Genomic DNA, 72089 nt, shown 5'->3' on the forward strand with positions numbered 1-72089 from the left:
TCGGATTCCGAATTTATCTTATTCATCTCTGAACATTTTGCTTTGATACTGTGATGTCTATGCAGCTTCAGGGAGAAGCTCATACGTATTTATTAGGCGTTTCCAAATCAGGTACAAGTATTATTGTACATGTACTCATTTTCATGAAATGGATGAGACCCAGCTGGTTGGTAAGGAGCTGACTGGCCGAACAAGGGAAGCCAATGTCATCCAACAAGGAACACAAACACACTAATATAGTCCATCCATACTGCTTATCATTGGAATCACCGGTGAGGTGATGCCGAGAGTTGGGTTACAGCCGGAACTGGTAGCCAACCAATTGCAGGGAACATAGAGACAGACAACCATTCTAACTCTAATTAACATCCACACCAATTTAGAGTCTTCAATGAACCAAGCGCGCATGTTTTAGGAAGGTGGGAGATAACCGGAGGAAATCCAACCTCAAAATTTAGAGAACAAAAAATAAAATATTGTTATATATTCCTAAATGAAATGCTTCTCATTTTGCTTGGAGCCAATTAAAACGTTTCCTCAAGTGTATGAAGCTAATATTGCATGCTAGCATGCATAATAATTCTGTTCATATACATATGTTGCTATCACCAAATGTCAGATTAAAAAAAAATCTATATGTTTGTAAAACAAAGCATTTGACATGATATGGGGTGAGTCAATGTCAGTGTTGTGTAAGTTATTGATGAGTGGTATTGATAAGTTCACCAACAGTTGAACACTTTCTATGGGACTGCGGGCAGAGGCATGCAGTGTGTCACAAGTGACATGTTTTAATATTTGAATGATTTTGTGTTGAAGAGTGTTGACTTTGTTGACGTGTCACGGCAGTGAAGTGCGGGCCTCTGGGGTAAAGGCTCAGTGCCTCAGAGCTCTGCTCCTTCGTTCTGCACACTGCATGATGAACTTTGTGATGGAAATAGATCACATGGGTCTGCATGTTCTCCCAAAAATATGTCTGTTTGTCGTGAGTTTTGGTCCCTCCGAGGCAACCAACTGCTGTCAAATGTCAAAGTCTCAGCCATTTTAAGAAAATACACATATTAATTGCATATTAATTGGCTTTATTTTTAGGATTCCACTACAGTCTCATCAAATTAAAAAAAAACAACAACATGAGAATTTGTTTTACAAAGTCCCAGTGTCAAACATAATTGAATCTAAACAGTTTGAACACAGTACAAAGCCAAGTTTTTACACAAATAATGTAGCACGTTATGTTTTCGTTTTTAATCACTTGTTTATGTTGCTTTTGTCCACCAGTATGGTCCATCATGTTGGAGGAATCCAGAGGGATGTTATGCAACAATGCTTCGCTCTGCGCTGAAGTTGTAGTGAAACTGTGAGGAGCAAAGACACACTTGTGGTGAACACGTATTGCTGAAGAGATCAAGTGCTTGAATGCACGTTTCCACTCAAATCTGAAGTGCCAAAATACTGTCCACAACTATAATAGCAGACAAGGCATATTTTTATTTACATTTGAGTCATTTCAACAGTACAGCATTTCGAATAGAAAATGGGAGGAAAAACGTTTTACTGCCCCCTTCTGGTGACTACACTACACTCAGTGTTTCCCAAACTTGCCTGAGTCAAGATACATACTGGACTCTATTTCCATTAGAAAAATCTCACGGGAACACCACCAAGCAAAACTGTCACCAAAAAAAAAAAAAAAAATGTAGGCCTAACATCATCTTGTTTTGATTCACTTGCAAATGGAACTATTCAATATGAAATATGGGCCTGTGTCGTTGGATACAAAGCTGATATGTACTTGCTGGAGGCCATGCCATAATAAAAGCAACATAAATGGAAGGAGGATTTAATTGTTTTTCCCGTCACAAAACGTCTGTCATAGATCGTTGAACACCGATACAATATTTGGCACTGATAAATACATTTTAGGCCATTCAATTAAAGATGTAATGAGTGAATTTCTGCACACCAGAATTGATTTCATGTCACAGCTCAGTAGTTGGGAATCATTGCTCTTTAAAGCAGGGGTGTCAAACTCATTTCACATTGTGGGCCACATACGGCCTTGGTAGATGTCAAGTGAGTCGGGCCATTAAAACTTTACCAGACTCTGCTATAAATAACCAACAGAATATGTCTTTCCTTTGTTTTGGTGAAGCGCAAGAACATTCGGAATATGTTGAAATTTAATGAACATATCTTTTACAAAACGTTTACGATAATAATAATACGTTTTATTTGTGGGTGCCTTTCTAAGCACTCAAGGACACCTTACAACAATTTCATGAAGCACCTTAGATTTCTTTAGACAAATGTGCAATTTACTTTTATCATTCATATATATGCATTGCAACTGATCCCACTGATTGTACAACGACAAAACTTAAACAAGTAATTGGTATTGAAAAATATAGTAATACATTTTTAGATTAAACAAGATTTATAAAGAAAGGAATTTTTAAACCATTTACACGTGCATATAAAATCTAAATGTAATCCCTTCCTACACCTTACAAACTAAGGAGAGTGCTATTAAATGTGTAAAGAATAAGGTATTCGCATGTCTTTGATAGCATCTGCTGTGTTGGGTCTGTCTCAGTGACAGACTGAGACTGCTGTTGTCTTCTACTCTGATCAAAACCCTAGCAGATACGCAATAAATTGCATTTTATTAAAAATATTAATTCCGTGCCTTTTATGCATTTTCTCACTTTTAAATGATCCCACGGGCCGTATGTTTGACACCCCTGCAAGTATAAAGGAACAAGTTGTAGTTAACCCTCGAGAAGCCACAGGGTCAAATTTGGCCCCGATAACTGCTGCTACTCAAATGCTACCCTTAAATCCCAAAGGGTGAAATTTGGCCCCAATCCTAAATTAAGATTAAAGCATTGAATATTTGAAAATACATATATTTTGGTGTTCAGTGAAAATAGCAGTCATTTAATGTATAATTCATTATTTATCAAAAAAGAAAAGGGTTCTTGGGTTCTCCAGGGTTGAGTTAAAATGACACCAATTAAACATTAAAGGCCACAATTCTATTGCGCAAATATAAATGACTGAGAAGGAATATACACATAACACAAACCACACGAAATTCTCATATATATGTAAAACATTCAAGCTAAACTAGCATTCTTAAACATGCTACAGAGCGTTTGAACTCTGCGGTGAACGTTGAGCGGTTTCCTCAAACAGTTGTACTACTGCATTTAAACACCAGAGAGCGCTGTAAGATCACTGGAATAAACGACCCAGCACTCTAAGAAAAACAAGCGTGCACATTGGCTCATTGAATTGCAGGTTCTCTCAAAACAGGTCATATTCCGATTTTCATCAACTTGACGGACCTGTCACATATCACAACCCTGTTAGTGGGGCCATGCAGGCCCCCACCACACGAGAATTCAGTTTCAACAGCTGGCACACCGAATAAATAATTCCAGTAAGTATATGTATGTATGAATGTATGTAGCCCATGTATTCAGATGTGGGTGAGTGTGTGGATGATGGATGGGGGAATGGGGTGTTATCGGGGCGAGCATGTATCAATGTCTGCCAGTTTTACACATGGGCTGCTGACAGGACAGTGACACACTAGAACATGGGCGGCAGTCGCCCAGACGAGCCCAGCTTCATTTCCTGTTCCTGCTCCATTGCCAAAAATATGTGACATGTTGTCTTCATTAATTCCACCTCGATTTGGAGTTCTCCCTCTCACACCACACGCACACTGTGTACCTCAGTGCTTCTTCTCGGCAATCACACATTGGAAGAAACGTGCACAAACACACAAACGCTAACTCCCAAAGCAATACTGAAAGGCCATCATGTATAGGTGCTAATGAAAATCCTGTCATGTGTGCGCGCAAACACACACACACACACACACACACACGCACACACACACACACACACACACACACACACACGCACACACACACACTCTTCTCTATCTTCACACATTTCATATATTAAAATCATTAAGCTGGCCACCGCCAACATTTTTCAGCAGAGCAAACCACATAAAGACGTCACTTTAAATTGTGTACTAATTAACACTTAAAAAGACACAAATTAGATATGCGTGGCTAAGAGCAATTATAATATCCGCAAGTTTTGCCAGTCATTTGGGAAATGAAAAGACTGCCTAATTGCTGGAACCAACAACATTGCAGGCATAGCTTAAGTGATGCCTGTTAGGAAATGGTCTTATCTACAACTGCGGCTGCGGTCTTCGATATGAAGTCAGAGAGCCCATCATTTTCAAGCATCCATAACTTCAATGGGGTTAGATATCAGGCAACATGGCACTTTTTTAAGGGACATGATGTACGTACTAACAGTAATACCTTCTGGATGAGAAAAAAAAAAAAAACGACTGAGCATTCTGAAACTGGTAGCAGTGGTTTTTCAGTCAAATACTCTGTTTTTTCTTCAGGATTCACGTACATGGCAGCAATATAATGAGACAACATCTCTGAAAACAAGTACCGAGTTTACTTGAGTGGAAGTGAACCAAATGCACATTGGCATTTGATAATTAACCCATTTAATCCACCGGTCACATTTGGGAAGGACAACAATGATTAAATTTACAGGGCTCTGAAATTTTTTATTACTGATTTCTTAAAAGGGCTACCAATGACACCTGATTTTTTCTTTTAAATGTCTGGGGGGGGAAAATGGGATTGAATGGGTTAACACAATTACCTCCATCAAGAGATTTTGCAAAGCAGGATTATGCAAAACAATATTTAGTCCAAATTCATGGAACGTGTTGGAGACGAGGAGAAGGAGTCCAGGGATATACCGCTAAATGTGGATGTTTGGCCTATTGTTCCAGTGAGGGCATTTTAATAACGTTTACACAATTTCACTGTGAATAATGGATGCCTGCTATTGAAGGAAATCGAGAATATAAAGTTTTGGATTTTGAAGGCACTGATTCAAAGCAGGATTGTTTGGCCTTGATGGAGATTTGCGCTCTTCTGATGCTATTCTAGTTTCTGATGATAAGCACCATTTGCGTTATGTTTTGTAAAAGTCTCACTAATGATATGGCTCTCCTGCTTGTGTAGATATCATCCTGGGATAGTAAAAGGAGGCGAGAGAAGTAAAAATAACACAATTGTGAGGCATGCTTCCACTTGCAAACTAATTATCAAGCTAAGCTGCGACTTCATCCTCATCGGCCAGGCCCCGCCATTAATCTTGTGCTGTCGTCCACTTCACTAAATCCAGCGTGTTACACTATCTCACATTTACTTCATCAGCTCCAGTGCGGCTGTAATTAATGATTTCTCATGCCCTTCCCTTCCCCAGCTCAGCTCACCATGTGTCCGCCTGCTAATCACACCCGCTGAACAGCAAAGGAGGAGGCAAGGGAGTGACGAGTATAGAGGAAGGAGAGGATGGAGCAGACAGGATGAGCAACCAGGTTGGCCTCACAAGCACGCACAAACACATGCGCGCACACGCATGCACAGTTAATGCCTACTATGACAGTGAGCTTCAATCAGATGACCGTATGACAGGATGGCAACTGTGTGATTTGGATAGTTTGTGACAGAACACAGAGGCAGAGTGCAGAACAGACACCTGGTTTGATGAGGGAGTGTTTGCTCTGTAACACATCTCAAACCCAACAGCACCTGTTCTTTTACAGTGGTCTGTCACTTCCTGCCACTTCAGATACCACGGCACCGTGCTAATGAGAGAGAAGGTGGGGGGTATTGTCCCTCCATTTAAAGCACACCCATATACTGCACAACACACACACACACACAGGATCTTAATTCTTGCTGGCGACAGTGTGGAGAAGAAATTGAGGGTGTTCTCTGCCCGGGCTCATGTTCTTCGGGGCACTGATTGGGAACTAAAAGAAGATCAAAACCTCAAGAACCTACAAGATGCTTGATTGAACTGTTTGGGAGAAGAATTGGGGAATAAAAGTCAAGGGCTTTGGAACAGTAGACAAAGCTTTTAAGAGGGAACGGCTGCCGAGCCAGGGCATGCTTTTATTCAATTGGGGCTTAGTGGAGCCAAAAGGGTCTCGCTGTCTCAGACACTTAATTACAAGCCCAAGACTGTTTGCTTTGCATTCTGGGCCAGCGGCGGCAGCTGCAGCCGAGCGTTGCAGCCTCTACTCACTTCCTCCTCGATCTCTGCCAGGGATTTGATCGTAATGCCCATTAAATTGACTTGCTGCATCTGAAATCAAATGCATGGAGAGGAGGGAGAAGGGAAGGGAAAGAAAAAAAAAGCACAAAGAACATGGCGGTTAGGCTCATGGCTAAGTAAGCATGTTTAAAATCTTTAATCCTCTCCCTCTGTGTCAATACGAACCGGCTATGGTGACAACCGATGCCAGGCAGCCAAATGGACTGCATTGAGCCAGCGCTGCCTGAGTGCATGCATTCATCACTCAGGGTGAGTGAAAGGAAAGAACAGCGGTCAAAGGGATAGCTGGAAAAAGAAATGTGAAAGAAAGGAGTATGGATGAGAAGAATTTAAAGGGCAGTGGAGGAATGGGGGAGAGAAAAAGACAATCCAGAAGCAAAGAAAGTGAAGTCAAGTAGGAGAAGGCAGGAATGGAAAGACTGGGAAGTGCAGTGGAAAGACGAAGGAGACGGGGAAAGTGAGAGAAAGTTTTCGTAAAAGAGATGAGAAGTACATTCGGTGGACAAAGAGGAATGAGACCCCCGGTTCTCATGAGGCCCCCGTGATGGTTACTATACACAAAGACAGATGTTTACATTTATGGGTTTATGTCTGTATGAGGGCGGCCCGGTAGTCCAGTAGTTAGCACGTCGGCTTCACAGTGCAGAGGTACCGGGTTCGATTCCAGCTCCGGCCTCCCTGTGTGGAGTTTGCATGTTCTCCCCGGGCCTGCGTGGGTTTTCTCCGGGTGCTCCGGTTTCCTCCCACAATACAAAAACATGCATGGCAGGCTGAGTGAACACTCTAAATTGTCCCTCGGTGATGGTTGTTCGTCTCTGTGTGCGCTGCGATTGGTTGGCAACTGGTTCAGGGTGTCCCCAGCCTACTGCCCAAAGACAGCTGGGATAGGCTCCAGCACCCCCCGCGACCCTCGTGAGGATCAAGCGGTTCGGAAAATGGATGGCTGGATGTCTGTATGAATGCACTGAGAGTTGAGAATGAATGTGATACGGTGTGAAGTATAAGTTTCGTCTGTATCAATGTGACTATGACTGAACTGCCCGCTAACTCCTCACGACCTCTCACAACCTGGCATTTTACTGCTTACAGAACATGGATGTATGAATTTCATGGTACGGTACATAAAGTTGTTTTCAAACTTTTTTTCCAGCTCCAGTCACTTAAATTCTAGATCAGTGCAAATTAATTGGGTGGTTTCTAAAACAAAACAAAACAAAACAAAAAAAAAAACCTACAACATACAGGTCTTCAAACTTTGGCTTGGCTACGGCTGTGGTTATAATTACATTAGCGTACACAATATTATCATTTTTAACACGTCTGGTATGATTTTACCTCTTTTGATGTATCCTGGAATCGCTGAGTGATCCCAAAGGGCACATCGACCATGGCTGTAAAAAACAAGAAAAAAGTACTTTTGAAATGTGACTTTTTGCACCAAAAATGACAATTTTTTGTTCATTATTTTAAGAGTTTGAATAAAACCGTACGTGGCATAATGAAGCAACAAAGCTATCAACATCTCCAGGCTCCCTGGCACCTCCCCTCCCACCAGACAAGATGAAAGCCTTTCTTCGTCTTTGCTTCTCTCATCCAACGCAGCCCTTCCCAACCCTCTTCCACTTTAATTACTCTTGATTATTCCTGATTTTGTCTTGTCAGAAAGATGTTCACCTCACAAAGACACACTTACACCCGGCACAGAAAAATTGAAAGAAGAAAGACAAAACGCCGGATATCAAATTTGCATGAAAATAAGACACAGCATTCAGGCCACAAAAAAAGGTAGATTGAAATGAGGACTTGCCAAAAGGACGCTGGTATAATTAGCATTTGACCAAACAAACGAGCTTCAACAGAGCTATAATTAAGCAGGCCTGTAATTAAGTGTATGCCCTTTATCATAATGATCGTGGTTAAAATGGTGTGATGGCTGCCAGTTGATTATTAATGGTGTAACCCAGTACTGCCGGAGCCCTGCACTGGAATCAAGGTGTCACCACTGTCAGGCTAGAGTACAGGACTTTGTTGATACAAAAAAACATTAGGGCACACATTAACACGAGGTGACAAGAGATACAAAGCTTCTCGTTTCAGGCTGAAACCACAGCTGCTTGGCCTCATTAAGAAGAACCTCCCCCCCCCCCCAAAAAAAAAAAAATCTGGAGCTTCCAACACTTTCCGCAAAGTGCTTTGACAGGGGCCCCCAAATATCAGGGGGGTGAACTTCCAACTAACATTTAGAAGCGTAAACTGAAGCTGCTCCTGATTTATGGTTTCGAAGCTTGCGGTCGTTTTTAGGAAATTCTAAATTGTGCCTCTCTTTAACAGTGAAATCACTTGCTTTGGTTCTTTGGTCGGGGAACGATGCCATCTTTGTAATCTAAGAATGACACTGGGCAGCCCAATAGCGGGTAAGCTTGCTTATATTTTGGGCTGTACTGTAATAACACTTAAAAAAAAAAACTGTGAAAGAACCCAGACTGTAAAAACGGAACCATGATACAGGTGGGGTTTACTGTAGTTATATCGTACATAATGGTTTTATCATGTAATGTTTACAGAATATTTTGCTACCGTATTTACACATTAATAATATGTCTGAATATGCACATTTTCTTCTTCAGTCTAAACACTTGACAAAGCCAGGTATAAAATCTTTACTTTATTAAGCCTATGTGGATAAGTAACAGGCAACAGCTTTACAGAGAGGATTTCAGGCATTTAGATTTTTATGCCGTTTAAAAGCTTCTGGCTCAGAGTATTAAAAACACGAAAGAAATTATGAGCTATTTATTTGCAGCATTTGCATGGCAGTTACATTCATATTTATGCTCATACTTTTTTCTTTGTTTCATTGTACGACAATATATAATACACTGTATTACACACAATATTCGTCATGGGATTTGTGTGTATACTGTATGTAATCATATTTTGACTTGGAAAAAAAACTGCCAATAAGAAATGATCTTTGTATCGGTATGGTGTCGCTGAAATTGCAAGAGAAAGTGTTGGTATCATATCGGATGCAAAAGATGAGGTATCGCTCATCACTTGTTGGTATGATGACTGTTCATCAAAAAGAAAATAAAACCAAGCAAATACACTTGTATGACTACTGTCACTGGGAGCAGAGAGCGGGAGTGAATACATTTGAATCAATAGGTGGCCACGGAGTACTGCGATTGCAGCGGCTGATGGAGCTGTGTGCCGTGGACAGATGGCTGCCCGGCACCGAAGGCTAGGGACTTTCCTTATTGCATTTAAATCGGGTCTCACTTTGTATTCCACCACCATCGATACTAGTGGGTCCATCTTACATCCAGATGAATGAAAATGTGTTGAAGATGACTTGGTGTTAAAAAACGGCTATCTGCACCACGGTGAAATCTAACACAAAGGGCAAAAGTAATGTAAATACAATCTTCTGGCTAGGGACTCCATTATAAAGCATGTTGGAGCCACTCAAATGGCCAGGCTACGGTCCATTAGCTCATGTTTATCGCAGGATGGAAGGATTGGGTGGTTACTTGGCATGTGGAGTATGCGAGGGTAGTCAATAGGAGTCAGCTCAGATTTTTGGTGCAGTGACTGTGATGATGGTGAGGATCATGGCGGCGAGTGCAGAGGTGGCGTTAAGTAAGGAGGACCCTGTGGCTTGAGTGATTGTGGTGTAAAGAACGAAGTCAGCACAGGCCCCGTGTGGATCATTGCCTTATTAATGGCTCCGTCAGGTGCGATGAGCAATGGCTGCATTGTCATCTCCAATCCCTGGGCACAGATGAATGGCTGTTTCAGGGCGGGAAGGGCTCCCTCGTACGCCAGGTGGAGCACTAATCCTTCACCCTTCCGTTGCTGAAGTCACCCAGGACTTTAGCAACGGCATACATTGCCTTTCCGGCGCTCCCGTAGACACAGCCGTACACACATGCTAACATACACACTTTATAGTGTTGCACTCAGACACTGACTGATGGGAAAATGGGCGTGCTTGATCGAGCATGAACCATATAACCTGAACCGCTTCTTACGGGAAAAGCTTTCGGAATGTTGATGAACTTTTATTTTACACTTCACTAATCCAGCTCAACTGCATTGATTTCTGTCTCGTAGCTTTTCCACAGTAATTCTGACTTGACCCTGAATTAGATCAAAAAGTAAAGGATCTGTTTTTCTGTTTGTTTTTCGTTCTCATGAGGCAAGGCCAAAACAAGCCACACTTAAATGGGTGTTCAAAATGGACCTTGCATTACTCGGCCGTTTTCATTCTTCCCCGTTATGAAAAAAAATAAATAAATAATATAGTGCCTTGGCATTGAGGTTTAATTTTTTGCTTGACCACTCTTAAAACTCAAGACACTTTTATCTCAAATCATCTTTCACCACTGCAATGAATGGGAATCCCATTAATCTGTTGCGACCTCCCATAAAAACAAGTAGAAATGTCACGAATTGCATGATGGTAGTTGCAGGACCCCAAACAGGGAGGCAGGGAGGAGCCGTGTGGACTGACTGAGATGTATTTAACAAAAATGTAAACAGGAGTACACTGGAAAAACATTAATAACAAGTAATCAAACAAAGTCCTGGAAATCACAAGGCGCCAATATAAAATCCGTGACAGGAGCGGAGCACACAGGCACTCACATACTCACAACTCACAACCAAGGCTGACAGAACTCAGGGAACGAAATCCAAGCAAAGTGACGAGACAACGAGGAACACCTGGACAAGACACAAAGGGTTGAGGGAGCCGATTGGTTCAACACAAGGGACACTGATGACGAGAACAGGTGGTGACAAAAAGGGCACATGAAACAAAACCAAACGTAACCAGACAGAAACATAAGAATGTTGTTGTTTTTTTGAGTCAGATAAATAGCTACACCAGAGCATTATATATTATAAAAGCATAGAATGGTGACATAATTATATGCAATTGAAAATAATTAAAGCACTTTTGTCACATTTTCTCCTTTAATATATGTGTTGCAATGCTCCTTGTGTTGTGTGCGCCTTGACCAGGGAGCAGAAAGACATTTGGATACACCACACTGGAGAATCAGCTCCTCTCTCAGCTTCTTTTATTTATTTATTCAATATTAGTTGTTCTTCACAGAGAGTAAACAATATACACCTGTGAATATTGCTGTTTTAACTTTCTATGTGCTGCTCCATGGTTTGTGTTCATATATCAACACCATCACTTAATGCTAATTGTTTGCTGATGTGCCTCAGGTGTTTCCAAATTTATGTTAGCATTAAACTAGATACGGCTGTGTAGTTGTTAAAAACACTGTACATGTCTTTGTTTGATTTGTAGTTTGGCAATACATTTTGGATAAGAATTGTAAAAAAACTGTTTGAATCCTCTTTTTATAAAAAGCAAAAAAAAAAAAAAATACAGTTAATTTAACCAATGTGTATGCTTGCTCTGGAATTCACGGTTTCACTTATGTACAATTTTGTTTTTCAAACCTTTTTTCTTCCCAGGTATTTGAACATTTTTTTCCCCATTTCATAACCCCCCCTACCAATCCCCACCGGTTTTCTGAAAACAATATTCTGTATTCTAGGTCCAATTGTTTAGAGTCGGCTAATTGCTGCTTGTTGCGAAATGAGTTGCGTCACCTGTCACAGCAAAATATCGGCCAATTGACAGCTCGTATCTAGAGCAACTTGTAAGTGGAGTCATTCGTATCTCAAGACACCTCTTGAGTGGCAAATGTTCACACACTACTGTTAGTGTACTTGTTATAGTACTGTGTTGGTGTAAGTTTGGGAGAAAGTCCCAATTTGAAGAAAAACAATGTTTCAAAGGTATACTGTTAGCGCCCTGAAAGTGTTGTCATGCATGTTACATGAGACAAATTTACAAGTAAAGCTACTCAGAAAAGATATTTATTTTATTCAAACAACGTGACGCGGACCGCTCTCCATGTGTAGCCTGGCTCGACAATGTACAATGACAGTCTGACTCTCAATTTGAGGTGGATTCTTTTTGCAGACCATGGAAATGCTATTTTAGTTCCAGAGCTGGCTCTCTGTCACCTTTGCAGATAATGGTGAGTAGAGGCAAAGGAAGCTGGAAGAGGACCCCCCATGCCCACTCACAGCCCTTAGCTGTACTCTGACATGAGAAATAGTGCCCAGGCCTGACAGCATATCGGAGACGTATTGTAGTTTATTTTGTCGCCCGAGCATGCCATCTGTGCCATTCCAATGGAGGGTGTGGGCGCAGGCTGCTGAGAAACGGAGAGGGTGCCAGGCTTCGGGTCCCTCAGTAGCTCCGCAGCCACGGCAGGTCATTAGTCAAATTGCCTAATGAGAGAGAATACAAATGGCGCTCTACCCTGACAGGAGGAATTTTGGAGGTGTCAGAGCTCCTGACCCATACTACGAGAACAGATGATAGCTCGTTGCTATTTTCAGAATCTTTTAATGACTATATAGCTCTTTGCAATCCATTATTTTTTATTGTATCAATTCACTGTTTTCATCTTAGCAGAATACTGTGGCATTCTCTTTCAAAATCAGAAGTCTATCTACTGAATGAATTATTCATTTTACTCAATGTTATTTATTTGTTTGTTTGGAGCATCAGTTAGCATTCGAAAATGCATATGATTGCACTCCGATTAATATTCATTAATTTTTTTGTGGGGGTGAGGTAATACATTTGTGTTTTTTCTGACTTTATTTTGGAGCGGGTGCACACAAATATTTTTTATTTTGTCAGGTGGCTGAACCCAATAAAATAATCTTGATTTAGTTATATTTTTAATTAGATCTATAGTCTACTCAAAACATATGATAGGGATGCAACTGATTTTGTTTTGTGCAACCACTTGACAAAATAAAATTGAGAAAATTCAACACACAGCATTTTTTCAGTGTAAGCTTTTGTCAGGAAACTGATTGGGAGAAATGACACTGGGTGACATACAGTAACTACTGCTATAAAATGAATGAGATTTATGTACTTTGATTAATTGCACTTCTTATTGTCGTATTTAGTTTCGATTGATGTGTTATGAAGCAAAATAAACAAAAGAAATAAATAGCAACATGGACATTCACACTCACAACTTAAGTCACAAATTCAAATTCCCAAATGAGAATTTCAACTTGCTACCTGAGATACGCAAAGAGATATCTGATGTGGAATGACCCACTTACCTTGCCATGTGAGACACACATTTCTAAAAATTGGCATGGAGGAAGGGAGCCAGGAAGCAGTCCCAGTTGGACTCTGGCCCATCAATCTTCTAGAAAGTGGGCAGAGCCAGTAATACCGATGGTGAGTTCATTGCTCAGAGGATAACGGTAAATTGGGTAACTCGAAAACTAAGCACTAATTGTGCTTAAAAAATAAACAAAAAACAAACAAAGAAACAATAAAAACTGAGAAAATGCATTCATTTCACATAAACAAAAGCAGAATACTACACTTGGAAACATTTTTCAATCTGGGAGATCCCCTGTCCCTGGCTCGCTGTTATGACATTAAACGGACTACCAGACTTTAATCAGCAATCAGCAACACTGTGTCCGTTCCGACGCTGCCGTGGCACTGCACCGATCCCCAGCTGTGGCTGCTGGTAAATGTGCAGCTGAATGTCTGTATAAATGGCCAGCGCCTCTCTGGACAAGTGTAAAAGCTGGCAGATTGCTGACAGCAAATTGCATATGCCGGATGGGACACAGCAGAAGGCACAATTACACAAATCCCCTCTTAATTAGCAGTTTTGGGGGCAAACTAACCAGTAATGATGCAAGGAATGTGGCGGGCTCCAGAAAGCCTAACAAGAAAGTTCTTCTAATGGTGAACAATTGCTCATGTGTTTCTCGTTCCCCTGAATGAGTGTATGATGCGCGAGCCCTTTTGATACCCGGTTTGGCCTGCTCTCGACAACCCTGAGCACTCAGTGAGCAACTTGCCCTGTGCACTGTGGAACAGCAGGACCTGCATGCTTGTGGTTGGCATTATTAAGTTCTCCGTGCTCACAGTACCACGCAATGTAATGTGGCATCTCATGCGGTGAGTAATGAACGGTGCCAGAGTGGTAGCAGGAGGGATGACGGCCAAAGTGGCCTCTTTGGCAGCCACTAACCTGGGCATGCACCAATTTATCATCCCGTAGAACCGATCCACCAATGCAGTGCTGTCATTTGCCATTAATTATGTAAATAAGAACATGACTTTCCTCCAGCATAAACTGGCAACACTTATTAATATTGATAGACAATTAAGTTTTCTGAACACTGTTCATTGAAAGCTGTAGTCGAACAAAATCTTGATAGAGGCACGGCAGTGTCTTTAGCTGTGTTTGAACTTCTTAACAGCAGATTTTGACACCACCCAAAGAACTCAATATAACTTCTGAGATTGTGTTTTTTTTCAGGGCGAGTTCATCCTTTTGCTCTCATTGTGCTTCCAAATGCACACCAAAGTATGTATTAGAAAATCATTCATTACACATTGAACAAGTCAGCAGAGGCATTAAAAGATCTTTAGGGCATATTTGATCATAAATCTCCTTTAACAATATTTAATGACTGGACTTTGTGAATTATTTTTTATCAAGTTCTAATTAGATGTGTGATAACAAACCCTGCTGTACACAAGGCAAATGAGGAAGCCTTGAAAGGCCCATTCATTGAGGCTCTCCGTGTCTGGACACCGCAACTAATGGAGCTCTGCTTCTATCTCTGGGATGGATGCAAAGCGCTGAGGGATGAGGCTCTGGAGTCCATCAAGGTCGGCAAACCTTAGAGGCATTTAAACGTCAGTTAAATGCCATTTGATTGTTAAAAGGGACCTAAACGCCGATGGTCCATTACTCATGAATGGGCAAGTTAAAAAAAATAAAATAAGAGAAAAAACAACAACAACCAAGATTCATATATGATTGGTGCACAAATTGTTATTGGGACCATAAAACCAAAATTGTTCAGGTTTTTCATAAATTTTACAGTCCTACCTCGTTACGACATAACGAATCTATGACGTACAGTATAATGCAGTACTAACATTTATAAACATAAAAACATGAACATGCAATACTGCGTGAACATGTCAATTACAAACACGTGTGTACAGTATGAAGAAAAAATGATTTTATAAGATATGAAACAAACACCTTTGGCGTTCCTACTTCCTCTCTGAAAACATTCAGTCAGCAAATGAAAAGTGCCTTTTCCCGTTCAGGATGTACAATTTACTTTCAATCTGTTGCCCTCGAACTCCGCCAAATCGTCGACTTTGCCAATTAGTTGCCTCGGCTGAGCTACATTTAGGAGACTCCCTTTCGCAAGTGAGAAACGATTTCAGCCTTCACAGACAGTGAGATTTGCTTCCGTTTACATGTTTTCAGACGACATGCTTAGTGGTCTATAGATTGTGATTGAGTAGATTGTGCCATGCCTCAGTGAGCAGAACGTACAACAATGTACTTCGTTCAGTAGAGTTGCTAAGCAACGGAAGGGAATCCCGCACTGTATATTTTGTTCATAAGCAAGATTGCGTTGGCATTTAGCTTTGCATGGTTAGTTGTAACGAAGGCCTTTTCACTATTTTGTGGGAGAAATCTGGTTGGTATGATGATGTTTAAGTTATAAAGGTGTTTGTTGTATGCAAAATCGGCAAATGGAAAAGGAATTACGTGAAAATGGGACTTTGAAATGTGAATGTTTCAGGGGAAATGTTGTAAACTGGATACGTTGAAAAGAGGGTCTACTGTCGTTAGTTCAAACTTAATTAGACATTCTTACATTTTCAACTATAATTTCACATTTTACAATACAATTTTTTGAAACAATAAAGGAACATAGGCCATACAATAGTGTTTTTTAGCGAGCATCAAATTTCATCCAACCATTGCACACAATGCTGAGTGGTGACGTGAGTGTCAACGTAACATAAGAGTCTTACTGAGTTGCTTCACCAACATTGCAAGGTCACAGAACTGTGCGAATCACAGATAACAATGGGATGTTACTCTCCTCATAAGAAAGCCTTCAAGAAATATTTTGCCATTTTAATGCATAAAGATTCAATAATAATCCATGATTTTGTAAATCAGTGTTGTGCGTAACCATTCATTCAATGCAAGCGCGATTGTCTGACCGAATGACTCTCTGCTTTGCCTTTTTCTGACCAGGGAAATTAAGAGGCAAAAGTTGGACTTTGAGAGAGTTGAGTTCTTTTCATGTCTTGATGTAAGCTCTGGCTTTACTTCAGACACCAAGACTGTTTTCATAGAAATCCCATTCCATCGAAACAAAAAGCGCAGCCGTAAATCTGCCCATACCTCCCCCATAACACTCCCATAAATGATTCGTTCAGTTCAGTTGAACTGATGCAAAACAGAAAGTCAGTGAGCTGTGGCTGCCTGAGTCATGTTGCGAGTGGAGTACAAGAAAAGGATGACAAGAGACAAGGAAGAGAATGACATTCACGAATCAGACATTTTTTTTTTCCGGCCTTAGCCAGAGGTTGTATTTTTTTCTCATCCCTCAGATTAAATACTGTAATTGTTATTCTAAAATATTGCCCTGGTAGTACAGAAACAGTCACGATCCATCGCAGAGTGGAAAGAAGGACTCAAATGATCCCCGCCCTCGCACGGCCTGGCTTGGAAGCACGGAGCAAAAATAAGATGGAACTTTTGTTTGAAACCTGATGAGAAACCTCTTAGTGAAAGTGCTACGCCAAAATAATCTTTTTTCTCCAAGTTAGTCAATCAAGCCATGATGTAGTCGGGGGGGGGGGGGGGGGGAGAAGAGAAAGGAAGTAATTTTGCTTAATCAGTATGCACCATCTGGAACAATTAACCAAATTCCACAGAACTCAGAGGATCAGTCATATTGACTTATTAAAGATCCAGAATTATACAAGTTATAAATCCTTGGGAAAACGAAGCCTACGCCTGCCTGTCATGACTATTTTAACTTCAAATACAGTGGAATACTTGATAAGGCTGAAAAGAGGAGATTAATATATGCAAATTATGTTGAGCATTTAAAAGCCCCCCAACAACTGTCTTGCTTTTTTCCTGTCTCTTATTACCGGGCTTTATGTTTTATTCATACTCCAACTTACCTGTCATTCTATAAGCTGTAATATTACGAGGGTATTATTAAACGGCATAAAGTGGAGCTTTAATTGGAAAGCGTCATTGCATTTTCCAATTATTTGCTGCAAATTAAATGAAAATGCACGCAGTTCAATAAGAATTCTAATATTGTTTCCTGAGACTCAAAAATCACTGTCACCCTGTCAAGATATTTTGCAAACCCAAGTTAATTTTGAGCTTTCTATTTTTTCTCCTTCCTTTCTCCCTGAAGGATGAATTGTCTTATGTCTGTTAATTGAACTTCCTCTAATGGATCGGGAAATAATTGCACTCCATATTACTTTAGATGAGGGCCTATGTCAGGATTTATTTTTGATTAATGGGACAGATATGCAAAGGCATGACTTTTCATTAGAATCACTTTTTTTCCCAATCTCTCTTTTTTTTTTTAATCAGGTGGATGTTTCCTCAATATTTTGCAGAGGACTTACTTTCTCAGTTATCCATTTGTATTTTTTCTTTTATTTTATTTTTTACATTTCATGTTTTGTTCAATGTATTATTTTTCGACATATTTCCAGAAGGCTGGTTGGATTGTTTCATTGTGTACAATTTTCCGTCATAGCAAACCTAATTGGGAAGGTAAAGATCAAAGTGATGCGAGCACAGAAAAAAAGCATACCATTGCTATGAAAACTTGATAAGTCCTCAAATGAACTTTAACTGTCAAGTGAAAGAGGGGTATCACGCTGAATGTGAATAGGTTTTAATATTCTGGTAATAAATGTCAAAATGCCTGCACATCACATCTGTACATAATGTGACTGCTGATGACACATTTCACAGACATGTTACCTCTCCTCCCCTCAACTCGCTTTTTCTTTCGTGTGTTGGGGTTTTTGTTTAGTTGGGAAGTGACGGAGGGTTTAATCAAGAAAGCAGGCAATTCATCAATCCAAAAGAAGGCGCCTGTACGAGCCTGACAGAGCGCACATGGTTTTAGAGCAACACGAACCTGGCCAGCTGTCAGCCTGCACACACAGACTCCCACGTGCCTACACACACACACGCACGCGCACACACAGAGCTACTATCACACAAACAGTTAACAATTAAATAGGTTGTTGTCTGGAAGGTCATACAAGGTCTGCAGGTATTCACATTGTTAATGAAGCAAAGTTTTTTTTTCCCCAGTCACATATTGATACTGCGTGTGAGTCAAACAAAAGATGCGCTTCTTTTGTCTAATGACAATTCACGACAGTTTGTGCTAGTTCATTCCTGTCACTCACATCCTTTTGCAAACAGACTTATTCCTTCTCATTCTGAAGCCACAAATTGTAAATTTGTCTTAACTCGCATCCCATATATTGGCAATTAAACCATATTTTGACTTTGCGTCAAGGATGATTGGGATGGGCTCCTACCGTCCCTGTGAACCACGAACATCATAATATGTGTCAAAATTGGATAAATGTGTGCTGCAGAATTCAGGAAAATAAATATGTCTCATGCATTTTTAATTATTTATCAAAATATTTCCATCAGGTTTGGTAAAACTACCTCAAGCTCAGGTGTGCCTGTGCTTGAGCAGCAGGAGGAATCCTCACCACATGGTGTCTCTCTCCAGCCGGATAAAAACCCGCATGCTTCATTCACCTCATGTCTTCACACAATCAGGCTGAAGCGCAGATTCCATAGTAGGTTCCAGTAGTGCTTAAACTCAGCCTCTAAAATGTAATAGCCTCACCCTGATTTAACTCATAAAGACTGTTTGCCAAATAATGGAATTTGGGATAAATAATACGGAAGCGATGCCAATTGTTTTTACATATTTTGAAGTTTCTCAGCTGCAGATCGTTTATGTTTGATTCTGAAATAAATCCTAAACCAGCAACAAAGAAACTGGGTGGGGTGGGGGGGGGGGGGGTATCATTCTTAGAGTGGTGACGTCCATGACCCCACATTGTCGATTATCATTACTGGTTATTGACTCTACACTTTTGCTCAGTCACCGGCCTTAACCTGAAGAAAATGTTAGAAACTTTGCACAATGCTTTTGAGCAAATTTTCGAACATTTTATGCAGCCAATGTACAATGTGAACATGTACAGCAGCATTCCCTCTACTTTTCATAAACTGGTAAGTGTTCCCACCCCTGCAGTGCCACAAGGCTAAATTTCCAATTGTTTTCCTTTTTTTTCCAAAAATAATTAATTCTTGTCTTCTGCCAGTTTGACTTTCCATCAAAATGCCATTGTTGACTGCAGTGACAGCAAAATAATTTACATGTGTAAGTTTGAAGTGCAAGAGAGGCGATACCTGTCATGGTATAGCTGCCGCTGCTCTCGTGCTCATACTGTGGCATGTTGATGGTCCTCCTGCTGTCAGAGAGAAAGAAATAATACAATGTCAGTCCATCAATAATATACTTCAATGAGTTCCACATTGAATGGAAGGTTGCCATGTGTGTGAAATTTATATTCCTATGGCCTTTATTGGCACATGTTTATATGTAGCAGGGGCGCAGAGCGTCTCCAGAGTTATTAGAGTGTCTCAGTCTAAAAGACAGACCCGGGGGGCTGCGAAATCAAAGTTTGAGTCTAAACGGGGAAAATAAGGCAAAAGTTAAACCCGCATCAGTCGCCTGCAGGCTTGCACAGACCTTCAACGGGGCTTTAGAGCAGGATCTTGTTAAGTCTGGAGGAGCTGCGGGATTCCATTATTCAAGGGAAGTCTGCTCTTACCGTTTCATGGCCTTGTATTACAGAAAACAGCACTGAATGCACTTTGTGGGCAGTTGAAGTTAACAAACCATATAAGATTGAAATCCTCATCAATCAAGCTATCACAAATTACACCCGCTGCTTCACCCCAACGGATCGATAAATCCACGGCTTGTGAGGAGGAGAGAGGGAAAAAAAAAACAAAAACTGCCTCGGAGGTAGCTGAAGAAACCAGCAGCTATAAAACAAAAGATCTCATAATGATTACGCAAAGCAGTCAGTAATATCATTAAAATGGGAATTGCTATGATTAGAATGCACAGACATTATACAAGATCAGGTTAGGAAGATTCTGGAGAAATCACCGTTGTGCTATAAAAATAGGCCGATTGTGAAAGCAAATGATACGGAGTGATTTGTGTGTTTATTAATGTACTATATATGTTCTATCCGTATAGTGGACACTGAACGTTCTATTCGTGGATAGCAGTCTTATGCTAGTTGGGAGGGATATAAAAAAATTTTTTGAGAGGGATATAAATTATTTGGTTGAAAGGCATAGGCTGTACACAAATTGCACCTGTGGAAGACTTATCTTATCCAAAGAGAAAAATAAATAGAATAATTTCTACCGAGACCAGTAAAACAAGACATCTGACTGGCTGTGGTATTCACGAGTTGAAACCTGCAACTCAGATGTCTTTGCAATGAAAGGGTGGACTTTTTTTCCTTCCTCATTTACATTAGCATTTGGCCTTGTTGAATGCAGACCAATGGTGAATTTTTAAAAGGTTGGCATCAATCTTGTGGGGACGATTGCCATATTCGTTACAGACTTCTTTACCTCGCAAAGGTTGATTTCGCAGCTGAAAGGAAAGCTGCACATGTGTCAAATCACACAGTCATCCAGCAGACAGATGAAGTGGTGGTGAAAGATGGAAATGTCTTTTTTAGAACACGGGGTTTTGATTCAGTCAATCGATACTCAGAGACACCATCAGAAACTAAAAGGAAAGTGGGAAAAGTGGTCAGTTTGCTTTACATTTCTAAATGAAGTCATTACACTCACCATGGAAACATTCATGTGTTCACATGGAGCTTTTCGAAAATAAATCTCAAGGGTGGCTTTTGCCATCTGCTCACGTCTCACTCCAAATTGGAATTTTCTAAATACAATTTCGGAGGCCGACATATGGCAAATCAATTAGACAACTCATGCCCAAAACAAAAACACGGTAAGTGCATTTGCGCAATCAACAACAGTGTTGGGACTCACATTATGGTAGCCATTGGAGTTTCGACAACAATTAATCCTCATTTCAGTCAAGGAGAGCCATATTGACACATATTCCTAATTAATTTGAATATTCAATTATAGTGTAGCTCCTCATCAAATTATTGTAAAAGTGGGAACATAGCCTGGAAGATTTGCACAATTACAGTACCAATCAGGAAATTTCTGCCCCAACGAATATGTCCAGATTCAAATCATATTAGCGCTTCCCACACTGGTTATGTTCACATCAGTGTTTTTGTAATTGCCGTTCAAATCTTTCGTACCATGTTGTTCGTGTTGCTGCGTTGTCAGTGTCAGACAAATAAGGAAGGAGAAAAGAGACTGAAAGCCAGTGGCTCCAGAAGCGGTCGTCAGCAGAGAGGCAAGATGATGAAGGAAGTGGTATCAGTGAAAAACCCGGAGTTATGATACAGAAAGCAGAAAGCTCTTGTTTTGACACACATCCAGCCTCTCCTGTGACAACACTTCCACACCTTCCGCTGTGTGCTGACAGTGCTGCTTCATAGGTGCCGCTGTCTCAGCCATCATTATCCTCCTTTAAGCTCAGTGTCAGAGGTTGAAAAGAAGCACTCAAAATTTGGTGGCTGAATAGTCTGGGCTCATCAGATCTTCACCAATCTTTCAATCTTCCATTGCACTGAACTTTTCAGAGCGGAATAAAATAATGTGAAAAAAATTAGGTCGGAATGGATACCAACAACTTCAATAGAATGTCTGTCAGGAAAAACACACAGACACGCAGTCGGGGTGTCTTTTTCTCTCAATGCTCAGAAGTCTTGACTAAGCAGCATGCAACACGGTGCGTCAACGTGAGTGTGACAGCCAGAAGTCCGCCAGATCCAGAATGTATTGAGATCCCAATTCTGACATGGACGATTCTTTCTGTGTCATGAGTAACAGAGTCAGCTTTGCCATCGAAAGAAAAGGAGATTCTGTCCTGACATTTTAATCACACTCAATTTGATTTAAAAGATGCCTGTGTGTACAGTGGGCTAAAATAGTAATAGAAATGTCAAAAACTGTGATCCAAGTGAAGCACAATCAATGGTAATATTAGGACAAGGCTAATTTATGCTAGCAGTCGCAAGAGGGGTCAGATACAAACCTTACCAATGACAGTTTTATCAGAAGAACAAGTGGAAATGTGGCCATAAGAATGATGAGTGAAAGAGGAGGGAGGGCGTCTTTACTGGACACATTTCAAGGTTGCTTACATAGTGCAGCTGGTGGCTTTAGGTTGTGATTTTTACACCAGCTGTGTGGCATGTGGTATTTCAAATGCTCGCCGTATAGCCATCACACTGAATACGAGGCAATATGAGAATAATTTTCAAGCCTAAGGACACTTGTCTATAGTTTTTTTTTAGTCATTTTTTACAAATGAGGACTGGATTTCTTAAGTCTGCTTTCATCTTTGTCACCTTATTTAGTTTTTTTATCCTTCCGTAAAAGTAGATTTTTTTTCATGTTATTTAATTGTCACTGTCTGTCTGTTTGACATATCCTCAATTAATTGTTTTCTAGAGGCTTTATACTTTTGGAAATAATCACTAATAAATTAATTCCTTTTCCATGAATTTTCAAATTTGCTGTTTTACCAAAGAATTTTTTCAGACTATAATTATTTACACAGATTCCTGAACAGAAAAAAATGTTTGTGTGATGGAAATAGCCCAATGTTTTGTACTCATCCGATTTTGATTATTTTTGTATTATGTATTTCAGGTCTTGTTGGAAGGCCCAGAAATTGCAGTAGGATGGCTAAACCATGCATTCTGGTGCAGGCAACCTTCAAAGCTGAAAATGATAAAAAATACACTCAAAAAAATATATAATAGAGTACCTGTTGACTCGTGCACAAAAGTTGACTTCAAAGTTACAGAAATGATTGGACTCCAGCTTCAGAAGTTTGTGCAACAAATCATATCAAGGTTACCAGATATTTTTTTCCTGCGAGCCAAAGATAAAGGAATGCCTGATTTTACTTGTACATCAACGACCACATTAATTATTTAATTAAATTCTTTCAAATTAAACTTTTGTCATAAAGTTATTTTATGAACAGAAAAATGTGAACAACAAAGCATAGATGCAACCATGTGTGTACATGGACTGAATGTCAGAAGTTTGGAAGTGTAATGTTTTCAGGAGAAATACATTACTTGCTTAATTAATTTTAAATGAACTTGATGCACACTTAAAAATAGGCAGCATATCCAGTGATACCTATGGTGGGAAAATGCAATTTGAAAATGAAGGCAAATTTAACATACTTGTTAGTACGCTATGAGCAACAAACAAATTGCTTCTGCATTTGTACAGCAGTGAGCTCAACAGCTTTGCATCCTAAACATTTTAGTGTTTCAAGATGGTGCAACAGCCTGAGCCAATAAGAACAAACAATTGCAGCTCATCCTTCATTTTAATTCAGCTTTCTGTACTAATTGGTGAGTGAGATATAAAATATCACTTCAAAATGGAACTACCTAGCATGCTGATGCATATGAGGTCCTGGCAAAGCTTGGCACTATTAAAACATAATTGATAGCTTACATCCATACACAAACAGACCCCAGCCTGGGGCAGATTTACATTTGAGAGGAATGATTGCAGTTTTCAAAATGGTCCTGAAAATAAAAAATGCATGATTGTTGACTACATTTAAAACGTTTTGTCCTTATTGTTAAGAGGACTAATTGATGAGGTACCGGGAAGTTTTGTAGGCAAGTAATCATACGTAAATAGAAAACCTGTTGCTGAATATGAAGTACCGGTACATTATAGCTGTCTTTTTCAACCTGTGTGCCGCGGCACACCGGTGTGCCGCGAGACATTGTGAGGTGTGCCACGGGAAAATATCCAATTTGTATGCCTGTTCGTTCGGTCTTTCGCCCAGAAAGCAATCATGTAGTACCCTCCCATACCGCTAGGAAGCAGCAACAGCTAGCCAATTGCCTTGTGTTTCGACGAGAGACAAGCGAATTTGTGACGCATGAATGGAGGACGACGGTGAAACAACAAATATGAAAGATGATCAAATACTGTTTTCTTTGTGTTCATTTGATTCCAATTCAAGCTGTTATAACGTCATTCTTCAATGTTATAATAACATAATAACAAACGGTTATAATAACAATACAACACGTTAATTGTTAAAATAAGCGGTGGGCGGGAGGGGTGGTTCACAGCAGACGTACTAGTCACAGGCGCACGATAAACAGTAAAAGGGGCCTAACTAAATACAGTTTTTTTAAACCACAATCTTATTGTCATGTGTCAGTGATGTATGGATGGAATTACTGTCAAAAGAAGACTCGGCGTGTAGAATTAATTTGAATGTTAATCCAAAACTTGCGGCCTGTGATCTCAGGAGGCATCAGAGACGGTGTGAGTGGTTTCAATTCATACCACCCTCTGATCCTCACCAACTTGAAAGTGGGTTTCAAAAGAGCAGAGAATTACAGGTAAGTACTGTAAAGGCACCCGAGCGTCCGCTCGCTGACTCTGAATTTGTGGCCTTTTATTCAACGTCTTTATTTCTTCTCATTCAAATATATGGCCACGTGAACAGTCTCTGACACTGTTCAGCTTTTATGTGGCTTTTAACTCTGCTAAGCAAATGATGGCAAAACAAAACGCCCCATGCCCTGGCAAACATACCAGGAATCTTGGCCAAGCTCACTGTGACAACGTCTCAGCTGTTTATTTACAATTTGCAGTGGAAATCCCCAGGTTTTCATTGCGATAAATAATTGAGCTTATCTGCCTTGGAGCACACTGTGAGGCCTGAGGCAGAGGATGCTGCAGCAGTCTGAGCAGAGAGCGGACACGCACACTCCAGCATGCCAAAGATCTCGGAGCGCTCCTCCCTTCCTCTGCAGCTGTTTCACCTTCTCCGGGCTACTTCTCCTGCTGTTTGTGTGCACAACACTGCTATCGCCCAAGTCACAAAGCGGGCCGTCTCTGCCTTCCGGGAACGCCACAAATAGTAGGTGCTTAGCCCTCATTGAATTCACGCCACCCTTTATTGAGTAGACTCCCACTGCAATTGTGTTCAGCTACCTTTCCGTTGAATATTTCAAGTGAGATTACCCAATTGTGTCTTGTGCCGTACAACATATGACACCGTGATGGCAAATAAAACAACAATGAACAACAATGATCACATGGAAATGTTTACCTCTCAGCGCCAGAGAAGGCACCATTGTTAACTCTGCTGGAAATCTCCTGAGATGATTGTCGATGAAGAACCTTTCCCATCCGATACCAGATCCCCATGTTATTGATCTCGCTGTAAATTAAACAGAGAATCGATGTAGCAGCCTCGTGTCATCGGGGTGCAGCCATGTAGGTTGCTGTCATGGTGACGGTCACCTGAAATTTAGAACTTATAATACCACTGGCAAAAAGTAGAAAGAAGAAGGAAGTAGTCACATTTGTGGTTGTGGAAAAAGGGGTCCACTTGGGAGGCCAGTTTTACAGACCAAACTGGAAGCTTTAAACCATCACATGACCACATCACTTTTGTGTTTAGCTCTGAAGATAGTGGCTCCAATCGCACGGACGTGGTGATATTCACGTCATTTTGTTGTTTATTCCTTTTTTAACAGTAGAGGTCGGAAAAGGCAGACACTGTGTGATTAAATCTGACAGTGCTTCACATCTGTCGTAGTCCGTATTTGGTCGCACGACGGTTGCCTCTTTCATCATCGCTCCTACTTCACGTGACATGTACAAACACCATTTTTGAGCTACGCTGGCTGATTTCTCGCACATTATACATATGTATGGGCAAACTTGTATCAAAACTGTTTGACTTTGTGATTTTGCAACTCGATATTATCTCCTGCACACAAGGCGTGCTGAAACGCAGGCAGTCACAGCAGTGACTCGCAACAAAATAATGCAGTTAAGATTCATTTCAAGCCGGCTATAGCCAGACGGGAGAAAGAGCTTACTATATATTAATTCTACAGGGTATTTCAACCACTGTTAATCCCTATATAACAAAACTAAAATGAAGCAAGTCTACTCATTCTTTGTAACTTAGTCAAGTGCACAGACTTTTCATTTTCATGCTCGTCATGAGCCATGCTGCTTACCGCTTCTTGCCATTTACTTTTGCGTAACTTTGCATACAAGCCAAGTTTGATATATCAAAGCTTTTTTTGTTGTTGTTTTATTTTTATTTTTTTACACCCTATTATATGCAGTGGTCAGCAACGTACCCCAGACTGGTGTAGTGAACGAGATGATGCTTGGATTTGGCAATGATCTGGAAGTCAAAGACAGCCATCTCCGCAGCCGCACGTGGGCTCATTTTCACACAAAGTCTCCTCTTCCTCATGGCAGGCTCCTCTGATCAGGGACACATGAAGGGATCAGGCAGAAATGGTTACCATATATTCTTTTTTTTCAAGCCAAAAACAACTCAAGATATTTTCCATCCCCTCAAAACGCCACTTGTACTAAATAGCTGACATGCTTTTGGCCGGTAGTTATTGAGAAATAATGGTATGATGAATCAAATTAAGAATTCATCGTCGACACCTATTTAAGTGCATTTTTGTTTGTTTGGTAGGTAAAATACAACACGACAAAACCAACAGCAACAAATCCATGTGCTGTGATCATTTGCATTATTTCAAAAGCAAAAGAATCCCCCTTCAACATTACTGCACCGCAGGGATTTCAACTGTTTTCGTCTGAAAAGAAACTCATAAGTTATGCCACATGTACAGTACGTTAAACATAGCTCCACATAAAGTAATTAAATATTAAATAACACAGCAGACAAAGAGAAAGTAACATATTTTCTCCTTTCTCATGAAAAAAAGCCATCCTTCTGTATATTGCTTCTGTGCTTTTCTCATTTGTTTCCCCAGCAACACCGTGAGTGCAGCATAAATGGAACGATAATAAAAATAATAAACAAGCTGTCCTTGCTCCAAACACCAAAATATTATTACATTTCCAAGGCTTGGACGGTGAAGGGGAAATACATAGCACTCAAAAAGCACTAAAGCATTGGGGAATGCATTTCATTAATATTAGATAACCCCCATCCACTCGTCCTCTTCCCAAATAAATACATAAATAAATAAGGCCCTCATAAAGAAAAGCACAGCTCCAGCTCAGATAAACAATGACTCATGATTCTCTAGTGTTGTACCTCTGGGGCAAAATGTTCATTTGATTCCCACAATCTACCATAAACTAAGCTAACCTGCACCCATAAAACATTCACAATCTCAAGCAAAGATGCCCCCCTCCATTTGAGCTAGTCAGGGAATAAAAAGGGGTGAACTAGACTGGGGATCTGCCTTGTCTGTTTTCTTACTTGTGTCCATTGTTTCTTGTACTGCAACGAAGCCCTCTGGCATTGCATCCTTAATGTCAGTCAACTTTACATCCACAACAACATCAGGGCCCTACAACAGACGTCAATGATGCAAAGTCAGCTTTCATAATGATGCGGGCCAAGGAATTGAAAAGGTTGGCTTACTTTGGAGGGAAAATGTCAGATTGAATTTACCAAAAATGAAGACCCTGGCTTGGACACTTTGGCGTTAAGGGTGAAAACATAGCTGGGGTATATATAATGAGGATGTAATTGAGTAGTTTCTTTTTCGATGTTTTTTACAATAATCAGCAACAGAATTCAATTAAAGCACTATAAAATGATCGAGAACCCCCCCCCCCCCCCCCCCCCCGTCTGACTGAATCCATGTGAAACAATTGTCTGGATATATTTTTTTAAATTACACTTTTTTTTTATTGTTGTGGAATATTTGGGTCAAGAGAGGAAGTGTTGTTTTGGAAATGATGCTGGTTGAAGAGCATTTGGGGACTGTGCCAGCTGACATTTTCAAGCATGACTCTTCCGTGACTCCTTAACATTTTCATTTTTGGGCTTAATAAATTGCAATAATACACCGCTGTAGAAGAAAGTGGGCTGAACCAGGCGTGAGTTGGTGGCTGGATTCCTTTGCCGTAGTTGCCTGGTAGTCATTGCCATGAGATATATTTTTATTCATAGTTTTTACACTGACTTAAGGAGAAATATGGGTGAATGTTATTACAATGCATGGGAGCTTTTTTGTATTTGCCTCTTTTGCTGGGGATGGGGTATCCCCCCGAATCAGGACGTGACAAAGAGGGTTCATCTAGTTTCAACCAGAGTATGATACATCACAAACTATTCACATCCCCCCCATAGAACTCAAAGGATAATTTTACAGAATCTGTTTTGGTCGTAGACAATTATAGAGGCAGCTCCTTTGACTGGCAGACAAAATAGCCTATGTTGATAGCTCTGTCGTGTTTTATTTGGGTCAAAGACTTTAAAACAATGTAGACACACATTTAAAGATAATAAACAGGAACAAGGGCAGAGCTATTGGTATGCTATACACTAGCCAGCAGTGCAAATTGAACTTTGGTACGGGGCAGCTGCTGCCACGTTGTCTGGATGTTACAGGACATTCCGTAAATAAAAGAATCCTGTCAAAACAGTATATAAGCAAATTTTCTGGAAAGTATGTCATACTTTACAAATTCAGTGGGCACTTCATTAGACAAACCTGGAAAATAGAATCTAATCATCATGATTATTTTGGGTTGTGATTGGGAAAAACATAAATATAAAATCAACCTTTGCCTGACGGTTCAGCGAAATTGGCAATCAAAGATGTTAATGGCCCAATCACAGAACATCGGCTCCTTTATAGGATGCAAACAGAATCGAATGCAATTCAATACATGTAAAATTAAAAAAATAAAATACAATCAACAAACACGTTATTATCTGTTTTAGTATTTTTGTGGGGAATATCCTGGTGTCATTTTCATTTATAAAATGATAATTTTCAGTCATCATACATTAGAATGAGGTATTGCTCATTTTGAATATGCATGCAAACCCATTGTAAAAAATTCAAAATTGCACTGCCAGCACTGGCCTTTTAAAATTTTGATTAATCAGAGCTCAAACAGGTTAAGTCAAGTCAAGTCAGCCTTATTGTCAAATATGCTCTATGAGCAACAAACAGCACAGATGAAATTTCTTGCCTCTCAACCACAGTGTAAACTTGCAGTGCATTGAAAACAAACATTCCGAACGGAGAACTCCCCCCCCCCCAAAAAAAAACAGGCAGACAGCCAAAATGCAGAATGCACGAGGAAAGTGATACTTTGCATTCCATCACTTACAGGTTTTCTGGTGAAACAGAGGTAGCGAGTGACCTTGGATTTGAATAAGCCGTCCTTCCACAGGTCGGCATCAGAGCCATCTGTTGTTTGTGCAACCTACATTGAAAAAAAAAAAACAAGGAGGGAAGAAAAAAAAATCACGAGGTGGGATAAAGTTAATGTATGTATGCCATGAGCGTGTTGCTATTGTCTCTTCCGTGCATACTTGCCTTAATTAATGCTTGGCTACACTAGCGCTCCATCTCATTAGAGCTCTGCATGGGTAAAGGAGTCCTAGCCTCCAAAAAGCTGGCTAAAAATATCATCCCTTGGGAGAAGGCTGATTAAAGATGCCCTGACAACAATCTGCTCTAATAAGGAAGCCATACTTCTGTGTGCTTCCACGGCAAAATAAGGATTAAATATAGAGATTTGAAAATGTAGTCACCCCTTAGCGAGGTACGGGTAAGATGAGAAAATGGCACCTTGAAGTTTGACTGCTCCGCACCTTTTGTGAATTCATCCTAGTGTTTAATGAGACAAATATTCTTAACGCTATACAGCTGAGGATAGAATGCAGTTTTACTAGTGTGCAGAAATGAGACTACACCCCAATAAAGGAGCATCTTGTCCTTGTATAATAGGCTCATTCATAGTTATAAAAGATTGAGGCATGCAGTAAGAATAATAGATTGCATGATATTGACAGCATTTGGGTGCCGCAAGTCAAGCTCAAGGTCCTAAACAATATCGGCCGTGTGGTGTGCGGAATAAAATATAACCTGCAGACTCCTCCATCGCGGAAGCAAATATGCTTGGTTGAGGCGTCATGTTCCATTGGCTACAATGTGGGAATCACCTAAATAACTGCCAGGGTTATTTTCTAAAGGGATCCTTTACAAAGAGGAGTCAATCTAATGAGGTTCATTCAAATGAAGAAGTCATAGATCTCTGCACCCACCCACACGCATTACCCCCTTTGACAATAATGATGAATGACCCCAGTGACTGGGTGGGGGAAACATGGCACAGGAAGATTCATGCAAAACCACCACAGACAAGATGGGATGAGAGGGTGTGTGTGTGTGTGGGGGGGGGGGGGCAATTTGATGCAGAGAGCAGAGATAGTGAGGTTAGAAAGACAGAGCGAGCATTCGATGAGCAACCAGCTCTTCCCTGGCTGGCCGTCACCAACAGTACTTCAAGTAAAAATCCCAGAAGGAGCCTATATATCACAGACCCTTCCTCTTCTTTACAAGACAAGCCGTCTTGGCCACTTTTTCCAGGTCAGTAGTCACAGCATTCTGTCAGCATAACCAAAGGTCTAGTTTTGTGAAATCCAAAGTCAAGTTGAAGAGTAATGAGGGCACGGTCCTCTTAGGAGGCACCTCAGGCATCATCCTGCCAACAGGCGGGGGCAGCTCGAGAACGACGCAGCTTGAATGTGAAAGGCCAACTGCTTAGCCATGGCAGAAACAATGTGTCGTGGTTCTCCTACGCTTGCTTCCGGCTGCTCTTTGTACTTACAAAGTGCTCAGTCAATGAAGAACTATTTGTGAGCACCAGCAGATGTCCATGCTCTGCCACTGAAGTCTTTTGATTAAAAAAAAGCAATGACAGTTTCAAATGTGACATTCCAAAAATGTCAAGAACAAGAACGAGACATGTAAACAGGTGCTGAATTTTCTAATGAAAGATCTCAGGAGACACGGGGACAGCACTGAGACTCACAGCCGTGCATCAAAGGATACTCTGCAAACAGAACCCACCCAGGTTTACACAGAGTCAACACAATGGCAAAAGGGATTCAAGTCTCTATTATTATTATTTTTAAGTAGAGAAGAGAAGCCAAGACTTAAAATCGTAATTCGGATCATTGCACACCTTAATAGATTCAGATTTTATGTATCTGAATTCTGATATCAAGCATCCATGTGATACTTAATCTGTCACATTTTTATGAAAATGATCATTCATTAATTACAAACAATATATCACCGTTGTTCTATTCATACCAGCAATGTATAATGACGAGCGGATCATTTAAATCATCGTTCATATCAGCCCGTCTAGCCACTCGTTGCACTTCACACTGAGTAAGTACACTAAGACATGATCGTCATCATTTCACCATATACGGTTATACATTTACAAATGTACCTTTCAATGACAGTAACAATAATAATCATAATAATGTAATATTAATGATAATGATAACACAGCCATTGTTGTCACATCTCATGATCAAGTTCTTCCTCTCTCCTATACTTCTCAAAATCCTGATTTTATACCGGATTTCTTTTTGAACTAGTGTATGTTTAAATGTATGTATGTTCATATTCAGTCTGTTCCAGGCTTTCAGGCCACACACCGATATACAAACGCTTTTCATTGTTGTTCCTGAGTACTTTGCCTTTATGTTATACAGTAGATTACCGGTACCCACAAACCGTAGCCACCCTCCCCCTCTGCAAACATATTTTGGATATTAACAGACAGTAAGTTTTGTCTTGCTTTATACATTAATTGTACAGTTTTGAATTCTGCAAGATCAATTATTTGTTGCTCTCAAGCTCTCGAGAAGAGATGAAATAACAATGCCGATCAGTTGGATCGGGTGCCTTGGAGGAAGGAAACATGCAAAACAAGCTGAATAGAGGATCTCGAGGACCTGTCTTGAGCACCCCTGGGATTACCAAAACTGATTGCTGCATAGTCTTCCTTAAAAACTGACAGGGTTTGTTGTTCCTTTACCCCTGGTGTCCCAGCAAATGCAAAAACAACATGATGCTTCTTGAAATAAATGCAAATTTTAGTAATGAGTTTATGAGAGGAACAAGTCAAATGCTTGTGAATTTAAAACACCAGTCCTATCCCCCTTTGGAGTCCTCGCGGAGTCAAAGTACTGAGCGTGCATGCGGCGTTTGATGTTGGGTGGCTGCTCGTGGCTGAGCAAAGCTGCAGATCCCAGTGGAACGGTGTTTGATCTGGGCTTGTGCTCTCTTGTGTTGGAACGATCTGCTGAAGTTCAGAGATTAGAACATACAGCACAACGTTGAATCAGAGAGCAAAAGAGTTAATCAACCCTTTGATTTGCTGCGTGAAGAGTAAGGGAACAGTGTTTTGTTTTTGTTTTTTTTGTTTTTAAAAAGGAGACTTACAAGGAGGGCTAAAAATCCAGACACTACACCAGTAGTGCACCATTCCTAGAATTTCCCCCTCTGAATACACGATCTTATGATTTGTTGTCATTCTAAATTTATTGCAAAAAAAATGTCCATATCAGATTCGAATGTTCTTTTAAACACCATAAAATTAATGTTCATTGCAAGCCTTATTATATAAAATGCCAGAGCGCATTCATTTGACTTGAAAATGTTAAAGTTTTTTTTTTGTGTTTGTTTGTTTTTTGTTTTGTTTTTTTACGGCGATGATGTGTCGAGTCCAAATTGACAGCAACCTTCAAAGTCGAACATATTTTTGCAAAGCTGATTATTAGTTTCACATACTGTAAATGTGACAGCCGGCAGTCTTGAAAATATGTACCAGTATACATGTATACAAATATGTGTACATGTGTAATGTATCATCATTATCATTTAAACGTGGATTGTGTTATTAATTTCGAAACAAGATTTTTTATTTTATTTTTTCTCAAAGATGTAATTTACAGATCTAACGTCATCGTTTTAAGGGTCGAAGAGAAATGTATCGAGGAACAACCCTGTCACAAAAGTACAAGCCAGCATTCATTCGCACACCCCACTCGCCGCATCACAAATGGCGAATAGAAAAAGGGTGTGGGCAGGTGATGATTTACCATGCTCACCAAGCCAATTTGGCTGATCAAAATCTACCCGGGGAAACCCGTGCTAAAAGCCTTGACTTTGAAGCAGAAATGTGCAGATATACTGGATGGGCACGTAAATTAAATTAACCCACAATTCTCCATGTGGCCTACTAATACATATGATTGGTTCAAGTGTATTCAAAGCTTGTCAATCCAATGTCGCTTTTTTATATATATGCCAGTCGAGAGGGTTAGTTCCCGGTACAGTGGTGAAGTAGGTGCCTGCACGCACGCACAGCGAGCGGTAACCCAGGAGCCACAATTGCAAGAGCACAGGGCTCCTTCTGAGGACACATGGAAAAGTCAAGACTATTACCATGATAGATTAAACATTGAAAATATGGAGATGGATTAACATAAATGCCTTTGGACTAATATGATTTAGAAACATAATACAAATCTAAGAGCCATGTAAAAAGAAATCATGGTAAAATACGGAAAATATAACAAACAAAACTACATTACAAACTACATTCACAAAACTAAACAAATATATATGACTTAAAAGCTAAATTAAAAAAGGGATTCTTGAGCCTGGTTTTAAAAGCAATGGCAACTACACTCAAGAGTGGCTAGCTAGGCAATTTTTTCTAAATAGTTTTTAGCCACATTGGCATAAAGGTTTCATTACCCAGTGCCAACCCCGCAAGCAGGTACAAAACACTGTTATACGATTAAGTTGAAACAGTAAACTAAAACAAATAAGAATTTGATATGTTTACGTAAACTCACTCATAAAAATCAGGCATTGTTTAATGTTTAATTAAATGCAATAAAATGTAATTACAAATTATGTTCCCTTCAGTTTAATAGATTGTTGCACAAACTCTTGAGACAGGCACTGCATTCAAGCAACTTCTGCAACTCTCATTAAAGCATCTCAGCAAGCCAGCTGGCAAGTTAGCAGCCTAAAATTTGCCTTAATCTTCAGATAACATGACATTATCTTTTTTTACACTAGACATAATAACTGGGAACCTACTGGAGTCACTGCTTTGAATGCACTGCTCTTTTTCCTCTCACACTCTTCTTATTCTTACTTAACTTTTTCCTATTCCTTCTTGTATTCGCTCTCATTTATTATCAATATTTTTTCAGGTTTGTTTTTAAATTTATTTTACAGTTTTATGTTATGTTTTTATATATATATATATATATATATATATATGCACACACACACACACCAGAGCAGTTCCAATTCTAGTTTAGATCTTATGCAATGTACTGTATTATATTTCTCATTTGTAAAGTTTCTGGTTTACTTGCACAAAAAGAAATCAGTGTAGTGGGAGTCAAGCCAATACAGTATAATAAGACTTTGGCGTGCATGTAAGACTGGCTGCAAACAATAACAATATTCCGAAGTGAATCGACCAATTCATCAAAGTAAACTTCATGTCCCTCTGCAGAGCTTATAGTCACACCTGCCAACACAGGCGGGAGGAGTAGGAGGAGGCGGAGGAGGAGGAGGAGGAGGAGGAGGGGGAGAGCCATCTATAACCGCACAGAGGCAGCACAGAACAGTCCTATGGTGGCTCTGGTAAAAGATAGATGGGCAGGCTAAGGCACAAGCTGAGGTCTGATCAACCTGAGCTGGGTCACCCGAGTCAGGGTGTCTGATGTTCAAAAGAATTGAACCACTTGGTTAACTCATGTTAGGTTAGTGACCAATAAAGATCTGTCTTAAATGAGTCACCACAATGCTCAAACAAAAAAACAAATTATATTGGATGACTGCCAACATCAAAGATGGATCTTATACTGTGTACAAATAAAAGCAGTCATACACTATGGACTAAAGTAATGGAACATGACCATCAACGTGATTTCTCCCAGGATTTTAATTCTTCATTAATTGCTTTCAGCATTGTAAATTGGAAGAAAACACTTGGGTCAATTACATTTCAGTTCCACAGTTCATAAAGCAAGGTCCAGAAAGATATGCTTGGATGTGTTTGACGTTGGAGAACTTGACTTGACCAGAAAAAGTACTTACAACATAGAAGTCATCTGGAGCCTTGCTGTGTGAACAAAGGACGCCGACTGCAGTGATAGGTTCTGTCGGCATCTGGTTGCTCGCCTCAGACATGATAAGGTTCTGACAAAAAAGGCGGAAATCTGAATTTTTTTCTCTCCTTGCACTTGGAATATGATTAAATGTTGACTTCGTGCTGTACGTGTACAATTTGGTCGAAAAACAAAAGCACAAAAAGACCGACAGTTGCACAAATTGACACTTGCATCATTAAGCTTCATTACACAGTCAATGGGCTCCCGGGCTGAAAGGTCCAAAACGCCACTGTATTGACTTCTCAATGAGGCTTATTTGGGATGTAAAAGAAAAAGCGTCCTTCTAACGGAAGATCAAATGACAACTCAGACCAGAAAGCATTTGGAGACCACCTAATTATTTCAACAAGTCACAAATTAGACAGAGCAATCACATATTTTCAAGGAAGTCCCCATCAATTGCTATCTATCCCTGTCTAAGGGAATTCTGGCCTAATGGGTCTGCATGCTATGCAAGCCTTTTACAGCCTAAGTGGCTTTGCAAAGGTTTCTGATGCAAGTTTATTCAATTAGGTTTAAAGTATTGTTGTGCTAACTGACAAAGTGCGTTCAATCTTGATGTTTACAGAATCTATCCCAATTACGTTGATCAAATTAAATGATTCACTCCAGAAACAGCTGTACCCTAACAAATGTTAGATTGGTGCTGTTATTCAAACGAAACAGGTTGGCCAATTGACTAATTGAAAGACAGATCCCTCCGAAACATAAATTGTCTGATGCTCGGGAACGTCGACTAAGGTAACTGAGCCTCCCCAGAAAGTTACTGCTAATACTGGGAAATGAATTTGAAACTAATTTAGTGATAGAAGCTATCTGCCACTAAGAATATTAGGTAACTTAGACATCCTGGAATAGAAACTGATTAATCGTTTTGTGCAATTAACCAGACCAGCAGAAACAGTTTGTGTCGAACTTGTCTGAATCACTCATTTCCTATGTATCATGTAGTGATGTTACATTTTCCTAAAAGAGTTAAGCTGCTATATAGTGTATCATTACATCTTAAATTTCATTTTATTGTACACAGTATTTATTTGAGGATTAACTGCTATCAGTTTTTTTTTTTTGTTTCACATTGTGTGTGATCACAACGGGTGACCCCTCTTCCAACCTGTATATTTGGTCATATAAATTTCAGGGCAGTGGTTGGTGCCGTGCATATGCTCCTGCTTTATTTGCAAGGAATCTTGGTATTGGAAGCGTTTGCGCAGCATCCTCAGCGTAGCGAGCCTAACTTGAACACATTGTTTCTCCACTGCGTTTTCATGTTATCTTTTGTCTCTATGGTGAAAATAAGACAGCTTGAATCAAGACACACATTTATGTTTGTAAAAGTCCATACTTCTGGTGTGCATTTTGGTTGCACAGGTTAAAAAAGAAAAATGTGGCAAAACTCAAGACGCAGCACGGCGAGACACTTTTGGAGCATGGAGGAAATGGACTGCTTTATTCCTGTGATGAGTGTCACGAATATAATTGGTTTTATAATTACATTGAAATTTTGCACCCTCCAAGATATTGAATAAGTGAGAATAAAGCGCCAATGAACATGTTCAACGAAAAAAAAAAAATCTAAATACTGAGTTGGACAACACCCTGGATTGGTTCTAGTAAATCGCGGGACACGTTTTGTGACACACAGCCAATCATTGTTACATTTTCACGTTCACTGAGTAGAAACTGAATCTACACTGCTAGCAACAAAGTATACTGAGTGCATCACTACACCATCAGTGATTTCCACACAGACTTTGAGATACAGAACTTAAATAAATCACAGGCTGTCGTTTGAAGAAAAAAGCAAATAAAATATGCTTTAAAGTTGTGTTTTTGTTTACCTGACTGAAGCTTCTTTGGAACCTCAGCGCTGTTTCTTGGGACTTTGCACCTCCAACCTGCAGGAAGTCAAAGCCTAAAAGGTCTACTCACAAATCATTAACTACCGGTAATACCAGGCCAGCTTTGTTTTTATGCAGTCGCCCCAAGTTTCTTCAGCGTCAAACGATACTAATACTACTACTACTACTCCTACTACAACTAATAATAAATCAGGTTCAGATAATAGTTGGGGGGATGGGTGGAGGAAAATGAGGGGAAAAAACCCAAATTATATTGAACTGGTATTGTTGATATTTTCTTTTGTTGGTTATACAGTTGGACCAAAAATCTTGGGAAATACCTCTCAAGTAATACAGACATTTGCCATCCACCATCATGTATGAGTTCATCCAAGAGGAGAGATGACAAAAAAAAATGAAAGGTTTTATGAGGTAAGGACACTCTAAACTTGAAAGTAAATCCATTTATCCAGGGTCAGGTTGCAGAGGCAGCTATCTGCATAAACTGAGACTTATGGTCACGACCGACAGTGTGTTATCGTAGGAGAGAAGGAGAACATAGACCAATTAGTAAATCGAGAGCTTTGCCTTTTGGCTCAGCTCCATCCTCACCATGAAAGACCAATGCAGATCAGTGCAGCTGCTATATTCTGCCCGTCGATTTTGAATACTTTTCTTCCCTCACGCATGAACAAGACCCTCAGACCCTTTAACTCTTCCACTTGGTGCCCCAAGTTCTCTTCTGCAATATGGAAAGCTCACTCCACCTATTTCCCACTGAGCTTTGGAGTTACCGTTCTCAACACAATCTCTTTTTGTACGGTGAGGTTCAAAACCGATGCCTCCATTTATTTGCATGTACTGTGATGGGTGAAATGGATGGAATATTCCCAGGGTCACATATGCAACGATATTTCAATAGCCTGGAACGGATGAATTTGAGACCCATTTCGGCAGTTTTTGATTGACGTTAGAGTTTCCACTCTTTTTTATACCATAACCATATATATATATATATATATATATATATATATATATATATATATATATATATATATAAAGAGCTGTCAAACGATTAAAATATTTAATCTAATAGAAAATGCAACTGTCATAATTAAGTCAAATGAACAAAAAAATTAATCGTCATTACTCACACATTTTTTAACGTTTCTGAATTTCCTTTTACATTTTTGTCCTATTTTTTCCCCATTTTAATGCTCTCGTCAACATGGAATCATGAATCAGTTTTCTATGTGCCAAATACAAATATTTACTGAAATAACAATTTCGATTTTCAATTTTACATGAACATTTTTCACTTCGTGCAGTTATTCACACATAATCTCTCACACAATATTACTGTCCATCAATAACGGTGAAAAAAATATTTTGTCACACAACAGCTGCTTTAACAGCTTTTTTTAATGAAATCAAAAGAGAGCAATGTAACATTATAAAGTGCTCATCTAAGGTACACTAGTACTCAGCCTATAGTGGATTTAAACCATGGTTGTATACTTTTTTTTCTCAAGTTTGCTTTCAACACAGCAGTCTGTTTCTGTATGTTTGTTGAAGAATAACGAGACACCGGACACCAGTGTTCATTATGTGCCTCTGTATTCGAAACTGACGGCCGTACAAACAAGCACACGCACTTCCCCCGTGCTGCAGGGGCAAACCATTCTGAAAGGGGAGCGGGGTTCACTCCCCTAACACAGTCAGGCTGTTGATTGTGTTGGTCCTTCTTGCGCGGAAGTCTCTCTACGGTTTTGTGTAGACCTCGTTTCGAATGACTACAATTGGTTCGATGACAACAATGGAGACATTTCACTTTCGCTAGGTCGCTACCACTGTAGCGCACTGTCACTGTCAGACGAACACAGAGAAGCTCCACCCGCTCTATTTACATGGACACAGAACACTGTAACCTTCCACACAAAATAGTTCCAAACAAGTAACAATCGCGTCAGTGGCATACATTTTAATATTTAATATTTCAAGTATATATGTTGGCTTCTACAGTATCCCGTAATACATAGCTTGAAAGTCCCTATGTAACACCGGGATACAATCTGCCAATTAAACAGTCATCATATATAACCTGATCATACAAAATAAATTATGTCATTTTGTCATGATTAATTAATTAAAATCTGCCAACACTGTTTTCTGGTGTGTTGCCTCTGGTCATGTGTTAAATTGTTGCATTGCACTTGATGTGATCACTTTTCCCACATTGTTCATCCAGATAAATTATTCTATATTTGGTGGGAAAATGCTCGGCAGAAAACTGCCAACTTGCATGACCAGATTTTTCACCACCCCGACACGGTCTGCCTGTATGAGTTCTTCATGAGATGGTTTTCACATTATACAGACAAGACATTATTCGATCATTGGTTAACGCTTCAGGTTTAATGGTTGTAATGTTGTTAGATTATATTTTCAACATAATTTCCATAATTTTCAACTCATAATTTGATGTGCATGGTTTTTTTAGAACCTCCTCCTCCTCATCATCACCATCATCACATCACTCTCCTTAAACACTCACAAATTTCACAGCCCATTCTTTCACCTCAAAGTGTTGCCACATTTTCAAAAATAGGTGCGCTCATTTAGAATTTCTCGAGGTAACACTGAAGTTGCGATCATGAAATGTCAAGTGTCGAGACAGAAGGACTAAACATCCTGAAGAAAAGATGCACAAAACATTCTTGAGACACCTAGAAAAAAAATACTTTGTATTACGTTTGCCATCAACTACCAATGAAATCAGTGTCATGTTTCTGTGAGGAGCAGCAGTTTCATAGCATTGAAGGTTGTAACAGTGAGACCCTGGATCACATTTTATTTTAAGTGGAGTATGTTTTATGGCTACTTAAGATTAAGAATGATCCGAAATGCACGGGATCCTTCTGTGTACAAAAGACCACACATAGTGTAGAGGAGAATGTTGAGTAAGTGGGCTGTAGGTGACCCTGCACCGTGCTCAGCGTATGCCTGTGCCTAAATGATTTTAAAACAGTAATAGTCTCCTTTTCCTCTTTAAAGGTCACCGGCTGTGTTTTGTAATTTGCTGACACTCATTTTGGAGCTGGAGATGGAGATTTCTGTGTTGCCACCTCGAGAGTACCAGTAATAATATCTTTATATCAACTTGGGAAATCTACTGCGTCCCGAGTGTCACTGTCACCTGTATGAACCCATTATGCACTGGGTGGAAATGTGCAGGGCTCATTTCAAATATGACCCTCACCCCTCCTTCTCTCTTTTCTGGTGACGCATATAAGCCCTCGTGTCTCCCGAATAGCTTATAATAACATGTTTTAAGAAGCCCGCCCTTAGGGCCCCCATAGGATGGAACCTTGTAAAGCTTTATAATATCATGCTTTTTCTCTAATTAAAGGTCAGTTTGGTCTCCTCTTTGGCTTTGCTGAGGAAAATAATAAAAAGGAAAATATATATATACCTGTGATTGGATGAAAGATAGATAGTTAGATAGTTTCCTACCTCTGTCTGCACGAGGTGTAATGTTTACACATTCAGAGTACTGTACTTGCTTTAATTCATAAAAAAAAAGTGTGGATTGAATGGGTCCCAACAATGGGAAAATGCCGGTATGCCGCAGGGTTACAACGGATGATTTTTAGAACAGGTCAGTGTAGCCGTTGGAGACTAACTGGTAACCGTGGGCACCATGTTGGTGAACCCTTGTCTTAGTCCTATGAACGAAATTGGACAGGAAATTGTCACTCTTGATTTCAAAGCATATTTATCAATGTTTTTGGAAGAATTTGGGAGGGGAGGGGCCACAATTTATTCTTTTTTTCCACTGCAATTCAATGGGCATCAATAATGCAAAGGTATGTGGATTTTTGCTATGAGGGTATCAATTGTAAAGTTAATTCACACGTTGTTTAAATAGATGTATTACTCCATCTTCTGATCGAATTGGTGATCAGTAACTTTAACTTTTCAAACTCTGCCATTTCTGATCGACCCCAAAAATCCTGATAGGTAATGTGTAATCAAAACCATGTATCCTAGTCAGAGCATGGCATCAAAGTTTGATGATCTATTTGAGGCGCTACCATAAAAAAAAATGGTGCAAGGTCCTGTTCATTGCTCCTCGCACCTTTATTTAAGTTTTCTAATGCAACCTGGTCCTCTATATTCAAACTTTCTTATGTTACACCTGCATAATCTAAGCATTCAATTGTATAAATTATGTTATCTTGAATCACCTTTTCAGCCATTCTATCTTATCTCTGTGAAAGCCGAATTTTTATTCAGCTCTTTGAAAGTGAACATGATGTTGTGGCCGGTGAGTGTATTTTCAACAAATTTAGTCAACTGTTTGGAGAATTTAAATACAATTAGAGATGGTCAGTTTTATATTTATTTGTATCTAATCCCAGAAGCAATTTATATCTCATGTTACCATCCCACCCTATACACCCACACATGCATGCACACCACACATACTCTCAGACACATGCATACTTCTCTCCGTCTGGTGGGGAGTCTGGACTGCTCCGACTGACTGCACCTCGCTGCCCTTGTGCAGTGGTGTGCCAGTTGTGCCTTCCCCCATTGCTGTGAATGCCACCATCTGGCGTGCCACGTGGACATCATAATCTCCCCTTAATTACATTAGCAGTGCAATCAGTTACTGCATTACAAGGCCGGGCAAAGAGCTTTTAAATCTTGGAGGAAATCATAAATAATTGCACTAACTACTTTGTGCCAGATGTGCGTGCCCACTTGGCTTCCATGAGATCAATATTTGACTTAAAACTGTGTTTTAAACAAAAAAATTTAAAGATGTTGGGGCATGATGATTCTTACCACTTAGTTACATCCCCATGCTTTATCTTTGCATTCCCTCATTTTCTGTGTTTCTTCACAGAGAGGTTCCTTGGCTTTACAGTCACCTACCTGTTGCAGCAGCTTTTCTCCAGTGTAGTGACTGATGATATCCAGCAAACAACGTGTACGTGGCACTTCTTGACATTCTTTCCATTACCGCTCCTCTCAGTCATATTGCTGTCAAGTAATTAGATGTAAAAAAAATGAAATCCAACTATTCTCCATTGTTGGATTGAAGTGTGTGAATGAATGCATGTGTGCAGCGTAACAAGGCATTGCGCATTACGAGATACTATCACCGCCTCTCCTTGGAGGGGGATGTCGTCTTGTATTGCTTGCTACTTTTCACTCATCTTCCTGTCATGTTCTCAGCTGCCAGGGCCGCTCGTACTGTCACACTTCTCAGTCAGCTCCTTGCCAGCTTGGAGCACTTATTCATATGACTATGAAGTGGCGCGGCTCTTTAATATTGTAGAGATAGTAAAAAGATTGTTTTAGAAGCACAGTATCACTGAAACAGACTTTTTTCTCCACTTTCCACTGCGCTGATTAATAAAATGCATTTCCATCACAGAGGATGCCTGCCTTCGTACACTCACCATAAAAAAAATGGCGCATTTTCATTTTGTGTTGGAGCAAGTCTATTTTACTGTGTCAGGGAATATTGCATATCACGCTATGCCTCGCTGAGCGGGGACCGAGGGCATTTTCTATTACGTGCCCTTGGTGCCCCTGACAATTTTGGGACAGAAAGTAGACAAGACTTTACGCCTAGTAAAACCAGGTCTCAGTTATGGTGCAGGTGATGTAAAATGAATTTGGTGGATTTCATCCAGGCACAGGCAGACCATTTCTGTGCTCCACTGATATGTGTGATGATATCATCATATTTCATTGGTAAATATGACAACAACCAAATCATTCTAGAAAACAATTCATGGAATGCGTTTGTATTATTATTATCTTTAATATAATTGTAAAAGCAAAAGAGAGTAGAAGGCAGTGAAGTGCCCACTTGGCAGCAGCTAACTTTACATCATTCGAAAGTGGAGATCTTCCTGTAATTCCTTAAAAATGTACTTTACATGCATCGCTCTCTTGCACAGACGGCAGCGAGTCCATGATGCTGCCGCCATCCAGAATGCGCACCTCTCCTCTGCTGAATTTAGAGGGAATGAGGTGAGCTGCTTCGATTGGCTGCGAATCAAGTCAGCTGTGTTCTGTCCAACAGCGGTAGAAAAGCTTCATTCTAACTGCCCATCTATGAAAAAGACAAATGAAGAAAAATTCACCCATGCGCACAGTTAGGCTGCATTTTCCGCTAGACCTGCATTGCGCACATAAATAGGGCCCACCATGTTAAGTTTAGATGACACAAATGTTATCAATCTCAATGCACAACACCATTCCTGTTCTGTGTTATATATTCTCTTCAAGAAACAAATCTCAATCTACAGTTCTTTAGGTACAGGTATTGCCTAATGTGTTGTAGTAGTTAAAGTATGCACAGTAACGATGTTCCAAAAAGCTGAAGTAGTGCAGTATTGTCTTTAAAAGTCAAATAGAACAGAAAAAAACATTCCTGACTGGCATCTATTTATTTTTCTCACATGTACGTAAATAAGATACGAATTCACAAAACAGCTCTTTGACAATTTATCTCAGAGAGGGAGATAATAATATTAAAATGTGCAATGCCCATTTCAATTTGATCACAATCTGGCCTTCCAAGTGCTTTTTAAATGAAAGGGTGTCATTCCAGCTACACATTGTGAGGCAACAGACAGCAAAGTGATGAAAGAGAACTGCGATATTGACTAAATGCGTCTTATCATTTATCATAATTTATCCATCCACTTTGTCAGAACTTCACCATTTAAAGAAGATAAATGATACAAGATGTTGTCCTCTCTTTCACACTTCTGTGTTCTGGGAAGTGTGTCCAATATGGACTCACTTTCTTCTTTCCAACCAATGTTGGTGTGTGTTTGTCACGTTTGTCACCTGACATTTTGTCGCCCAAGATTATTATGACACATTTGGCATCGGGACATTCAACCTGTGTGATAAAATACCGGTATGTATTCAGGGAGCAACAAACGAACTGTGTGCATAGGTCGAGTTTTCTTTGGCATTTTTCGCGTTTGTGCGCCATTGTGGGATGAAAGTAGTCTTTTCTTGGCCAATCCTCAAACCATTCCAAATTTGCATCAAAATCAGCATAGGCCCGAGTACGCCATGCTCGTCGTTGCGGAAACATACAGGAAATAGACTCGCTGGGTTTAGTGAATGACATTGGCAGGCTAACTGCAAGATCTCCCCTTTCAGGTGATATAATCGGCCGGGCACGTAATATTGGCAGAGACAGCCTTGCACCCTCGATTCTGCATCTATGTGTGACTCCCAGCCCCCCAAAGTCACTTGGTTAAGTTATTAAGTGTGACATTTGCATTTTCCGTCGCCATGTGCATTATGCTGAGGTGCTTTGGCTCAGCTGATACCATGAATACCTATGGCCAAATATTCCCATTGCAAGGTGACTAGGTGGAAGAGGACCTGGTCCAGTACACACATGACTTACGTTAAATAAAATGACTTCATGAGCTCGCAAGTCGCTACTACCTGCTCCCCTGCAGTTTTGCAAAATAACAAGGCTGAACAAATCTCCTGGAGTAATGTGATCTACTGCCCAAATTTTCCATCCAAAATTTATCTAATCACATATATTTGTCAGAAACATGCAAATAAAACAAAGACTTACAAACAGTTATTAGTTTATTAAGCTCCAATGAACGGTATAACAATGTGTTTCCTGTTTTTTCCCCATCACATCTATTACTCATACAGGACTTTGTCACTCAACTCTCATGTGTGGTCTTTGAATGTGCCGTTTGTCTGCTGTGATTTACTGGCAGCATTTCATCAATGCTAGCCAAGCAAGCCCAGTCAACCAGGGAGACAGGCATTTTATAAGGGTATAAATAATCAATGATGCTGCATCCGTAATGGCCTGTAATGTAGTTTGGTTACCTTACCCCGCCCCCAACCGCTATTGCCTGTTTGTTGGTCCAAGGAGAAAAATTTCTGTGGCTAAAAATTGATACGACAGGGGAACTGTTCAAACACCATTTCTGTTTTATTGTCCTTTACCAGTATGCTGTTACTTACAAAACTTTGAGAACACCCACACATAATACATACCACCTGCCTTCCAATTTTTATTTTATTATTTTATTTATATATTTATTTATTATGTGCAGCATGGTGTTGACTGGTTTGCGCGTCTGCCTCACAGTGCAGAAGTTCAGGGTTCAATTCTGGCTTACCTTCCTGTGTGGTGTTTGCACTTTCTCCCCGTGCCTGCATGGGTTTTCTCTGGGCACTCATCCCACATTCCAAAAACATGCAATGGAAGACTCTAAATTGTTTCTAGGTGTGCTTGTGAGCGTGAATTGTTGTTCGTCTATGTGTGCCCTGCGATTCACAGGCAACCAGTTCAGGTTGTAGCCCGCCTACTACTGAAGAGAGCTTGAATAGGCTCCAGCACACCCGTGAGGATCAGCGGATTAGAAAATTGATTTTTGAATTGAATACAACTTTATTGTCAAATGATGATTATTATTATATTGGGATTATGGAAAATTTACAAGAACCCTGTTTTGTTAGTGCGTGTGCGTGTGTGTGTGTGTGCGAGTGTGTGTGCGTGCGAGTGTGTGTGTGTGTGTGTGTGTGTGTGTGTGTGCATATATGGTGAGGGGCCATCAACACCAAAACTTTGCAGTGCTTTGTCATTGATATGGGACATCAGCCATCTCCTCTGCAAACAGCATACATCGTTGAAGTTTTACCCCTCCCTCATTCTCACCCATGATTCTGTATTTCCATTGTTAATATCTGCCTGTTTAATTTTCAGCTCTGTCATAATGTGCCGGCCTAAACTACAAGAGACAATCTCTTATTGATTACGTTCCCAGCAGCCCTAGTGCACGCCCCAGCTGATCACGCCTCTCACACAGAGACATCTCATGCATTTCAGATAATAAGCCTCTGCTCTGGAGTTGCAACGAATTGGATGTGCAGTCAGTCACTGTCCAAGTGAATCATGTTGCAGTCTGTCAGTGGACTACACTTGGATTATCATCTTACCCAAGCGAAGCCCAAATAAAGTGAAGCGAAAATGCCAGGAGCCCGTGCTATCAGGACAGTACAGTATGTGAGCATGATGATTCCATTTGGGTTTTGTACAGTATCAGCCTGGACCATGTTTACAGTTACCGTATTTTTCGCACTATAAGGCGCTTCGGAGTATAAGGCGCACCTTCAATGAGTGGCCTATTTTAAAACTGTCTTCATTTATAAGGCGCAGACAATAGAAGGTACAATAGTGACTGAGGTTGCCTTATGCAGCCATTAGATGGAGCTACGCTAAAGTGAATACAATACAATTCAATACCGTTGTATTTATATGGAGCCTTACCTACCGCTGCTGCGGACTATAAGGGCCTCGCGTCCACTTACGAGGACGTTTCATCAAGTAAAAAAATAATGCTTTGTTTTTTTTTGTCAAATAATATGACGATATAATTGAGGTTTTAATTTAGGAAAGCACGGTGAAGTGACATCTACTGTTGCTATTTTAGATATTGCTATGCAAAGCATTTCACAATTTTAACTCATTCGCTGAATGTACGTGGACAGTACAGTCATGCAAGAGTTCAGGGTCCAAGGAGGTTAACCTGCTTTAATGAAGAACATTTAAAATATTATGTCCAAGAAATATGAATATTGATCCATACATAAGGCACATCGGATTATAAGGCGCACTGTCGTCTTTTGAGAAAACCGAATGCTTTTAGGTGCCCCTTATAGTGCGGAAAATAAGCATAAATAAGAAAATAATTTTCAGGTCCTGGTTTGCCGCGGGATTTTTTTCAATGAAAGAAATATGCCTTGGCTCGAAAAAGATTGAAAAACACTGGTTGAGAATATACATCTCAATAAGATACATTTAACATTTGGATCTGAATTAAAACAATACCAAGTTACTAGCTGTGCTTAGTGGAAACGAGAAGTTCTAAGTCGTGGATACAAACATTGCTGCCATAATACTTTCATACAAAACTACACGGAAAAACCTCAGAACTGACATTTCTTGTTTATGCGCAATATTTTCAGATCTGCCGGCATCTCTGTCTAGAGAGATGACATGCAGCGCTTGTGAACTTACAAGAGTGGATGCAAAACTCCATGCACATGCTCCACAGTACATTGACATGGCAGACACAGAGCCATAACAAGTGAATGTCCAACAACCAACAATACAGCCATTGTTGTTTATCCACTTGGAGGTGTGTAACAGGAAGAAAAATAAAGCATCCTGTCATGCCGGACTAGGCTCACTTTCAAATTGTGTGCATTCTCACAAATCTAAAATGTACATTTTTGGGAGTTGCATGGGGAGGACATGATTAATAATACATCAGGATTATAGAGCACAGACTGTGCTGCACAGACTTTAATGAGTCCTTGGAGGGAAAACAAACCCAGACAGAAAACAACTGCACACACATCCTTAAAAACATCTGCATTTAAACCCTACTAAATCTATCCCCTCCTGCCCAAGAGCTTTAGGTCTTAAGTTGGTGGTTTATGTATGGGCAAGGCACAGCAATATCCTATTTGATGATCTCATATTGATGCAAGTTGTATGAAATATGCAATTGTTCTGTTTGGAAAGTACACCTGAGGTGGTTTGCGGCAAATACTGAGAAGTACAATAATTGGCACCCTAGTGTAAGCCTCCCCCTGTTTGGCGCCAGCTGTTTAAAATATGGATGATATTGTTTTCATTGTTTGGCTTTTATTGAGTTTCTTGGGCCTGTGGTATATCCTCAGAATCTGACCTTTTCTGCCGTGTGGAATAAGAATATAAACAAGGTGCTGATGTATTCCCTTGTTTACAAGTACAGATGAGCAGCAGGTTTGGATTCGAACAAATTCAGGTGTCCGGAATGAGATCCGGATGCCTAAGCAGGAGACATGGAAAGAGCCTTTGTGGATTTAGGCAAAGGAAATGTTATAGTCGATGTGATTATGACATGTGTTGCATTTATCTGCATTTGTTAAGATCATTCAAAATGTGTTTTGAAACCAAAATATATTCCAACAACACCCTCATGAGAACTATCACACACGTACAGTGTATATTTCTGAGATAAAATAGGTTATAGCTCAGACTGATGGGTGAGAACAACAACAATTAATCATATTAATAATTAGCTGTAGTAGACTCCTATTACTACCTGTAGTTGTAAAAGTAGGAGCAGTAGTGGTTGTAGTAGGAGTAGTATAGCATTGCTGTCGTATTGACAATCAAAAGAACATCCAAAATAGCCAGTGTCCTACCTTTTCAATGGACCCAGAATTATATAACATACATGTGTGCTTTCTGAGAATTCAAATACCACATCTTTCAGTGTTTGTGTAATGTAGACGTACTCTCTTTTATCCATTTATTGACACCCATTGTTGATGCTCACATGAATACATCAATAAGAAAATCATTAAATTTTAGTTAAGACTTTCTCAGTGTTGACTGTCATCTTAAATCATGCAGAAATGTGATAATTACCCACATAAGGCCAAAAGGGCCCATCACTGCCACTTTAAATCCAATAAACGCCGTGACCTGATCACTATAATTGACCATCTATCAGGGTCATTGAGGAGTCCAGTGCTGCTAACCGCCGCTTATAATTCCTCTTGATCATTGCTAATTACAAAAAGTGGGAGAAACCAATATCGCAGATACACAGAGACAGCTGCTGCCTGCATGTTCACTGAGGTAGGATAGCATCTTTTATTAATGATGAACTGTGAGGCTACATACATTCACTGAAAGTGATATTATCATAATGAGATCACCTGTGCTCCTATCCTACGTGGCGGTTTTAAATGAATGTACTTGTATCATCAAGATTGTTTCTTTTCTTTAATTCGGAAAATATGAACATTTAACAGTGGGAATGTCCAATTACAAGTGACTGCAACATTAGCTTCATCTGCTTAATCAAATGAGATTTTGTACAAATATTACTGTGAACCCACATTTTTCATTGGAGATACGTTCAACAGCCAACGCAACAAATCAATGTAGAAAACAACAACAACAAGAGTTTTATACCATCCCATACACTTTAAACACATTCAAACTTATACAAACACACTTAAACTTATTAGAACTAAATTAAAATTGTTTAATTTAAATTAAAATTTGCCTGTTCTTGATACTGTGGCTGTCAAGAAATGGGACATTATTGTAAAACATGACACTATCTATCTATCTATCTATCTATCTATCTATCTATCTATCTATCTATCTATCTATCTATCTATCTATCTATCTATCTATCTATCTATCTATCTATCTATCTATCTATCTATCTATCTATCTATCTATCTATCTATCTATCTATCTATCTATCTATCTAATCCACTTATCATCATAAGGGTCGGGGGCCTACCCAAACAGTCTTCGGGTGGTAGGCAGGGTACTCCCTGAACATAGACGAGCAACCATTCGCTCACACAAGCACAATTAAAAACAATATACTCAATCTTTATTTTTCCTATATGTTGTTTGCGATGGTGTGGGACCGCAACTCAGTGCTGAGAGAGGTCTTTCATGCCCAACTCAAGGCGCTAAAGATAAGAACCAAAACACCTCGAAATATCATATATGGCCCCCAAAGGTCCACATGAGTAGCCCACGACCTGTTCTCTAGTAATGGTGGGACATGATGATTCCTGAGCAATGTTGTCACTTGCCGAGATTGATAGAAATACACTGTTTTAGATCCATATTAACCTGTATCCTTCCTCGTGAAAATCATTGTTGATCATCGCAGTGATAAATCATTAACATGATCAGTGGCTTTACATAGTTGAATATCATTAATATTAAAAATAGCACAAATTCAGGGTCATTTTGACACATTTGTTTTTTCAGGAATGTGTATCAAACTGTTCTCCGTTTACTTTAATCAGTACCCAAGTAAAAGCTCTTAGTTTCAAAATAACTGGGCAACCGTGTTTGAGAAACAGAGCGCAAGTGGACTTGATCAAATGATGATGATTACTTTTGCAAGAATTGTCACTTCATTTCTTTGGATTTTGTCATTGAGAAAATGTATAGTTTATTGAACTTTTGCGGTAGGACGTCTATCCCTTTTCACCACTGCGCAATTTCATAAAAGCCATCCAGTAACCCTTTTTATAGTAATTCATTTATGACTCCGGTCACAAAGGGGCCGCATCTGCTGCCACAAACACTTTGCCATGTGCGTATGGCATGAGGATGAAATCCGCATCCACTGCAAAGCACGGCTTTTTCCCAAGACTTCCTCTTTTTCTTCAGAAGCACATCGTAAAATAATCCGCCCGATTTATGCAATCAACTTCTTTCACTGCAGCGTTGCGCATTTATATCTTTAGAAAATAAGAATGACATCACCGTGGATCATTGGGGGATTTCGAAATGATTCTACTTTTTAAAATTAAAAAAACTAAATGTGGCATTCAGATGGTTTCTTATCGTGAGAGGAAGTGTTTGAGGATGGGCAGAAAAGGAAAAGGAGGCATGACAATAACACTCCAGATGGGGAAATAAAAAGATGAGAGTGACTGACTGGTCAAGAGTCTCTCTTGAGATGACTGATAATGGTAACCACATTGAAAGCAAATCCTAAAAACACTTGGAAGGCTCTGGAATGTGAAAACCTACTTCTGTTTTCATCGTCCAAAACTGGTGTACCATTTTTCCTCAACCTGAACATTGCTCACATCGCTGTTCCCTGAAGCTTGAAAGCATAACATTTCTCAGCTGGCTACTCCCACTGGGACGAGAGCTCAGAAGATGGAAATGCAAAGATAGTTTTATTGTGTGGTTGCAAACAAATAAATCTTAATATGTATTTTTGTCATGTTTGTGTGCCAACTGGAACCCGAGGGAACCAAAGTGTTTGTCAGGTCATATGTAACATTGTGTGACATGTTATGAGGTCACACGTTAACAAACAGTATTTTATTCACTTAAAGTTAGAGACGAAAAAAAAAAAGTACCGGTACTTTATTTTGTGTTTGTCCTTAGATCGTTCTTAGGCTTGGCGTAGAGTCATGGTTATGCTCAGGGCATTGTCCAGAGTTTGCAATGTTGCTGGTGGTGGTGGGGGGCGGAGGGGTTGGATGAAATGGTTTAGGCTCACTGATGTGCGTGAAAGGAAGTCAATGTGAGGCGTCGTCACGAGGGCGTAAGGTCTGTGATTGACATGCCACAACCTGGGGGGTTTGTGTGCGATATCAACACTGTACAAGCCTGTACTAGGCATGTAAGCACTGTGAATTATGGTTAACAACTGACTTCTCTGTCATAGTGTTATAATACAATATTAGTTTGGAAGAAAGTCAGATTTTTTTTGTAGTTTACATATTGATCTGCTGTTGCAACATTCATCACTGCCCCCTGTTAGACGATTACTTCTTAAATGTTGTGTCCCTGTTCTTGATTTAGTTGATTTGAGTTTTGATTTATTTTGTTATCATGTCATATGTTTGCATAATTGTTTGCTCTATTGTCTGTCTGGGTTCCCATTTTGAACTCTAAAATTACCATTTACCAAACGTGTTGCAGCGTCAATAAGAACATCAGGATCACCTATCCGCAGGCGACCTAGAGTTTCCTTCTTAAGCCAAATTAAATACAATTGTCAAACAAATCATAACAAGTTGTGGAAACAAAAAAATAATAAATAAAAATACAAAACCTTGGTCTCCAACTTGCCAACGGTGCACTGTGCCTTTGGAGGCAGAACAAACTAGGGAAATAATAAGTGACAGCTCTTGGCAAACTGCACTTCAGAATCATAGCCCTTTTTTCCCCCCTTTTTGCCACATGTGACAAGTGAGCCAAGCATCTCTGCGGAATAATACATCTGTGTATGTAATTATTTCTTTTCAAGTCCATACAATGGAAAAGACATCATGCGTTCCTCTTGCCAGAGCGGGTACAGCAAGGGGAGTGCCCTCCAAAATATTCCCTCTCAAGCCTGTGACATGCATCTCTGTCTGCATGTCAACACTGCAACTTTGTAGACACATTTTGTTTTAATGAAAGCTCTCCGGGAATGACACAAGCAATCGATATTGTGATGACACATTTCAATTCCACACTGCACAAATCATCTCTCGCCAGCTTTTATTTTCAATTAAAAATTGTATTTTAATTATTCTCTTCCGATCAATTAAAATTGTGGTGACAACATGAGTTGATGTGCCCTTTAATACCAAATAAAACGACGCAGACGTACCGGTATGAATGGTCAATTATTTATATACAGTATGTCATTTTATTAATTAAATGCAAGCCAAATTGTGATTTGTATCTTTTTGGGGGCATTTGATGGATGATTCCGGCCTCATCCGTGATGTTCTTAGTACGCAGTTGAAAGCCTTTTTGGATTGAAAATCTTCTGCTGCACTGCGGTCACAAGGGGGTAGCATTGACACAGTTGTAGGAGGCCTTTTTCTGGCAGCTCAGCAGCAGGACAAACTGCCTTTGATGTAATTGAGGTCCTGGACCTCTTAGAAATAGCACAATATTGGTTTGTGTGTGGAAATGCTCAAGAAACAATGGATTTCCATAAGTGGATGTAAAATCGTATTTGGAGCATCCCTGGCATGTTAACCGCTCTCAAAACATCAAGGGAAAGAGCTTTTTCAAGATGGGACAGGTAATTTGAGACACTTGGCTTGAAATAATGGAATGCAGCGGGAGGATTAAATGTGTGACTATAACATTCAAACTTGACTAGTTTATGTCAGTGCAGTTTTAGCCATTTCCAGCTTAGTGCGGGAATGCAACACACATCCTAATGCAAGTCAAGCAAGCCATAAAAGCACATCATAGTGAACTTTTTTTTGTATCATCATTTAGATTTACAAATAGAATTTACATGAGGTATGTACCTGAAAAATAGCCGTCAGGAAAAAAAAAAGATAATTATGACCTTCAGCCAGCATTTATTGAGCTGTTAATTATCAATCATTCCAGCGCCACCCAAGTATTCCCCGAAGTGAAGTTTTTTGTCAATCCATCTATCTTATCATCGAAAGAAATACTTAAGGATACGGCTCTGGCAGCGACCCATAAATAAAGGTTACCTATTTACATATTCAGTTTATCATGAATATTGCATACTCTGTACATAAAAATTCAAATGCAGCATTTATGAAATATGATCATGCTGCAAATGTGAGAAGACATAGAGCACAACCCATTCATGCACAGGCGGATTTAGAGCTACCCTGGGCGATTAATAATTAAAAAAAAAAAGTAAAAAATAAAATAAATGAATATCAGACCGACAGGGAGTAACTCCTATTTGAAGACGTATTTTTGTGTTCCTGTCATCTCTCGGATATTGATGGCAACATTTGTTTTTCCTGTGAAAAATATTTTCCAATGATGACATTTGAGTTGATATCACTTCTAGTCCGCGAGCAGTCAGTCATTGTTTGAGTGATCGAGTATGACCACATAAAAAAAACAAAACAAAACAAAACCATTCACATTATGCTTCTTTTTGTTTTACATTCAGGCAGTAAATGTATGCATGTGCGACAACAACATTAAATGGCTACTGCAACATCTATGCTTGCCCGACAATGGCTTTTTGTTGCGTATTTCAAGTAGCTGAGAGGAATAACACCATAAAAGGTGCAAACACCGCAGCAAGTGTCTCATCTCCTCTTGTGAACTAGTTAACCTGAAAGAATAGCGCCGACAAATGTGCTTCAGCAAAAGCAAATTACCTGGGTTTTGTGGAGGGGAACTAATCTCTCCAAGCATGACAGTGGACAGGAAAGGCCTCTTACTGTTATTATGATGTGTCGGCTTGTGTTAGATAGAGGGCCTTGATGGCCGCATCACGAAGCAGCATCGCAGCACCATGACAGAACTCTGATGGATGTATGGGTGGCGGATGGAGGTTGGAAGACTGGAGATGAGGAGGAGGAGGAAGATGATATGGGGTGCAGTGGGTGTTAAATGCTGTAGTAAATACATACACATGCTCGACTTGGCTCAAAATGCAAGAATGTGTTTATTTTTAGAGTCTGTGCTTTTATTGGTGAATGTTAAACAAAAGCATTCGCGTTCCCTATTCTGAAAATCATGTTTGGACAAATACATATGGGTTTATTTTATTATGATGCTGATATATGTTTTTACATATAAGAAAGTGATTAACTGCAGATTTTAACAATAAAATTTCAGATTTCTTATTAAAAATACTAAAAATGAAATTAAATGAAAAGGACAAAACAACAACACCTACAGGCACTTGTTGGTGTGCCGTGAGTCTCATCCCCACCAGAGAACTGACATAGCTGAGAGATCTTACATAGACTCCCCATACTAAAATATTAATAGCCGGTATTTTCTCCATGTCAGCAGATTGTAATTTGGTTTCCAGTGAAGAAATGCAGCTTTAGATGGCAGAATTCCCTGTGAACAGTACCCTGAACATTGCTCGTCATCTTGCTCCTTAGTCCCAGGAGACAATCAGTTGTGTATGTGGGGGGTGGGGGGTGGGGGGGTTATGGAGAGAGATGGTGCTCCTCCTTGGCATGGTAAAGATTGGGCGGGGTGGGGCTGGGGGTGTCGCACGGTGCGACAGGTGTGGTGAGCTGAACACAGGGGAGTCTCACCGAGCTGCAGTGGCTACCCTACATCCATCTCTGTACCAGGGGGAGATAAATAGAAAAATGTGACCCAAACGGTCTAACATCCTGACTAGGGCAGGAATGTGTTCCAACAAAGGTGGGGTGAGGAGGGCTCCCCATATCATTACTAAAAACGAGGCCCACTGCAATTAATCCCAACTCTAAATTAATGTCTTCTGCATGCAAAGTAGCTCTCTGCGGCCACGGGAATACATTAATAGTGCAAAATCGAGAAAATAATGGAATTCACTCCACGCGGCTGATAAAATGGACTTCAGTGTGGGCTCATTTCTAAATCAACATCTTTTTTGTCATTTTGCAAACCTTAATTTTTCAGCCTTTATTGTATAAAATGGTGTGATCTTTCAACTGCCCTTTGTCTTGGAAGAAAAATTCATTCTCATTTGCATTACCACGTCTAAATGTCAGCCACCGATATTTTGTTAGACATTAGTAAAGCTGGCAGCCGGAGTCACAGGATAATTGCACTCAGCCTAGCAGAGGGATTTACATAATTTCAGATAGCAATTAAAGAATCCTTGGGAATTTTCTTCCCAACCTCTCTCTCTCTCTCTTTCTTTCTCTCTCTCTCTCTGTGGCTCCCTTCAACAAAAGAAGCATTCGTTTACATTAAGCTCCATGCTCCTAGCTGTTCATTTACATGAAATTAAAGGTTTTCATGATCTAAAACAGTGGGGTAACATTTAAAATGCTGTTTTAAAGCCCCCACCTTGGAATAATGACCCATTTCTATTTTTTAGAAGTCAGTGGGAGCTTATTGACTGCCTGCCCACGGCAAAAGTTTCTTTTTCGTCTAGTTCTGTCGAGGAAACTGTGGAGCTAAATTGCATCGAATAAATTAAAATGACTTTTTTGCATCTTTTAACCTCGTTGTATAAATCCAGAGTACATACCCAGGTGCGGGCAAACTACGGCCTGCGGGCCGGATGCGGCCCGCCTAAGATTGGTGCACAATTAAGGTTTGATTGCATTCATTTCGTTTGGACTTGTAATGACAGGTATTTCGACACCAGGTGGCACAGTTACTTCAAGTTGCAGACCACAGGGAGGGAGGGGAAGACGAAGAAAGAGGGAGAGAGTAATGAAGATGGAAGGGAAATTGATATGTATCTGATTAAACGAAGCGGGTAACAAGGTACGAAACATTCAGGAGACGCCTTGAGTCGTAAAGACTCAAATCTACGAGACTTTCAAAAACAAGGAAGTGATTCTTACTCAGTCCGATTCTGGCAATTTCCATGCTCAGAGTGAATTTCTTGTGGCTGGAGTAAATGAACATGTCCTCGAATGGTTTGATTTTTATCATGTTAAAAACTTTCCGCAAACTGGTCCGCTAATAAGAGTCGGAGAGCAGTCAAATGTGTAGAACGTGAACAACAGGGGGCTCAGTACACATCCTTGAGGATAACCGGTGCTGAGTGTGATGGTGGAGGAGAATGTTACATTGTTAATGGCATACAAAAACATTGTGCTATCTTCTTTATTTTCTATTTCTATTTCTAACTTTTGGCTCGGCCCTCCACAATATTTTCTGCTTCTCATTTGGCCCCCCCGGGAAAATAATTGCCCACCCCTGTACTAGACATTGGTCAGACAACGACATGAACGGTACACTCGTACAGGAAATAAATCTGCACTGAAAATTCTTCCAGTCTCTTTTTCCAGGACAAACCATTGAGCAGACATTTGCCATTGCTGTGGAGATAAACCTCCTATGTACTGTACTGTATCTTTAATTAGGTCCCTGTGGGTCCCAGTGTTATCTGCCAAGCTGATTAAAATAAACATTAACTTGCCTCAGTCCTGACTGTGATAATATTCATTGGTGTGTGTGTGGTAAAAGACAACATACCGGTTTCCACTTAAAAAAAAAAAGGGGGGGGGAATTTTCAGTTATCAGAAATACTATTTTCAAAGCAGAAAGCAAATCCATATTGGTTTAAATCCTTTGTGCCCATGGTGTGGTCTGTCTGACACATTTGATATGAGTCTGGATCATCAGGATTAGTTCAACCAAACCCTTCTCATGGGAGGTCTGGAAAGCTTAGCATCCACTGTGCATAATATATCTACTGTATTTTGGAGTTTACGTCTCACTCTTTCATATCTTGTTAGTTCCCTCTTTTCTATTTAATCAGTCTACTTTGGACAAACCAATCAGACCGAAATGCCGGCACAAGTGTTAGAGAAGAAACTGTGATTAATTGTGCGGCTTTGTGATAAAACAATCAAGCTTTGTCACAAAGCTGAGAAAAAAAAGCCCCAGCAGAGCAATACCGTTTACACTTCTTCCTTGATTCGCTCTCCTTTCTGAACGGCATCACAGAACATTTTCACACTAGTCGTCCCACCGCTGTAAAATAAATTGTGACAGTAACTCAATATGAAGTGAAATAGCTGAGAAAGCCTCGAGTTCACTTGCGCTGACATTGCTGTTTAATTCCATCTTGTGCCAGCCTGACATTTCTGCTGCCACTAAATATTAAACATGTGTACCCGTTTCATTTGCATCTGGTAATGAGGTGGGAGACAGCGCCCAACTGGTCAAGCTGCTGCCTCTATCTCTCACTCTCCCATGCCTATGCTTTTATTTCATTATTATTTTTAGCTGGCCCCAACACAGTCCCAGAGATGAGTCTAAACAGCCACAAAAGTCTGCGGAGAAGTGTGCGCATAGACAAAAACGGAAGTAAACACCGGCGGGAGCGGGGAGGCAGCTTCAAATCTACCTGGGGTGACTTGCCTTCTAAGCAGTAATTAGGATGAAGTCGGCAAGTGCGTAGCCTACAGAAGATGTTAGTAGTGGAGAGTACACAAAAGCAGGCTGAAAGGATTGCAGCTCGCAAAGTAATGTCCGCCGAGGATGACATTTCGCACGGAATCTTTTAAGATGCATTCCTTGCTGCAAAATGCATTAGTGGAAAGAGCAGAAACACGGGCACAAAAAGGAGGGCTAAATGTGATTGCTCTAAATGTCATCACATCTTCATAATGCAATATATATTCATGATGTAGCAGTCCAGGAGGGCAGACACCACAGTCGTGGTCTGTAATTCAAATGTTTTATCCCTATCTTGATTTCACATCCAGTTTTGAATAAACATTTGAGAATGTTTGAGTTATGCCTTTCTAGAAATTACAGCCCAAAGAATCTCCAATCAGAAAAACTTGCTCTCCATGAAGTCAGAAACCACAGAAAATTTAAAATACCGCATTTTTCCGGACTATAAGTCACAGTTTGTTTTCAAGTTTGGCCAGGGGTGCGATTTATACCGTGGAGCGACTTAGGTGTGAAATTATTAACCATGATTATGTCATTTCATGTTATTTTCACATTAAACAACAAGAGGGCGCTCTCGGTCTTTGTTGATAAATCGACGATGAGTCTGGCTAAGCAAAGTAGAAGAGGAAGGCGCATTGTCTACCTCTGAGTTGGGGGAGTTGTTTAAAAGTGACACAGAGGATGAAGATTTCATTGGATTTAGTGATTTGAAGTAAAACTGATAGTTTGGTAAACTTGTTAGCATGTTCTTTATGCTGGAGTTATCTGAATAACTCTCAATATGTTACGTTGTTACTGACATTACCAGGCAGGTCAGTCCTGTAACGTTAGTATTCCGTACACTTATTCAGCCTGTTGTTCTCTATTTTATTTTTATTTTAAATTGCCTTTCAAGATGACATGTATGTTTTTGGACTTGGATTATATCAAATAAATTTCTCCCAAAAATGTGACTTATACTCCAGTGCGACTTATTTATGTTTTTTCCTTCTTATTTATGCATTTTTTGGCTGGTGCGATTTATAATCCGGAGCGATGTATAATTCGAAAATTACGGTAATCATAATATACACTCAGGAGATGCTTCATTAGGTATACCTGCACAAATCAACTGAATAATAATTAAAGTATAATCGTACACATTTATAATACAAATGCTGGTGGGAAAACATCAAGACACAAAATATTCAACTTAATACGCCTTTGTTTGTTTATTTTATTAGGACAGCAGATAAAGCTCAGCCAACCTGCAATTTTAATAGGGTATCTATTGCCTTTTTCGTTTGTCAAAATATCAAGAGAAAACAGTTGTAGATAGACAGAAGCTTGATGCTACGTGGAGCTTGCTGCAGTTTGCAAGACTTCCTACGTCTTTTTAATTCCATTCATAATAGCTGTTAGGGCATTCTTTAGTCATTAATAATTGTGTCCACTCCCGTGCCTCCGGTGGGACTGCATGTCCTGGGGTTTACTGTTGCTAGCTTGTCATATCCACGTCAAGAGCACTTATCGCCTACTGTCTGAGAGCTGAGGCATTTCCCGAGCATTTAGCTGCTTGTTTGTCTTCTCTTGATTTCCCCTCCAAAACTGTCACATATAGCCTTCACCTGACACCTCACAGACTGTTCTTCTCTCAAACACTGTCAAAACATGAAGATCTGAGAGCAAAAGATAGCAGCAGGGAACCACAGATTGCCACATGTTATATTCACTACCAGTGCAGACAAAGCAGATCTAAGATTGTTGGCTACTTTCATCCCAATGCCGACTGCTATCCAAATGAGAGAAAATGAACAGTTTGTGTTCACAGATTTTGGTTTTGCAGTTCATTTGGACTCAGGTGCTGCTTTTTACTGCTCTCAATGTACCGGCGTTTTCACATCACTCAGATGTTCATTGTCCCTTTTTGGGAGCGCCTGGCATGAAAACAATGCATTTCTCACTAGATGTCTGGCACAGACTCTCACACTTTTGTCTGCATTTTTTCTTTCTTTGACTCTTCCACCGTGCAAGGCCTTCTATGATTTCAATCAGCTCTTGAGTTTAATACATTATCGATCTCAAGGTTGAACTACAGGCCACTGCATTACAAGAATGCTAAAGCCCATCACTGTATGACACTTATGTACATGTGACAAATTAGACCAATTATGAAGTTAACCAACAGTAACCTCAAAAAGCAATCAATTGTAACATTGGAAACCCTTTTGTCGCGCAATACTATTGCTTTTGTGGTTACACCAAAGGCGTGGGCGGTGGGTGTTAAATAACCTGCAAAGGCCGATTTCTATCAGCCACCCCACCCCCCACCACCACCACCACCATTAAGTTCCTTGTTACCATTTCCGCAGAGATGGCTTTGCATGAAAATCAACCTTAAATGGATATTATGATTCAATGGCAAATTAATATAGTGGGGGAACTATTTGTAAAAACAATTCTGTTATGTTAGATTTTTATGCTGACTAAAAATAAAACTGGATTAAAACTAAAACTGGCATGCTAGTTCCAAAATTGCAGTCAGCGTTTTTCTAGCACTTCCAGTCCCCTCTCTGCCCACAGTTTACGCTCCATGTGAGCAAAATTCTACTGAGTAGCTATATTAAGACTGTCGTAAGATGATGAAATAAAGATGATTCTGATTCTGATTCTGATTCTGATTCTGATTCTGATTCTGAGAAGGGATGATTACACTTAACTACAGCTACGTGGCAACTTGTTTGCGCAATCGCAATTGAGACAATCATGAGCTCCCAATAGGTCAGTACTCTCAATATCCGCATACAAAAATGTAGCACAATCATGCTTTTGTATCATGCTTTTCAATCTTTAAGTTAGTCAAATCACTTTAACCACTGTCCCCTCATTCATTTTCTTTGAAAAGAGATGTTCTCTTATCTTATTGCCAGTTTTGGAGCAGTAACCGCTTTTTGTCGCGAGACCTCTATGTGTCATGGGATCTCATCAAAAGCAAAAATGAGAAAAATATCACAGTCGCAGATTTGCGGTCATGTTTATCAAGTCTGAGAAGAGGGCGCTACAAAATGGCAATGTGGCACCGTTCACAGATATGAATAGGTTGATTACATACCACTGCGACAATGGAACTGGGAGTAACCTTTCACAGGTAATAATAACATTTTATGGGGCTGTTTTGAAAATGGTATGCAGTCATAGCACATACTTTGCCATTGACAAAAAAAATCTAGCAAGGGTTGCACCACAGCATGTTTATTTACATTTTTGGGGAAATACAACAAAAGACTGACTCCTGAGGATAATGGCCAAAACCGATCTATCAATATTTGGTAGAACCTCCTTGAAAAAATGCAGGGGAACAGAGACATAAGGGAAGCCAGATCGCTTAGTCTAGCAAACCACATCCTCTAAAAACGTCAAGGAAACAGCTTCAAAAGAATTTTAACACCACTCAACATGGAACAAGGGCAGAGGGCTCAATTTTGGTGCTTGAAGCAAGAGTCAAAGCTGTCGAAACCTTATCAATGAAAAACTGCAGGAATCCATTGCACAATTCAGGGTCTGAGCAGATAGGCCGAGGGGGTTTAAAGACAGACTCAATAATTTTAAATATTATAGGTGGGTTGTGATGGTGAGCCTCAATAAGGTTTGATTAATGCTCTATTTTGTCCTGTTTCTGGTAGTTATGCCAGCAGTCCTTTCAGATTTGATAAAACATCTGCAGCTTGCCTTTTCGTTTTTATGTTTATCATTGCAGCACTTCTGTTTAGTGCGAGATCTTTCATTAAACCAAGGCTCGGGTCTAGATTTGAACTACACAGTTTTTAATCGAGCCACTGAATCCAGTATAGCGCAGCAGGATGAGTGGGACCAAGAGGTGAGTCCCTCTATGTTTCAAGATCACCTGTACCGTCTAAGTCTCCCTCAGACTGAGGCAATCCAGATCATATCAAAGGAAAAACTAGCTCACTAGTTTTCTTCATCAACAACAGGAACACATGTGTCTTCCGATCGGCAATTTCAGGGAAATTCCCTCAAAAGCTGGAGATGGACCTCTTGTTGAAGGAGGCGCAGAGGTCAATAATGCCGTGGCGCTCCGGGAAAGCTGACAACTGGTACCAGGCAGGGGTCGACGCGGTCCTGGACGCCCCACGACGGAGTAAATCCATGCGTTTGGAAAGGAGCAGAGGTCGAAGCCTGTTTCAGTTCCTGTTTTAGCTTCAGCAGCTGACCGCTGTGTTTGCCAGTTACATTTTTGGAGTAGAAACTCTTTTTTCAAAAAATGTATCTGGAATCAGATGATTTTACATCGTAAAACCACTTGGCAAAATAAAATTGAGTAAATTCCACACAGCATTTTTTTCACTACTCTAAAATACAGTCAAAAAAGAGTAGAACAGTTAAGTACTGCAGAAGTGGTTTAATTTTCAGAAAAAAAACCATGCCTTAAATTTTACACAACACCCCGCAGTTTGAAAAGGCATCATCAACATTGTTGTGTGGCACTAAAAACTCATGATTTGTTCCTTATTACCTTTCAGCAGATACAACTATTTTCTTCAGTTTTTTTTTGCCCCTAGGTAAGAAAAACTGGTAAACCTGTACATTTATTGACAATTTAACCAGCTGCTGCTTTCTGCAGAGGGTGTCTCACGAAAAACTACAATTAAGGTCACCTTTATTGTTTCCAATCTAAATCAGCTGAGTGACGTATAAGTGACATTTTAATGAAAATTCTTGACAGGTTATTTTGAATAGTTTCGTAAAAGATGCAGGAGGTTGAGCTGTGGTGAATTGCAAGTGTCTTTTGGGGACAGGTGGAGCGTGATGGGTGTATAGAATCCAAGTCAAATAAATGAAGTGGAGATGGTAATACAGTGTGTTCCAGCAAAGAGTGACAAGCCCGTTCCTCCCATGAAGCAGCTGAGCTGGCATTAAACAGACAAGACATCCAGTTCAGTCAGTTATCAGCCCAGGAATAATGAAGGAGGAGGCCGACAGACCAAGGCCAGTCACCCTCGCCAGCCAAGTGGAGAATTTAATTTCTTACAGGTATCTGTGCAGCCAAGCATTTCCCCATTGGACGTCCACCGGTGCTTGGGTGAGCATGGACAACTCAGTGCACCCGAATCTGAGACTCTTTGCCACTAAAATAGATGTGTGGTTGATGGATTCCAGAATGGATGGGAGAGCGAGTGGTTTTCAGTTCGGGAGGGATCTTGAAGAAAAAAAAAAAAGAAGCCATGACAGACTAACTACAGAGATCAGGGAGAAAGCTATCACCAGATTCCGAATTTTTTCCCCCGGTCTAAGTGAAGATCTAATTTTTGAATCCAATGCATTAAGTGAGGAATGGGTCTCATAAAGTGGAGGAATTTTAATGTTAATTATCCACTCTTTTGTGTGTGTGTGTGTATGTGTGTATGTGTGTGTGTGTGTGTGTGCGTGTGTGCGTGTGTGTGGATGTGTGTGTGTGTGTACCGGTATAATAAATTCCTCATCTGACCCCCCTCGGGTGGTGTCCGTCCCTCATTCAGCTCGGGTCCTCTACCAGAGGCCAGGAAGCTTGAGTGTTCTGCGCAGTATCCTTGCTGTTCCCAGCACTGCACATTTCTGGACTGAGATGTCCGATGTTGTTCCCGGGTTGCCATTGGCTTGTGGTATACCGAGGTACTTGTAGCTGTCCTCAATGTCTGCTATTGTTCCTTCAGGGAGTGAGACCCCTTCAGTGCGGACTACCTTTCCTATCTTAGTCACCATCCGACTACATTTTTCAAGCCCGAATGACATCCCGATGTCGCTGCTGTAGATCCTGGTTGTGTGGATCAGGGAATCTATGTCCCTTTCGCTCTTAGCATTAGTGGGCTAAATGGTTACTTCGAAACCCACAGTCACGGTTGACCACGAAAGAACTAGTAGCTCAGTGTTCCAACATCCGCAAACGGCAACTGCTGTCACAACTTGAGATTGATGAGGTACAACGCAGGTTCCATGGTGAAAGGCCCCAGGCTGCCAGATCAGAGGAGGAGGTCATACGAGAGATTGGGAGGCAAGCCCCAATAAATGCAGATGATGAGATTGGGTGGCCAGCCCCAATGAATGAAATGCTGAGCGAGGCAGCAACTGACCTGAAAGCTAAGGTCATGGCGAGAATGAAAGCTGGGCAACCTAGAAACCGAGTACAACGGCTATGTGAAGTACCATCTGAAAGTCTCATAGAAAGTGTGAATGCAGCACTGAGGGTGATCCCTACCGTAACAATCACAGAAACAAATGAGCTGATATACGCTTCAGCATCAGTGATCCTGGAGACTCTTGGCTATAAGAGCAACCATGGAAGCCATGAGATACGTTACCCACCATGGAAAAGACGGTTGGAGGCTAAGATCAAGGCGGCCCGGAAAGATGTGAGTCAATTGACGGAGGCCAAGAGAGGTGTGATGAAAAGGCCGATACCCGAGAGGTACATCCAGATGACCAGACCTGAAGCACTCGAAACTGCCAAACAAAGGCTCCAAGCCTTGTCCAGTCGCCTAAAGCGGTACACGAAAGAGAATGAGGCCAGACGAATAAACAGGCTGTTCGCAACACAACCTGCGAAAGTGTACGCTCAGTGGCAGGGTCCTAACAACAGAGCTGACCCACCAAGACTGGAAACTGAAAGGTACTGGAAAGGCATATGGGAGAAGGAGGTTGCACATAACAGCAGTGCACAATGGCTGGTGACCCTGAGAGAGGAGCACAGCAACCTCCCTGAAAAGAACCCAGTTACCATAGCAGTGGCAGACATACAGGAAAGAGTCTCAGATATGAAGAACTGGACAGCACCAGGCCCGGACATGGTCCACACCTACTGGCTAAATGCCAGTAGATGTGGACCATGTCAAATGAACCAGCTGCTGAGGGATGGGACTCACCCAGAATGGCTAACCGAAGGGCGAATGATCCTGATCATGAAGGATCCCTCTAAGGGTGCAGCCCCATCCAACTATCGGCCAATAACCTGTCTCTCCACAACATGGAAGCTCATGTCAGGCATCATTGCGGCTAAGATAAGTGGACACATGGATCAATACATGAACGAAGCGCAGAAGGGCATTGGTAGAGATACCAGAGGAGCCAAACATCAGCTCCTGGTTGACAGAACAGTCGCACAAGACTGCAGGTCCCGACGTACCAATCTGTGCACAGTTTGGATTGATTACAAGAAAGCCTATGACTCGATGCCACATACATGGATCACTGAATGCTTGGAGTTGTATAAGGTGAACAGGACCCTAAGAGCCTTCGTTGCGAACTAGATGAGGATGTGGAAAACCACACTTGAAGCCAATGGCAAGCCACTTACCCAAGTGTCCATCAAATGTGGCATATACCAAGGTGATGCACTCTCCCCACTGCTGTTCTGCATAGGACTGAACCCCCTAAGCCAAGTAATCACCAAGACAGGCTATGGATACCGCCTCAGAAATGGAGCTACAATCAGTCACCTCTTCTACATGGATGACATAAGGCTGTATGCTAAGAGCGAAAGGGACATAGATTCCCTGATCCACACAACCAGGATCTACAGCAGCGACATCGGGATGTCATTCGGGCTAGTGAAATGTAGTCGGATGGTGACTAAGATAGGAAAGGTAGTCCGCACTGAAGGGGTCTCACTCCCTGAAGGAACAATAGCAGACATTGAGGATAGCTACAAGTACCTTGGTATACCACAAGCCAATGGCAAACTCGAACTGGCAACAAGGAAAGCGGCTATGGCCAAATACCTCCAGCGAGTGAGGCAAGTCCTAAGAAGCGAGCTCAATGGCAAGAATAAGACCCGGGCAATAAACAGCTATGGCCTGCCAGTGATCAGATACCCTGCAGGAATAATAAGGAGGCCAAAGGAAGAGATTCAGACCACGGACGTTAAGACCCGAAAGCTCCTAACCATGCATGGAGGGTTCCATCCCAAATCCAGCACCCTGAGACTGTACGCAAGCCGAAAGGAAGGAGGCCGGGGACTAGTGAGTGTGAGAGCCACTGTCCAGGATGAAACATCCAAGCTCCATGAATACATCAAGGAGAAGGCTCCAACGGATGACGTACTCAGAGAATGTCTCAGACAATGGGGAACAGAAGATGAGGCGCTGGAAGAGGGGCCAGCATGTGAGGACAAGCCCCTACACGGGATGTACCACCGGACCATAACTGAAGTGGCTGATCTCAAGAAGTCCTATCAGTGGCTAGACAGGGCTGGCCTGAAGGACAGCACAGAGGCACTCATCCTGGCTGCTCAGGAGCAGGCCTTGAGCACCAGAGCCATCGAAGCCCAGATATACCACACCAGACAAGACCCAAGGTGTAGGTTGTGCAAAGAGGCACCTGAGACGATCCAACACATAACTGCAGGGTGTAAGATGCTGGCAGGGAAAGCCTACATGGAACGCCATAACCAGGTGGCTGGCATAGTCTACCGAAACATCTGTGCGGAGTATGGACTGGAAACCCCAAGGTCAAATTGGGAAACACCTCCGAAGGTGGTAGAGAATGACAGAGCGAAGATCCTGTGGGACTTCGAGATCCAGTCCTAACCATGCATGGAGGGTTCCATCCCAAATCCAGCACCCTGAGACTGTACGCAAGCCAAAAGGAAGGAGGCCGGGGACTAGTGAGTGTGAGAGCCACTGTCCAGGATGAAACATCCAAGCTCCATGAATACATCAAGGAGAAGGCTCCAACGGATGACGTACTCAGAGAATGCCTCAGACAATGGGGAACAGAAGATGAGGCGCTGGAAGAGGGACCAGCATGGGAGGACAAGCCCCTACACGGGATGTACCACCGGACCATAACTGAAGTGGCTGATCTCAAGAAGTCCTATCAGTGGCTAGACAGGGCTGGCCTGAAGGACAGCACAGAGGCACTCATCCTGGCTGCTCAGGAGCAGGCCTTGAGCACCAGAGCCATCGAAGCCCAGATATACCACACCAGACAAGACCCAAGGTGTAGGTTGTGCAAAGAGGCACCTGAGACGATCCAACACATAACTGCAGGGTGTAAGATGCTGGCATGGAAAGCCTACATGGAACGCCATAACCAGGTGGCTGGCATAGTCTACCGAAACATCTGTGCGGAGTATGGACTGGAAACCCCAAGGTCAAATTGGGAAACACCTCCGAAGGTGGTAGAGAATGACAGAGCGAAGATCCTGTGGGACTTCGAGATCCAGACTGACAAGATGGTAATGGCGAACCAACCAGATATCGTGATCATAGATAAAGGGCAGAGGAAAGCCGTTGTAGTGGATGTAGCGGTCCCAAGTGATGGAAACATCAGGAAGAAGGAACATGAGAAACTCGAGAAATACCAAGGGCTCAGAGAGGAGCTGGAGAGAGCCTGGAAGGTAAAGGTGACAGTCGTGCCTGTGGTGGTCGGAGCACTCGGGGCAGTGACCCCCAAACTAGATGAGTGGTTGCAACAGATCCCGGGAACAACATCGGACATCTCAGTCCAGAAATGTGCAGTGCTGGGAACAGCAAGGATACTGCGCAGAACCCTCAAGCTTCCTGGCCTCTGGTAGAGGACCCGAGCTGAATGAGGGACGGACACCAATCGAGGGGTGAGATGAGGATTTTTTTTTTTTTTTTTAATGTATATATGGTTAGCACGTCGGCTTCACAGTGCAGAGGTAATGGGTTCGATTCCAGCTCCGGCCTCCCTGTGTGGAGTTTGTTCTCCCCGGGCCTGCGTGGGTTTTCTCCGGGTGCTCCGGTTTACTCCCACATTCCCAAAAACATGCATGGCAGGCTGTTTGGACGTTCTAAATTGTCTGTAGGTGTGAGTGTGGGCGTGATTGGCTATCAACTGATTCAGGATGTCCCCTGCCTACTGCCCGAAGACAGCTGGGATAGGCTCCAGCACCCCCCGCGCCCCTAGTGAGGATCAAGCGATTCGGAAAATGGATGGATATATATATAGATATATCTATATCTATATATCTATATCTATATCTATATCTATATATATATATATATATATATATATATATATATATATATTAGAGCTGTCAAACGATTAAAATATTTAATCTAATTGAAAATGCAACTGTCATAATTAACTCAAATGAACTAAAAAATTTATTGTGATTACTCACACATCTTTTATAGTTTCTGAATTTCCTTTTACAGTTTTTGTCCGATTTTTCCCCATTTTAATGCTCTCATCAACTTGGAATCATCAATCAGTTTTCTATGTGCCAAATGCAAATATTTACTGAAATAACAATTTCGATTTTCAATTTTACATGAAGGCGGCCTGGTAGTCCAGTGGTTAGCACGTCGGCTTCATGAGCAGGCCCTGAGCACCAGAGCCATTAAGGCCCAGATATACCACACCAGACGGAGCACTCGGGGCAGTGACCGCCAAACTGGATGAGTGGTTGCAACAGATCCCGGGAACAACATCGGACATCTCAGTACAGAAATGTGCAGTGCTGGGAACAGCAAGGATACTGCGCAGAACCCTCAAGCTTCCTGGCCTCTGGTAGGGACACCGCCCGAGGGGGGATGAGACAAGGATTTTTTTTTTTATATGTAAAACATACAATCAAAAACAATACAGTTGTTTTTTTTCTTTATTAGAGTGCCCTTTCCCAATTTTACTTTGTTTCATTGTCTTCTTCGTTAAAAAATGTCTGTTGCCTGAGAAGAGTATAGTAGTGCAGCTATGCATGGTATATGCCATAGTTTTGTGTTCCATTTTGAAATGCCCTAAACCTTTACATACCGAGTACTGCCTTCATTACAGCTGCAGCTGTAAGCTCTGAAAGCGCTACACAACTGAAGATGAGTTGAGTTAAGCTACACCCTCATTCATAAACATGTCAGGAATGTCGGTACAAGCTTCAAAGTTCAATAAACCTTGAATGTGGTACAGTAAAATCTACATTTTCTTTACTTTTAATTTGCACACACTCAAAGAATACATGCTGTAATTAATGATTGATATGTAACAGCTTGCTGGTGCGATTTATATGTGATTCGATTCTTTGACTAATCACGACCACTATCGTGCCTAATTTGTGGCAGTCCTAGTTCAGGATTGTTTTTGCATAGCCTACATGGACTGGATTACAGTTCAACCTTAAGCTATGGTATCCACTTGAGATGCATAAAATGAAATCTGAATTTGAAACATACGTGTGTGTGTACAAACTCAGGCTGGAAAATTCCATTCCTAGAGCTAACACCTGCATCAGATAAAATCTAATCATTACTCAGAAAGTTGAACAGGAGTGATCAATTGAAACAGAGGTAATGATGACCAAACTACTTTACGCAATATTGCAAAGATGTTGCTTTTTCACAGTTGTGTCTAAAATCTGGGCCAAGTACAAACAACATGAGAAGATTCTAACTACTTGTAGACCAAGGAAGAACTCAAAGCATCAAGACAGGAAACTTGAATCAACATGTCTTGAAAACAGAAAATGCACAACAAAACAAATGAGGAACAAAGGCGAGAAAACTGGAGTCAATGTCCGTGACTGAACCGTAAGAAACCGCCTTAAGGAAATGGGATTCACATACTGAAAAACTAAACAAAATAATTAACATCTGAACAGAAAAAAAAACAATTTCCATTTTCGATCAATGATTTTCATCAGGTAAGGCCCAGCATTTCCATCTTTTGTCTTGCTTAAAAAAAAAAAAAAAAAAAAAACTGAAGCTTTTCCAGGATCATTTTATAATCATGTGGGCTCCGTCAAATACCAGAGAAAATATTATGTCAGACACGAGCAGAGTCTCTCATGAATGATTCTGTATTCTGTGATCGTGCTTGGCTTTAGAAAAGACCGAGGCCATCATCATCACTCTTCTTCTGAAATATACTCATTATTTGATATGTTTGGATAAGGAGGTTGCTGCGGAAAATATGCATCCTATCAAGGATAGAACTTCTAAGGATTAAGGAAGAAAGTCAGATTTGTTCAATAACAATTTTGGTGTCTTTTTACAGTACAATCGAGTGAAAAGAAACGTTCCTCATTTTTCTTTTGTAGTTTATATTTTCTGAATCAAGTCATTGGCAAACATTTAATGGATGGGGATGTTAAAAAAATCAATTTAATTTATTAATCCATGGCTTTGGTGACATGGACTGTCAATGGTAGTCTTCTAACTCATGACCTAGACCACTCATTTGGAACATCTTCCAACGCCTGTGGCTATAAAGACCTGCCCAGGGTTCAGGTTCCTAAAGCAGAAATAATTGCAGAGGTGCACACTCCATTAAAGCAACTGTTTAAGACAATAATCATTCAATTAAAAACTCCGTTGTAGCTGCTGCCATACAAGATTTGGATCAAATGATTGTGTCATTTGCATTTATTTATTTGATTTAAAAGGGGACACGGTATACTATTGAACATTTCCATTTCTTTTTAAGTCAACGTGGGCACTGTTTTCTGAGCGCCAGTGACACACGGTGAGGTTCATGATTTATATTGGAAAAAAAATGGATAAAGTTATCTGCACTATCCATCTTCTTAAACAAATGGATCTAAATCCAAATTATTCAATTGTGAGCTGTCACTTGAGAAAATAAAATTGAGCATTTTTTTGTATACTTCAATTGTGACCTTCATTTAAACATGTCAAGAAATCAAATGCATCTATAATAATACTGCAATGCAGACTGTGTTTGATTCAGGATCTTCCGCGATATCTTTATATGAAGTGGCAATTTTTGCTGTCTTTGCGCCACTGCAGAGGCTACAAGCTGTACGAAAAGGTTTGTATCATGTTGCCAATAGAGGTGGAATGAAAGGACGTCTGACATTTCTGTAGTTGAGCTCATTGGTTGAAGTAAGTTTGAGAGCATCTGTATGTTTTATAGATCTTGCACAAGGTGCCATTCAGGCGAGGACTGGCAGTGTCTAAATTAAAATTTGTGGGAGAAAATGGTTTGGGAAAAACTGCAGATTTAGGTATACAATAGATTAATTGAACAGTTGAATCCTCATCAATAATATTCAACCCAAATACATTTTTGTGTACCTCGAGTGACACTTGGATTGTATTTGGATTTACAGGGCAAATGAACACTTGAACAAGGTGATAAACAAAATGATAAATGAATACGTACAGTGAGCAACATTGCAGTTTACAATTTGAAAGCAAATTGCCTTTCAAAGAGAAAACGTCAGATGTTATGTCGCTTGTTTGCACCAGAGACCATTCTTCATTACACGAGAGATGGCTTTGTATTTTTATCTTGGTGGCTGCTTTTTCAGCCAAGGAGCACATTACGATGAGTCTTTGTTTTATTGTGTTCAGCAAATTAATAAATGGGAATCACAGGGGGTGGGGGAGATAGATATGAAAATGTGTACTTTGCATTATTGAAAAGCCCATCCACTAAAGGTTACCAGCAGCTATTGTAGCACAATCTGTGAAATGTAATTAGAGTCTCTGTGAGAGAGCAGCACAGATAAAGCTGCCTCTGCCATTATGGACTCCCTCATAACATTTGGCTTCCCCCTGAAACTTATTCTCTCTGAACTAATTTTGCATGACATATTACATTTCTGCTTCAGCTATCATGAGGCTACCTGTGAAATAAACTGGGTCTGCAATACGGCAAATCTCCAGATTACATTTTGAACATGCACCAATCTCATATTTTCTGATATATTAATTCCTGGCACAAAACACGGACAATGTTTTGAACATTCTGTGTTCTGTTGCTCTGTATATATTCTGTATAATATGACAAATATTTAAGTGAAACAATTTTGTGCGCCTGGTCAGAAATGACCATTCCTTAAAAAATGAGCATATTATATACATATTAGTATTACTTGTTATGTTAGATATTTTAATTAACTTGAACATCTGGATGTTTTTGGTGGCCCGTGTGCCTCATTGTTCTGATTTTATTGTTCTGATCTTTCTTGAAAGCAAGTTAAAAAAAATGTAGAGCAATGAATGCATAATCAGACGACACTTGTATACACCAGTCATCACAGGGTATTTTGGCCAAAGTTATCAAGAACATTGGCTTTGAAAACTATGTAATGTATGTATTTATTTATTTTATTTAGTGGAACCCCCCCCCCCCCAAAAAAAAAGCAATATACCAAGACAAATGTCTACAATTATGTTAACCAGTCCATCGGATGTGTTCTTTCTCAGCCTTGTGTCTTATGAACATCCTCAATTGTCCATTTTTTGGGAGGTGCAGCTCCACATCATGAGTGTAGATGGAAATAATTTGAAATGTTACGTTGTGTCCTTGTCAGTTGCAGTCGTCTCCAGCATTGTTTTCTTCTCTTGGTTCTTTTCAGGAACACCATCTGCAGTTTTTTTTGTCCCCCCCCCCCTTCCCCCACCCTCCCCTCAGTCACAACATGTCCCCAGATGTGAAAC

At 40.5% G+C, this 72089-nt stretch overlaps 1 protein-coding gene across 1 annotated transcript; it reads right to left on the reverse strand.

Moving 5' to 3' along the window:
* Positions 1-1065: 1065 nt before the first annotated feature.
* On the reverse strand, positions 1066-35424 carry mvb12bb (multivesicular body subunit 12Bb). The gene is made up of 9 exons (XM_052068061.1): positions 35324-35424; positions 29499-29594; positions 27628-27718; positions 26516-26645; positions 25468-25578; positions 19587-19648; positions 7519-7574; positions 6154-6213; positions 1066-1358 (listed from the first exon to the last, which is right to left on the reverse strand). The coding sequence occupies exons 1-9, from the start codon at positions 35414-35416 to the stop codon at positions 1317-1319; spliced, it is 741 nt and encodes a 246-aa protein (XP_051924021.1). The 5' UTR covers positions 35417-35424; the 3' UTR covers positions 1066-1316.
* Positions 35425-72089: the final 36665 nt, after the last annotated feature.

Source organism: Hippocampus zosterae, chromosome 6 (genome assembly GCF_025434085.1).
Source record: "Hippocampus zosterae strain Florida chromosome 6, ASM2543408v3, whole genome shotgun sequence".
NCBI classification, from domain to species: domain Eukaryota; kingdom Metazoa; phylum Chordata; class Actinopteri; order Syngnathiformes; family Syngnathidae; genus Hippocampus; species Hippocampus zosterae.

Bases quoted from the DNA above. Each gene is read 5' to 3' on its own strand.
- mvb12bb (XM_052068061.1), bottom strand. From the start codon at position 35,416: ATGTCTGAGGCGAGCAACCAGATGCCGACAGAACCTATCACTGCAGTC. The intron at 26,646-27,627 runs GTAAGAAAACAG...GTCCCTGATCAG, and splicing joins ACAAGAAACAATGGACACAA to AGGAGCCTGCCATGAGGAAG. The intron at 25,579-26,515 runs GTACGTTGCTGA...TTTAATTTACAG, and splicing joins GTTCACTACACCAGTCTGGG to CGAGATCAATAACATGGGGA.